Below are 60,948 nucleotides of genomic sequence, written 5' to 3' on the forward strand. Positions count from 1 at the left end.
TTCTGATGTTCTATGAGCAATAACAAACACCATAATCCATCCAGTATCTACACCAAGAGCTTTTACTACACTTAATTTACAGTCATCTTTTAAATTTGCTCCACAAATTTGGCACACACTGTTTTGTTTTTAAAGGCTCCTCTAAGTTTCTGAAGTTTGAGTTCAGCAGAAGCTCGAGTTACTGCTTCTGAAGCTGTGCTTTCCTTCCCCAGGAGGGACAGCCCCCCTGGGTCAGCAGGACAGCTGTTGGTAGTGAGCACATCTCCCACCACTTCTGTGAAGTCAGGTTTCCAATTTAAAAATGAGAAATTGTTAAAAAAGTACGATCTTAAGTTGCATCGGTTGGGGAAAAAGGTCACTCGTATTCCAAGTCTAAAAGGGTCACAGCTAGTACTTAAACAGGAGTAAAGGTGTTTGTGTGCATGATGGAATAAGGTGGTAAAAAGGAAACCCACCACACACAGTAATTGCACACCCTTCCTCTCCAAACCAAAAGGACGTTCCTTCACTGACTCACACGGTGCCTGGTTTAAAAGCAAGGAAGCCGGCAGTCAGCACCCCCCTTTCACGTGGGTGCTCGTCTCAGTCCCCTGCGTGCCCTACCGCACACACCTCCAGCCTCCTCCACATCAACCACCGTGCCATCGCTGTCCGCTGAGAAAACTACACAAGCATGCATACGAACACGCACACACACACATGCAGAACTCCATTCGGCAACTGTTATATTTGTTACTGCGTCTATGGAAGATCACAAACGGATTGCCCACTCACCTGTCTTCCCCTACGGACTGCAGAAAGACACCCTGCAGCCATCACCTGCAATCTGACAACACCACACCTATAGAAAGCCATGGCAACAATTTGTAAAAAATACACTAAGGAAAAGCCACACCAGCTCTGTACTATTTGAAACAATCTAAAATGGTCAGCTACGGCCGTGGTTGTTTAGAGCAGACGGTAAGGCAGGGCTGCTGAGAATGGGCACTGACACATGGACCAGAAAGGGATGCTGAAAGGCCATTAACAGCCGCTTTCCTTGCTCTCTTGCACTAGGAGGACAGTCCAGAAACTCAACCAAAAATTCTTTCTCTGCGTAAGTCTTCGGGTGCAGTTCCTCAAGTGTTCAGCTTGCTGAAGAGATGTATAGGATTTGTAGTTTTGCCATACAACAATAGGCTTCCTTAAACACTGCTGCACAGGTTAAGTATCAGTAGCCAGTTACGAGTTAGTTTTTGGGAAGGAGGGGAACACAGGAAAAAGCTTTTCATTCTGCAGCTCCTAATAAAGGCCTGTATTTTTTTCTCCAAAGTTTACTCAACAGAATAGGACCCTAAGCATTGGAAAACTGAATGCAAAACGTCTGGTATTGGATTTATGCATCAGGAGGCAGCTGCTGTCACCTCACAGTTCAGCAAATAGTGAGAAAGGTTAAAAAAACCCAAATCTGGTAATAGTCAATTAATAAAGAACCTAAGCCACATTTCAATTTCATTTTAAGTGAAACTAAGTGTCATCTTAGGAAGATGACAACTCTGCCATCTATTAGTCTAGTCATTACTAAGGTAGGAAAAATGGGTTTTGGGTGTCAGGATTATGAAAGGAATTAATTGCTAGGGTGAATAAAATGCTCTAATTCTTGCAATGACTGACAAGGAATTGAGCTTGTATGCTTCTTTTTGGCTGTTTTTAAGGCATTCCTCTTCAAAACCATCGGTTCTAACTTTATGTTAGTAGCAGGATATACCCTGCTAAAAATAGGATTTAAGCACTTAAAATATAGTCATGTGCATTACAGTTTGGAGCATTTTCTGTCACTTCTGTCTTCTTCATCACCTTCAGATCTATGGCCAAGCATGTAAAGAAAAAACAATAAGCAATGGAGGAAAGTCTAAGTTACAAGTTTTGGACAGTAGTGATCTGCTCCTTCAGCCTCCTTTCTTTTAGAGTTGTGAGTAGGGGCCAGTTCAAGAACTCCACCAGTATGATCAACACCTGCAACCGTACATGAAACCACTACTATCCAACTGCGTGCGTGAAACTCCAACAAAAAAGGAGGAGGAATGGTCATGTTACTGCCATACATTTACAGAACAAGAAACCCAAACCTAGCACCCGATTGGTCACATGAGTTTCTTGCCTCTGCTATCACGTTACATAGTGTAATTTAAAAGTATGGTTATAGAAATATGGGACAGTGTAGGAGTCAACTGAGCAATACCATGATACCACACTAAGGTAAGAGATGCACTGTACCTTTCAAACTTGAACCAGCAGAATAATGCAGAATTTGCATTTGTGCTCTGTGATTGAGAGTGCAATCACTGTTTTGCATACTATTAAGCTGACCCAGCAGAGGTGGGTCAAGCTGACTGCTTCATTCAGCACCTTACCTTGACACTTTCCAGTGAAAGCTAGCAACTTTACATCTGGTGTCATCCACCGGAGCAAAGCGGACCTGCATAAACCCCATGCCAATGCTCAGACAATGCACAGGATTTTTACTAGCTTTTTTTTTTTTTTTTTTAAACACAGAGAAAGGATTACAGGTACTGCTCAGCTTTAGAGATGAGAAAGAACCAGTTGTAGTTCCATATTCTAAATTACATTTGTGAAAAGAGATTACAAAACAGTGCATTTCTTGTGCTTTTCTTGAAGTATCAGAATTCAACGGAAAAATTTCAAGGAGCTAAATTCTCAGTACATTTTTCATTTTTTTGAACTGGCATTTATCTGTTCAGGAGACACACAGCTCACTCATGTCCACCACATTTCAGCAGCATTCAGATTCTTCAACACAGAGTCAATGGTTAAAAAAAAAAAAAAAAAAAAAAGAAAAAAAAAGAGTACTGAGTTATGAAATAAGATCAATATCCAGTGTCCTGCTAATAAAGTCATATTTTAATATAAAATATTCATACAGCATACTCTACACCTCATTCTCTCTGCTAGCTGAATACTGTTACTGACTATTCAAACAGAAAAACTTCAACCACTTTGCTCTTCAATGTTTTGGAGGGACAATATGGTTTCCAGCAGCTACTTTGATCACAGTAGTGGGGGGAAAGGAAAGAGGGAAAGACAGGGGGTAAATGTTCCAAAACTCTATATTAGGTTACGAAGTCGGCTGAAAGAGGGGAAGTTTTTCAGAATGTAAGGACTGATCCCACTCGGTGGAACACGAAACACCGCACTCATTAGTGTTTCCATTAGAAAGTTCTCCTTCCTACACTGCAAGTCACCCTTGTGCTCTCTTCCTGCCCAGTACGAAACCTTTTTCCCTCTAGAAACAAAACTTAGTCATTGCTCCCCTCTGTTGTCTTCCGCTCTTTCGGTTAGAGTTAAATAATAATTAATGTTGCTATAAAGATGAGTTAAAAACCCCAAATGCAGCCTTGGAGCCCGCTCATCAGGGTGTCATGTTTCAGGAAGCTGATTAATGTCCGTCAGTTTTGTGTCATTCAGGATTGCACGGATTCTCTCCAGCGAATCTGCCTGCCGGATCCGCTCCAGCTGCACCTACAGAAAACCAACAGACGCAATTGAGCTCGTAAAACATGCCGATGCAAGACCACAGACCCATAACGAGAACTGAGTCAACAGGCCATGTTAGCAACCCCTAGTACCTGTGCAAGCAGAAGAGAGATCAAATTATCATTGGCTGAAAAATGCAAGGCGTGAAGGAGCACAAGCTTAATTTACAACCAAGAATGGGAGGAAGACGTAAGGCAGTTGCGTTTTTACAATAAAAAGCCACTTTCTGGAGGGGGTCAAGCAAGCCTTCATCGTCACTCTATGTTTTGCCTAATAACCAGTCACTGACACCATACTGGCCAGGCAAACTGGAGGAGGTGTGCAAAGCAATGTAAACTTTCACAGAAAGAATGTAAAGGAAGTACAGACCGCCTAACATATGCCTTCAAACCTCTCAAGATCAAAGCTAAAATGCTCTTGGAGGAAATGTCCCATTTCCAAGCTCACTCCTGTTACTTGCTTTTCTGATAATCTATCTTAAGCTATTTGTTATATGCTGAAAAAGTGCCCAGCACAACTGTGCTGAAATGAATGCAGAGAGATCATAATTTTTTTTTTTTTTTTTTTTTTTTTTTTAAACATTCAAACTTTCACATTCTTTGTATTAGGATCTGGGCTTTCAGCTGTAAATTCCCGAGTGGTTAATTGATTTTTAGCCCTTCCTGTCCATTGCTGATACCTAATTTGGCCAGTGGACACCTCACACAAGTGATAGTCGCCCAGGCTCTCCACTGACGAGGTCAGGGAAGGAAATAACCCTGTCTGGCTATCAAGAAACCAAAATCCTCATTCGATGGTAATCTCTCGTGTTACACAGCAGATCTTGTACTATGTATGGTGGAGATGGCACAAACCATTGTTTAAACTGAAAGCACTAACTGCTGAGAAAATAATGTGTAATAACTGCTTAGGGGCAGAAAGAAAACACAAAATACAGAGCTACAACACTCTTAGTGAGCTCATTACTGAAGGCCTACTAAACTACCTGCAAGTTTTGGAAGAGTACACCACAAATCTTCAAAGTGGTGTATATGTTTTTGCTCTAAGAACTGTGTAAACCAGTGCATGCAGTACTTTAAAAAAAAAAAAAAAAGGAGAGAGAATGATGACAAGCAAGAAGCAACTTCACTAGCCAGGACAATTCAATAGTCTCCTTTGTCCTACCTACTCCTCCAGAAACAGTCAGAACAAAAGAGGACAGTTCCCTATTGTCCATCCAGCTAAACTCTGTCTAGTAAACAATCCCCTATATTCCTGTTTTAGTCTTCCAAATAAACCTGAACACTTGACTCAAAAAAATCTGTATTTTTAGTTGTGCTGAATTTCACCAAGCAGACTGGCCAAGAACTCAAAGGAGACAGTGCTGAAATTCAGCACCTCCTTCGTGAGCAAGATTTCTAGTAAGCTGGAGTGTGAGGGGGGTGCAAATTCTAAAAACACAGACACTGAAGGTGAGACCAATCTAGCCTGGCTTCCTGAGGAGACAGTTAGTCACGCTGCAAACACAAAAACTGCAGGTCCCTTCGTGCTCTCTACAGTTAACAGAAAGAGAGATCAGCCTGACAAACTGGAATTAGCCTTAATGAACATCCCTGCCAAAGCTTCCTTCAGCCACCTCTTGGTACCTCATCGCCAACCACAGGTTCCACTTTTTGGAGGAAATACAAGGATAGTAACAGTGACAATAGCAAGGATAAGACTTTTAGACAGTATAAACAGAAAGCAGTAAATATAACATGAAGAACCATTTCATATATTCGTATCAAACAGTACAAGTTCCTTACTCTGTCCTCAAATATTTGCAACCTAATGATTTGCTATGAAAAGTAACATACTAGAAAAACATCAGGAGACAGACAATGAAATACTAGGGTCTAAAGGTACCATCATTTATGGCTCTCTACAGTTCCTTTTAGTACAACAATTGTGTATCTTTGCTGCTGAGAATCGGTTGGAATCAAGTAATCAGAATAAAATCCCCAATAGGCTTTAATACTAATATTATCCTAGGAACACTTGATCAGTTTATTATACTAATAACTTTAAGAACAGCTCATAAATACCACATAAGAAAATTTACAACTGCCACTTCTTATTTTACACAGCTCTGGAGAAGTAAAGAAACAAAAGTAGCACCTTACAAATTGATTGCACTTCCCTTACCTGAAGCGTCTGAGAAAGCTTTACAAAATCTCTCTGCACTTGCTCACTGACATCTAATTCAGTCTGCAACCGCTGAGCTTTATTCTTCTCTTCAAATACCAGCTGTTCAAGGTTTGCCTGAAGAGAAAAAGATTCTTTATGCTATGGTTAAACTGAATAAAAGAGGAGAAGCTTGTATAAACTGGTTAAAGCATGATACTAGAGCAAAGAATCATGGTTATTCTCAAGAGTCCTGGCAAGAAATTAAACCAATCACTCTTTCTACACCTCAATTTTCCTAGCTGCAAAATCAGGGGCTAATATCCATCAGACAAACATCCTCATTAGATAGGTTAAAGCATGAAAAAGCCCCATGTCTTTTAACAGCATTATGTCCAAGGATCTCAAAATAAAAAAAGCAGATTTCTGAGTTTTAATGAAACATGACCATAGATGAAGGGCAGTAATTTGCTGGTGAAAATATAACTATCTTGCTGTCTTGAGTTTTAGTCAAAAAAGTCTTTGGGGGAAGGCAGGGGGAGGGGGGGTGGAAAATCAGATCATAATTAATTCATCTGACTGCCAAAGTAGGGCTCCTTCCTACAGGAACAACAAAACGACACTTATTCAAAAGTATCAAAGCATTCAAACCAAGGTTTGGTTAGTCAGGCAGCCTTCTATATGCAGAAATGTTATTGAAGCCTAACTTTGGAAGACACTCCAAAAGAAATATTCAAGTTAGCAGCAATTCAGATCCACTGCTGTACAAATCCAAGTGCAAAGTGATTGGGATGAGGATTTAAACCACATCCAGTGGACACTATTTCACTGCCAGAATCTTATCAACATTCAAAAGCTTCCTTTTTCATTCTTACGTAGTGACACATTCTCTGACCACAGTCTGATCATCATAAAAGATGCATATATACTTCATACGCAGACATCATAGCTACCTTTGCTGCCGTCTCCTTCTTCAGCTGTTCTTCTAGAGTGTTTTTTGTTTCCTGCAGACTCTCCAGCTGCTGCAGGTTTTCCTGCGAAGAACTTTCCAACTATATTATAATAATAAAAAAAGTATTAACTAAGCCTCCTAACATTTCAATTTCTCACAGTCCCTCCATACAGGAAGTACAGCCTAAGCGTCTTTCCCGGGACTCAGAAATTCACCTAAATAATCTCTCCTAGGGACACAGAAAACACTTAAATAACATCTCTTTCTCTCCATTTATTTCTTTTTGGAGCTGGAGAGAAATGGCCAAACCTGACATTTAGGTTATTATTAGGTAGCCTAATATTAGTTAGGAATTAGTTAACCCAATATTTAGGTTACAGATTAATAAACAGACAAAACACCTTTTAAGGAACAGAACTATGAATGGGTCCCAGTCCTACACTGGCATCAATACAGCTATTCTGTCCTTCAGAGTTCCAGGCATGACCTTACGTGTTTCCTTTGAAATGGTCACAGAAGCTACACAGGCGCAGTTACAACACAGGTGCACCTACACTCTTAGTTGATACCAAGAGTTGCAACAGACTGAGCGCGTCCAGCACAGTGTCAGTGCCTTCAGTAAGAAAATTTGTGCAAATGCATAGACTGGTGTTCCTTCCTACAGAAAGGAACGGTTATCTACGCAAATAAGCCAGCCCTCCAGCATCCCACAAGCATGTTGAGATGAAGGAACAATAATGTTACGTGTTTCAGAACTGTCTCCTTAGTTTAGCGCTCTTTCCCTCCCAATACTGGGCATACTAAACATCAGACAAAAAAATATATCCAAAGTGTTACTGACACCTCAAAGGCAGATGGGAAAAAAAGTTCATTTTCTCTGATATGAAAAGGTTGATATCACAGACAGCAACACAGTGTCACTGATAGAACTAGCAGAAAAAAAGAATCCTGTTCATTTAAGAAAAAAACAAAAACAAAAGCAAAAACCCCACAGCGAAAAGACTCCTTACCTGTTCCTTTTCCACTTTTATTCTTTCCAGTTCAGCTTTTAAACTGGAAATGGAAGCTACAAAACAAGAATATTAAAGCTTAAATGCAAGAAAAACATAGGAAACTGGACATACCCTGTTTACTTCTGTTAATATTTAAAGGAGAATTAAGCACATGCTACATCAAAGGTACCTCAAAGGTAAACAAATAATTGTACTTTCGTTTTCAGCTGCACAACTTTGGTGTATCTGCTATCAAAAATGGACAGTATTTAAAATTCTGACAAACCTACTTATCACAAAATCAAGTCTTCACTTATCTTACTAATTTCTGATATTCCTGTTTTGAGACTTTTACCCCTGCTCACCTATTTCCTCTTTGCAATTCTCTATTTCCAGCTGTAGAGTTTCTTCTATATTTTCTTTCAAATATTGTTCCGCTTGAATCTGTTCTTTTAAGAATAAAATCTCTGCCTTAAGTTTCTCCTCAAGGTGATCTGCTGCTGTCCGCACACTAATTATGTCTTCACGATATTTTAAAATCAGCTCACGGAGCTCCTGAATCAATGATTAGCAAAGATTTGTATTATGATCTTCAGATACATGCAGTACTATGTTTATAAGCGTACAAGCCAAAGACAAAGTTATGCTACCCTGAGGTTTGTCCCACCATACCAGATCTTGCATCCAGCGAGGTATTAAAACAAAATCACAAACAGTTTGCTTGGCCACAGTAAATGAAGAACACGTAAAGATTCACGTCTCCACAGGCGTATGAGCCTCTCCCCCTGCCCTTCACCCCCCACAATCTTTTAAGCTTGACATGCTTGAGCGTAAGGGAGTGGCCATGAAAAGGATGACAAGGCTTATCATTATTCAAGGCTCAGGATTATTACTGGTCTTAACGCCTGGACAGAAATTAAAGTGACTGACTTAGCTTAATTTATTGAATCAATATCTACATTCGAGCTATGGTGACTGAACACTTGTGTGCCCAGTTGCAAAATACAGCTTACACTAGCTGAACCGGGATAAACCCAGACTCTACTGACAACAGAGCAGTTGTCAGGCCATAGTTAACTCATTTTATTATCTATCCATATCCTGAAGCATGCTCACGGCACAGTGGGATCAGACTGCTGATTTTGTACATCACAGACTTACAGGGTTAAAATCCAGATTATTGTTCATTGTGCTATTTGAGTCAGCTTTTTGATAAAGAAGATTCTTCCAGTGAGATCTAGTCACATGCATTATTTGTGTTAATGATTTAAAAATGTTTTACCTCTGCTGCTTCTGGTAGGATGAAATCTTCGGCTTGCTGTAAAGACACATGCAAGCTATGTTTTCCTTGAAGACTTTCGTTATCTTTTTGCAGTCTCACCAACTCTTCTGAAACCTGCTCCCTTGACTGTGTCAGGACAGCCTCCAATGCAAAGAAAAGCATAAATTCTCACTTACGGTCATGCTCAGATCTCTTCATGCCCCATTTACTATCATTGCTTTCAAAAGTCTGGTGAATTGATATTCTTTGTAAAGGGAAACAAAATGATTGTGTGGATCAACACAATCAGTTCTCTCTTGCCTGGCCTATGCACCAGAAATAAAAGCAAGATCGATCTTAACTGTACAGGCAGATAGGAGGAAGCAAGTGATAAATACAGCATTGTTAAGTCTCCCAATTTTCTTCCATATTTATCCATTAGCTAGCTGTGCTCATGGGGTGGGGGGGAAATCACATGTGGTTTCGGTAACTGGCAGTGATGTTTATTAAAATCACCTAACTCCTCAGCTGTAAGATCAGGTTATTCAAAAACCTTAAACATTCATCCTGAAACTTTCAATGGTAGGTGTCTGCCTCCCACTGTCTTTTGAGGAAAACATCAAAAGAGCTGATCCCTTGTGAAGAAAAAGGATTAAGAAAACATAGTTTCGCTTGCATTACAAAAGAAAAAAAATCCAGTGAACTTTTCTGAGAGGAATGGTTGCTTCGCTATAGGGAAACAGGGACATGAACTCTGACAGAAGCTGCCCTTTGTATTATAGGTGGACAGCATGAAAAGCATATTCAGAGCAATACATTTTCTGAATCTCCTGCATCTCTGTTAGGCATGCTCTCACACAGAACATCAAACAGAACATTTCTGCAAGCAATGTCCTGATGTCCTACAGACAATCCCAGACCCCAGAAATGCAATACTGGGATTCATGAGAATGAATGCTCTTAGTCCCCGCAATGCAGCACAAGGGAGGAAAAAAGAAGAAACTTGATTCTAATACAGAAGGGAATGAATTGCTTTAAGGAAGTTAGACTTTGTTCTGCCCTAGAAAAAACGAGGTCCCATTCCTATTCTCTGGCTTAATTCCTACAAGATGCTCAAAATAGTTTAAAAAAAACTAAGTTCCCACACATGTATCTTCGTGGGTGTTAGGGCTGACATTTTAAGTCTGACCTGTAAAAACATTGAACATTCGTCTCAAACTCAAGAAAATATTCATTAGCAATGGTACTTGTGATGAATCCTAAAAAACTGTCTTGAGAAAATCTATTCTGTATTCAGATCTGAGGTGAAATAAGACAATAAATGGGCATGGAATGTACATAATGAGCAAGGGGGAAAAGAAGTTGACTAGTGATCTCCATATTAATCAATATGCATACACACAGAAAGTATGACAGACTGACTCCACAAACTTTTACAGGTCCAGCGCTTGCTATCAGAGCTCACTCAATCAGTATCTTTACATGTTAAGGTGCACAGCTCTCTCTAGTCAAGCTTAGCTGGGCAGCAAGACAAAGTCTTTTACAAACACACTGAGCTCCAAAGGTTAGGCAAACAGTGCTGTTCAAGTGACCTCTGGGCTTAAGCTGTCTTACCATTTGCTCCTGGACACTTCTCTTTGCTTGCAAAAACGCCTGCTGCAGTTCGCTGAGGAAGTTCTCCGACTTTTGACATTTAGCCATAAGCAAAGAGATCTTAAAAAAAAAAAAAAAAAAAAAAGAAAACCCACATAGACAAAGATATAAAGCATGAAACAGATTTTGAAGAAGAAATAACCATTGAAGTTCCCTTGCCTGTTATCATTACTAATACATACTTTGAAATTTCAAACTAATCCACTAAAGTTTATTTTGTTAATTCCTTACTCAGTAAAGCAGTAATGCAGCTCAAGTCAGCAAGAAGAAATGCTGTGCTTCTATACCAATAATATACTTATATTCTATTTACCAAAGTCTAAACAACAAATAAACAGTTAATTCTAATCAAACTTGAATGTAAGCCAGTTCAGAGACACTGAAGGGAAACTGCAGAGCTACTACCTAAGTTTGCAGCATTTTCTTTAAGGTAAAGTAATTTTTCGTACCTTTCTCTGAATGCACAGATCTTCAAAAACTTTACAATTAAGTTATTCTACAGCTACATGTGCTTAACAGTAAGATTAAGCATTACTTAAGAGCACCCTGGTACAGCCAAAAGAACGAACATATAAACATATTCCTGTCATCTAAGACAGACTTTGGCTAATGACTACTGTTTCCTTAGTAAGAAAAAAAATACTGGGTGGGATGGAAGAGAGAAAGTCTTCCAGCTCAAGTGAAGTAAATTCAATGTCTTGTACACAGCATTTACCTAATATCATAATCTTTAATAGGCCAAAAATGATTACTTTTTTTTTTTTTTAAAGCTATGACTACCACTCTTCCTATGTGGCTCCATTGTTCCAGGAGAGTTACGTACACATCTCAGACTGAAAAGTCTTTTCAGTGGGCTATTATTTTAAAGAGGTCTAGTGCATATTTTGGACCAACTACTGTTAACTGCCTGCTCAGCTACTCATTAACTGTATGTCTTCACCCCAAGTCCATTAACTGGGTGTCAGGTATTGATGAGAGCAAGTGGTATGAATAGTACTACTCTTCTACCGACAAGGACAGCGACCAAGAACACAGGGCTACTTTTGCATGTCTGGGTGATTTCATACACAGGTCACTTGAAAACTCAAAACACTACTCAAATTCCAGTTATCACCTCTGTAACAGATTTCAAGATTAGAGATGAAACTTCAGGGCCAAAATTGGACAACATGGCATTAGAGACATGTCAAACTTATCTAGAAACTGTGGCAGACTCAGGTGGAGCACAACTAACCCTAGAAATTCTCATTTTTGTTGCCTCTACAGCAGGTAGTCCATCCATAGCTAACAGAAGACGAGTTCTTGTTACATACTTTTGAATAACATTTCATGATTCCTACCATCTTGATTACAAAGTGCTTGTACCTGATTAGAGGAATCTTCAGCACTTTGTTTCATGTAATCCTCCAATTCCTGTTTCTCTTTCATTGTCTTTTCCAGCTGGTCATTAGCCTGCCTCAGCATCACTTGCAGCTTTTTGACCTGTGTTGTTACAACAAAACAATTTAATTTTCCATTCTTTTGGGGAGCATTTATTTCCTGAACACAAATATAATCTACCCCATCGCACCCCCAAACCACAAAACAAAATCCCTCAAAACCCTATGCAACCCAGAAGTTCCTTTGTTATTCTTCTGAAACACCGTGCGTCACAGATGACACCTATAAGGAAACATGGGACATCAAACTGCACTGGACCATCGCCATGTAATGACTTCAATCACTTATTTCAAAGCAGAATGTGACTCATGCCTTCCATACCCATCTGAAAATTGTTCTTCAGTATATGGCAGGAAACAAACATCCTCCAATACTTTACAGTCATTTTATGCTGCTAGGATGAGGTCCTCTAATTTTTCCTTTGCTGTTAACAATTCTTGCAGTATGAAAGATAATAGAATTTAATGCATGACAAGCATTTCAGAATATAAATTATGAAAGATACTGACTTCAGCATGAGCACAGCACTTTTTATAGAACAGTGCCTTTACTGCATGGTCTTATAGCGCCGGATAAAGTGGTTCTCCAAGGTGAATCCTTAAGAAATATGTACACGTGGTGCTCATGACCACATACCAATAACAAATCAGGTTATGTCAATAAAATGTCAGAAGTTATCCAGATTTTAAGTATGATGACATTGTTCAATTAAAACCAATGAATAAAACAACAGATGGTTCATTGTTGCATCCTTAGTAGTTTGAATAGCTGCAAAAACCTTGCAAAAGCTAGAACAGAAATCCCACCTGGTCTCTTGTCTCAGCCTCCTGGATCTGGATACCTTGTAACTGCTTCTCATAATTCGAGCACATATCACAGCGTCTACCCAGCTTGTTCCCTGCATTCTGCACCTGAAGAACACAGAGTTATCACCTGCCATAAAGGCCATAAAATTCTTCAAGGAATGCAGGAGTGCTACATATTCTCAGGTATGTTGTGTGATCACAAAATATTACAGATAAAAGACAGCGGCAGAATCATGTAATGGCAAGATTAAGTTGCTCTAAAAGTAAAGGATAATGTAAATCAGCTGCAGGATATCAGCTTTTCCTGGCATGAGTCCCACTATTAGCACAAAAGCAATAAGCCATGACATGCAAGAGTTCATCATGTCATTCAATGTGTCCTTTTGAAATATATTCCTTAATTACCTGTACAAAAACAGATATCTCAGAGAAGAGCTTTCAACAGGCCATAGCATTTTTTCATGCAATTATTTTCTATTACAAATCAAATTATAAACACAATACTATGGTGTTTGGTTGGGGGGGGTGGGGGGGGTGGGTTTTTTTGTTTTGTTTCGAGGTCTTTTTGTGTGTGTGTGGTTTGTTTTTTTGGTTTGTCTTTTTTTCCTATTTTTTTTTTTTTTAAATCAATACAAAGCAATTAAAAAGCAAGTCAGTTCGTCAGATCAGGACTTCCTTAAATCTTTTTCCTCCTGTAACTGAGCTTTGAATATTTTTCAATGGCACATTCTAATTCTGTTCTATAACAGTCATCAAGCTTTATTTACTTTTTAATACCCTCCTCCAGTATTGCTCAGTATCAGAGACTGAATAATCAGCTAAAAGAACAATTGGGAAAGAATAAAGTAGAAGACAGATAGATTTTAAAAAAAAAAAAAAAAAAAAAGAAAAAAGAAACCAAAGGAGGGGGTGGGGAAGAAGTGTTGGGGTGTGCAGCAGGAAAACAAAGAGTAAACCAGCTGCCATTTTCAAATTGTAATGGTTTTGGTCAAGGGGACAAATGGAAGTTTAATCAAAGCTCCAGCTGCAAGTCAGGGTTGAGCTGAAATTGTATTTGCTGCTCCATGTCCCACCCACACAGAGTGGCATTCACATACCCTGCCTGTACTCCTGCCTCCAGAAACATGTGGGAAGCAGCGCATTTCTTTTCTGAATTCTAAGTAAGGGTTGGAGTAAAGTGTCATTGAAATGTCAACAGGGCAAGGAAATACGCAAGAGTAGAGGATTTAACTGAGCTCTGAGATCATGACGCCATAATTTCTCCAGATATTATGAATTGGTAGCAACACAAAAAAAAGCAACTTTACAATAGGTTTGGAGAAGACCTCTTAAGTAATGACTTGCAGATAAGTTGAATTCCAACAAGTTGAGGAAATAAAATACCACTAGTTCTTCATTTCATCTGTCCTTTGCTGGCCTCTTCTCTTTCACCGCATTCTTACATTCCTTTCTTTCACCCCCATCTTGTCTTCCTTTTCACCCATTATGGATTGTTATCTCCCCCCCTCCGCCTTTTCTTCCCCCTAAAGGGTTGCTCCTTGGCCTCTCTTCTTCAGAAAGAGTAACCACAGGAGCCCCACAATACTCCTCTTTTCAGCAAGAAACCAAATGCAAGCTTTGAACTGGCATCATATAAGGCTGCTGAAAAACTGACAGGCAGAACACCCAGAAGCAACAATTTCCTTGGTCACGCATACTGAAACTGGCACAGTGTTAAGTCTAATCTGCTGCTTGTCGCTCTCATAAATTGGTTTCTGATGATGCAAGTCCCCAACAATTTTCTGAAGCTTCCTTTGTGGTAGCTTTGTGTGTTATGCATATCTTGGCTGCTCATTCCTCAATTGCACTCCATGCACAATCCTCAGTAAAACTCCTTGGCGTACGAAACAGCACTGTTAGCTCTGCTCCTTTTGTTAATCTTTGCACTTTCCTAGTCACCCCCAGTTGCACTATAATGTCCTTTCCTTAGCTTCCCATTTTCTCCGTTTCTTTGAGTTCTCCCATCTTTTTTCACCCTCCCACATATCTGCGAGATCAACAGCCACCTCTGCCAGACCCTCCCCTAAGTGCAAAAATATCCTGTGTTTAGTAAAGCTGACTTTCCCACATAGTCAGCCAATACGGTTTACATCAGATGGGCTTTACCTGCAGAAGTACTCCAAGAGAGAAAAGTGAATAGCTACATATGATGCTACCTAGTTCCTTCCGCACCTGACTCCACGTAAAGCAAATTAGGAAGAGTTTTCGCCTAGCAGACAGCCCACAACACGCAGGCAGCCTGTCACGCAGGCAGCGGTCACAGCAGATGCATGCAGTGGGTACTCACCTCCTTCTGCAGTAGGTTCCATTCCGTCTCACTAACCAAACGGTAACCGCTAGGAGATACATAAGCACTTTCTACCCCTTGTGTAACACTGGAAAGAAGTGAAGCAGTCTCTTCTTGCTCTGGTGTCATTGCTTTGATTGCTTTTTCCTGGTCTTTGGTTAACATGAACCCACTTGGCATTTGCAGAGACCCAAGGGAAGCTGTATCAAAGTTCTCAGACACTGAATCTGCCCCAACAAGTGGTCCAAAATCTGACTCATCCAGATTCCCAGCAGATTTTGCTTTGTTGTTGTATCCTAAAGCTTTGGACTGTAAAGATCCAGATGTCCCCAGACTGTCTGTTGACTGTGCTCTCCGTAGTCCATCTTTAAACATATCATTATCAGATTTATTGAAAGATTCACCAGAAGAAAGAAGCAAGTCTGCATCCAACGAATGGACTGAGCCATGCGTGCTATTGACATGCACCTGGAATTGAAAAACAAGGAAGAAAAAATTATATACTCCATTCTAGAAGCATGGTACAAGAAGAATGCTGGACACTAACTATCAGACATGGTAAAGGCAAATTTAAATTGACTTTGGCAAGAACATCTGATCACTAAGCTTAAGATGGCAGAGAAAAGGATAGAGAACTGAAATGTACCAGCTAGAACTAAAAAACAAAACAGAACAACAAAAAAGAGTCTTCTGTTAAGAGTGTGTTTTTATAAGAATCTGTTTTCCTGCCACACAAGCAAGGACACAGTCACCTTACATCTTCCAATATTTGAAACAAAGTGCTCCTTCCACTAAAGAGATATACTTGCCATATCACTTCTAGAAGTATAATCTTCACAACAGAAGGCAAATACTCCACTTCTACAAGTAAATTCAGGAGTCTTTCGTAAAACAAAAAACTTTACATTAACATAAAAATAAATGGAGAATGATATACTTAATCTATTCTACACTGACAAGTGAATATTCTTCTTTCTTCTGCTTTGAGTGTCTGACAAGACATTGTAAGAAAAAGAAATATTTTCTTTAAAAGATTATTTGTACATAAAATAAAATGAAAAGGGAAAAGGCTGGGCTTAAACAGAAAGGTATCCTGGGAAATGCCAATACCAAAAGACACACTAACTGTCCTGTGATGGATATTAAGTTTCTTGATCTATTTTTATTTATTTGTAGCACTGAAAAGAGAGCAGTAATGCTTTATTTAAAAAAGCATATGACTGCTTTCAAAATACCTTCCAATATACTATGCAATTCTGCTTTGCCATTAGACATGCAAAGAAAATAACACTGAAAACAAGCCTCTTGAGAAAAATAATAATTTCTGAAATAGGTCCAGCAGAGACTAGCAGGCAGCTGGTACTTCCATATAGGTGTTTATAACTTATAACTATGTATTATGTACTACTGTTTTTATGACTGTTGCAAATGCCTTGTTTTAATAATTTTTAGGCATAATACTTATATTTACTTGTGTATATACGAGTTCAAGTTCATAACAAAAAGTCAAGAGAACGCAGACTTTATAAAATTGCATCTTCAGACAACAACTGTTTGGTGATACAGTTAACAAATCACTTGTATTGTAAACTGCTCAACAGAGAAGAGCTCAGAAGTCAAATTGTGACAAGTTGTAAGACGTGACTGATAATGAGATTCATTACCACTTGTAAAACACATCCTGTACAGTTAGAAAAGGTCATAAATAGCAACAAAACCAAATCAATAAACAAAACCAAAACCACTCTGGAAACTATGCCCTTTCTCAAAATGTAAAATTTTCCATTATGTTTAATTCCTAGAATTAAATAAATGTTGTGATTAAGGGACTAAAGAGTATCCTAGGAACAGAGATTAAAGAAAACATCAGAAGATAAAACTTTCGTTCACCATCAATGTGTCTCATTTGCATACCTGGATACAGAAGTGTTAGTATACAACGCAGTATTTGAAACAGAAAGTTTATCCTACAGTAAGAACACAAGGGCAGAACTACATCTCACCTACATTTAGATGTTATGACTCTGAACATCTTTCTGCATTCTGAACTGTTACAAATCATTGATAAGAACAAAAGGCAGACTCTAGAATTATATACTTTTTTCCCTTCAAAAAGGATAAATAAAATAGGCAAAATACTGGCTGACACTGCAAATTCTCATGTCTCTTGAAGCTTACATAAGCTTCTATAGCACAAAACTTGGTTTGTTTTTATTAACTTGTCCCTATTTTGACTTACAAAACCAAAGTGGAACCTGTCAGATGATCAGATGAACAAGCAAAATGCAGTGGAAAAGGCTAAGTAATTGCCCCTTTTGATATTGTTTCCAAGTTCCAACCTGTGTGCTCATTGGACTTGTTTCCTCACAAATTAGCTTAGGCAAATTTCAAGTACAATTTCAGCTTGTCCCAGCGTATGACTATCTACAACACCCAAATGGCTTGCTAACTAATGACATCCAGCAGCATCACTTTTTCTGGCTGTTATAATGGGTTTACTAATATAGCTCAAGCAGCTTCCACAAAAACTTGGTGCTGAGCCCCAGCTACTGGCTTAGCTAAAAAAAGCGTATTTTTGGTTGCTGAACAGATGTGGCCAAAAACCTCAACTCACGCAGTTGGATGTAGCTTAATACATACAGACACACACATCATACTATTTTGCACATGCTAAGCAACTGGCTAACTTCACAATCAATGATCTCAGACTTGCCTAACCAGTGTAAGTTTAGTACAGAATACAACAAGTAGGTTAGCAAAGTAGCCACAATACACTTGCTGAATGTTCAGATATAATTGGTTTAATTCATAACATTTAGGTGTGTTAGAACATGTAATAATTTAATAGCAGTTAACATCCAGAATGCAAAAGGTAAATTACAGTTTTTAACAGCATCTCTCAGCAGTGTAAAGTATTGTCTTCCAATCTTTATTAGAATTTATATATCCAAGTGCAACTCCAAAGATTTTTCATTGCTGAATAAGAATTATAAGCTACAGAGAACAAAGGGGACTAAGTTTGCGTTTGGATTTGTAATCACCACCCTGAGGAATGCATGAGTACTCAAAGTTGCTTTGAACTATCCAATTGTTTTACCTCTTCATTAGAGAGCTGGGTAAGGGTTTCCTCATGGGCTATAGAACATGAAGCTTTCGTTTCATCATCTGAATCTTTTTGCTTCTGCTCCTTTCTCTTGCTAAGCCTTTGCTGATCATCTTCTTCCTAGAAATCAGTGGTCAATAGAGAACACATAAGTGGGATTCAATTTTGCCATAGTAGCCATGACATTAGCTTTCATGATAAGCTAAGCTACAAAGGCGGCACTGGAAAAGATTATTTTGGTTAAAAACCCAGTATTTATCACATAAGGATTCTTTTGGTTAAAAATCTAGTGTTCATTTCACAAGACACCCAAACTGATTTAAATGAGAACTTATTTTTCAAGTTTAGTGGCCAATTCATGTTCTAGAATAATTTTATTCAAAGAACATATTACCTAGATCAAAATTCTTATTATAGGGATTACCAAATAAGTAACAAAAATAGCTGTTACATTGGCTATTGTATAGAACCTGGTAACATATTTGCATCACTAATGGCCCCATTAACAGCCATTATACAAGCATGAACATTAAAACAAAACATGAAAACAAGAAGTGCCTTGATCACTCTAAACAATGGAATATAACATATAGAAAAAGAATCAAAAGAAAGATATCATAGAACACTAAGTCATAAGCATGTACACAATCACTTGCATAAGCTAATTTAAAATGAAGCTCTTAATTTATGCCTGAGCTAGGTACTGCATTGGAAAAACCTAGAAAGAAGTGAAACTTGCTATCCTAACATCCTTAACCCAGATGTTTTGTGTCATAGATGACTGTTTCTTCCTCCAAGATTAACTTCTGGATATTATTACCTCTTCATTTAACAGTATTGGCAACATTAAAGTTACCATATACATTAAAATACTCACACAAATGGAGAGTTTCTGTTACAACTGTCAGCTGTCATTCAGATGGAGAATTTCTATTAAAACTGTCAGCTATCATTTTTTGAAATATTAACACACTTAAGTAAGTTGTCTCCAACATGTGATTTCCATACCTGTTATACCACATTAAATCTGCAGTATTAAAAAAAAAAAAAAAAAAAAAAAAAAGAAAAGGAAAGCAGCAAGTAACCTGATCCTTTTTTTTCAGTTCTTCAACTTGTCGGAGCTGCTCAGAGGTCAGAACAATTTCCATACGTTGCATGTCCCTCATCAGCAAACGTTGAGACTCTAAGAACTGGTCATTGGCTTTTTGCCATGTGTGTTTCAACTGGTTGTGCTGTTGTCGCTCTTGCTCTAAGAGATGGCAAACTATACAAAAATAGAAAGAGCCATTCTGAACCAGAATTTTTTTAACCTCTTTTCCAAAAGAAGCATTTTCATGAATAAAAGTAATTATTGTTCTAATCTAGAACAGTCAGGCTTTGTTCAACAACTACTTAGGATGAAATAAGACTTTTTTTAATTCCCAAACTTGGCTTGTGATTAGGGATGTATTGCTGACAGTTTAAGATTTCCTAATTAGAAACTAATGCCTTAACTTCATTCACGAATTCTAATAGTTTATTTTTTTTAGTGCTGATTTCAAAAGACTGTCTTCTACATCCCTATTTATTTCAACAGAAGGTTGCATTTTTCATTCTTCTACAGTGATTCTGCGCTGTACTGGCAAGCATGTACATTTACACATCCATTCCACCATGAGGCATTTGGAATTGACATACCTCAGGAAGACATATCAATACATTATGGAAATAATGCTCATAATTGTACACAAATAAAAGACACCAGTAAAATCACTTTAATAAGAAGAAAGCTTGCAATACTATAAGAACTTAGCAGAAATTCAATAGCATCCCTCGAGGGAATGAATGGCTCTTGTTTTTCTCCATCATAAAAAAGCTCCACATTCAACTCTTCCGTAAACATTTTAAGGGCTTTCACATTTAAAAGTACTGCTTTCTCCCCCCACAATTTCTTCAAATCCAATTCTAATAAGAAATCAGAAAAGAATTAACAACTACGTTGGTTTTTGCATCCTTAGTGTAAAAGAGTCAAAAGGATTACTGTTAGATAGGTACCTTCATGCAGTTCTTTCCGCAACTTCTCAGCATCTTCTTGCAGGACTGATTTTTGCGTGTTGAGAACAGCCACATACATCTCTAAGTCTGTCCTACATGACTTCTCGGCTTCCAAATAATGGTTCAGTTCTTTAACCTGAATAAAAAGAGGGAAATCTACCATCTCAGTGGGGGAACACTCTCACGCATCTCCTTTTGGTTAGAAGTTATAGTGTCGCCTGTTCGGGTAATGTACAGGTGCTGAAGGACAAGTTTATTTCTAGAAATCACAAATATTCAACTACCAGTGTGCAAGTAGTACTTCCATTTATTTCTGAATAAATTACTCATTAAAATTCTGCTAAGTCAAACATATCAGTATATCACAGTTGTAACAGTTGGATCACAACAGCAGCGGCACCGCGCACAGAGATGGTAAAGAGGCAAATATCTAAGAGCAGACAATGAAGCAATCCTTTAATCAGCGCGGATAAGTCAACAGCTAAGCAGGATGTGGAGATGGTTGAAAACAGAGTAATAACAGTAGTCAGAAAACATGACTATGAGGCAAGCTCGAACTAAACCAGGGATGGTAAGCCTAAGAAGAGAGAAAACTTGAGGACAGACAAGAAAAAACACATTCACACCCATGAAAGACTGCTGCAAAAAGAAAGGAAAAATCTGTCAATGAAAAGCAATTACATCAAGAAAGACTGAAGAAATATATTAGGATTTTTTTTCTTCTTTTTTGTTTTTTAAATAGCAAAGCTAACAAAAAACTGGAACAAACGTCCTGCAGAGATTGCAGAATCTCTGCTGAGAACCTTTTAAGATAGGGTTACATAAACATCTGTCAAACATGATGCTTGTAGAAATGGATCTCATCTTGGAGCAAGGAACAGGTTGAAAGATTTCTTTATGGCACTATTCAGTTTTATGGTTTGCTGAGTCAGGAATCACAGGAGTTTTTATTTTAAAGGAAATAGAAGCCTTCAGGCAATTCCTAACTGGCTCCACAGAGCTGCTGTTCATCTTCCTCAACACAGTACAGGAGCCACAGACACCAACTCAGAGTTCAAGACAGCCCTTCGGCTTTAACTTGCCATTGATGGTGGGGACAGCTTCTCCTGCCCTAGGATACCAAGTCTTCTATCTGCTAGCCTTTTACCCTTTGAAATGGAGAAATCTGACTCCCAGAGAATAGCCCTTGGGAAGGGGGAAGAGAAAAGAAAGCATTGTTTCACTAATCCAGCTAAATATTCAATACTGAAAAACAAAATGACATGATTCAAGCAGCTCTGAGGGATTTCATAATGACCAACAGAAAAGCCAAATTATATCGCTCATTCTGCACGTCATTCCTCATACCTGTCTAGAGCGCCGTAGACTAAAGTACTTTAACAACTTCCTAAGTTTGTGCTTAAACATCTCCTTGCTAGATACAAAATAGCAATTCTTTCCCATTAAGCTAAAAAGGTGAGTTGAAAAAGGACTATCGGCAACTTCAGAGAGAAGGAATAATGAAATGCAATTGACCACAGGTAACAATTAAGGGCCTAAGTTATTTTTTCTGGTAAGAATCACCATCTAAAGTGAGACTTCTTTAAAAACAACCCCCCAACAAACTAGAAACATGGATAAAGTGATTATTCTCTCTCTCTCTCTTTTAAGATATTTGTGCTCGTGTTTTACTCATCCCATAGAACGACATGCTCAGATTTTAGAGGACTGACAGAGACACCAGCACAATTCCTGGTCCTGAAACACTATCAAATTTACTCTGGCCTTGCCTGTAAGGAAAGAAGGAGACAAGAATGACCTATGATCTTTATAACCAAATTCAGTAGAAAAGTTCTAAGAAAAGTTCTAGGCTACTCTTAAGAAAAGAAGAAAAGATAAAAAAAGGGGGGGGGAACCAAACCCAAACATTTTGAGAGCAAGCAAGCAAGAAGAGAAGGTTCACACTTCCTCATCTTCCCCAAATTCATCCTGGCAATGAAAAGGAAGTATTATTTGCATCAAAAGAAAAAGCAGAACTACCTGGAGAACTATTATTCCTAGAAACATTTCAAACTCAAAAATTTGACCTATAAAACACAAAGAATCTATGAAGAAGGAAAACACTCAAGCATGGACTCTTAATCTAGTAAAATTTTTTAGACTGTTAAATGAATTACATTCTTCTCCCAAATCTCAGACAGACCTTCAAGCTGGAATAAAGGGCGGGGGGGAAGAGAAAAAGAATTCCAGCAAGTGATGAGCACCTATTTAAATGAGAATGCAGAAGACAAGGAAGGTGTTTATTTGTATATCTTAAAAACATCCACACGGTAAGTTACTTTGCAATTTCAGCCTATTTGACTTTCAAGATAAAATATTTGTTACAGAACACATCTTCATTTCTGTGTAAAACAGTACATTAAATGCAACTATCTTACAGTGATGTAGATATTATTTACCCTTCACAGCTGCTGAGAAAGTCCAATAGGGGTTCTGACATATCTGAAGAATACAGGAATGCTAGATAAATCACGTTGATTTCTTGGCAGCAGTGACCAGTATTCCTTTCTATGAATCTGAGGTTTGCTTAAATTTTAAGATATAAAAATTCTGGTGCTATTGCCTCAGTTTTATATCCAGGATTAGAAAATGAAGTATAGCAGATGCTGGATGAAAGTAGATTAAAAGAATTCCACCAAATGCAAATTTTTCTGTGGCTGCAAGCATGACAATAATCTAAAGGCCAGGATGTTGGAGAGATGCAAAGCAGCTATTTTTCTAGAGCTTTTTCTTTTTTATTACTAGTAGACCTGATGCCATGCAATTTAAGCTAAGCACAGATGACGCACACACACTTGTAATGCAACCCTCAAAACGGAAACATAGGAAAACATATATAGGCCAAATATGTTATTTGAGCTACAGGAAAAAAGATGTATTGCACATGAAGAGTTTCACAATACACCTTTTTCTCTCTTACAAAATTTGACTTTACTTATCTGCATCAAACTAGCATGATGCAAGATATAAATTAGGATACAGTTACAACTCCACCTCACCTTTGATGCTTCTAACTCTTTTATTTTTTCTTCAGCTCCTGTCAATTTCTCCTTTAGCACTGCAATCTCTTTCTCCATAGGCATCACAACTGAACGCAGCTTCTCAGCATCTTCCTGGGCCTGAAGGTAATGCAATAAATTATGAATAACACATTATCATAGTTTTCACCACAACAGTTTCCATTATCAGAGACATTTGGAGAAAATCTCTATGCCAACAAAAATAGCTGACTAAACTTCCACTTTCAATACTCATCTTATTGCTATTTATTTAGTTCAGCAGTCATCTCTATGACTACAAGCCGATATTACTCCATTCACAGAAGGAAGCTAAATTTTAAATCCATGTATGGATTAGGCCATGAATATCTGTTTTTAAAGAGAATGTTAGTAAATCTATCACTCTTGATACTCGGGAGAAAATTTATGGATCAGGCATTTCAAAGCACATAAACTTTTCTGTTAGTAAAGGCCTAACTGTCCTGCAACTTGCTGCCACATAGCACATATAAAAAAAAGTGTAACACAAGAACTGCATGGTGAGTTATTAGCCCTTCATTTACTTACTCATGAAGTTAAAAGAAAAAGGATCTGCACAGTAATGCATAGTGTAGCTTTGTTCTGTTTTCGAAGACCATTTGTCAACTTTCAATTACTACTGATGTAGCATCAGTTTGTGGCATTACTGTACTAAATATTTCAAAACTATATACAGACATCTATCAAAAAACCCACGATTTTTTCAAAATTAGTTCTGAAAAGATCAAAGCAGGACAACAGAAGACTGATACGAGGGGGAAAAAAAGGAAAAAGAGAAAGAGCCAGGTAAAAAATAGTGAGAATTAAAATGAGAAATAGTGTTCAGTGTTCAAATTCAGAATTGCACGTGTCAAAGGGCGGCCCTGACATCCCCATTTCTTAAATGCTCTGGCTTTCCTTCATGGATGCACTAAAAACTTTCCAAGTGAAAGTAACAGCTCCCACAGACTCCACAACAGCAAGCAGAACACTCAAATATTCGCCGCAGTCAAATTCTTCAAGCCACGAAGAATTTAAGCAACCTAATTTGGATTGGTTTTATGTATGAAGGCTCAGAATGCTCAATTGTTCTCTGTCTTCTACTGGAGGAACTCAGCAGGGGAGGGAAGGCAGAGAACTGTGTCCCAAAGCTGAAGTGTCAAAAGATGACACTTTTCCTAACCTGATCAGCAAAGACAGGCACTAAAAGATAACATTCATGTCTTGTTTTAAATCTAGACTAGAATGCAGGTCTTAGAGGTTACTCATTTGACTTTCAGGTTCTGGTAAGCTTATTGACAACTGTATTCTGAGCAAGACTTTCAGGAAGAAAAATAGACAGTATTTTTAACCATTGAAGTTTTCTAAACTTAAAATTAATAGACAAAAGAAAAGAATATTGCAATACGTGTCAATTATACAAATGCTACCAGGCCCCTGGGCTCTAAAATGCTTTAAAGAAAACTCTATAGACAAAACAACATTAAATTTCTTCATGTTTCATTCACTTCTGCTACATTTTGTCACTGCTAGTTTGCTTGGCCAAAGAGTACAAATAAAATCCGTGAGGAAAGGAAGGGACATCACATGACACAGTGAATTCAATACCAGGGACATGTGATGGTGTCACATGTACATACATACCCTGTCACTTGCAGCCAAAAACTCATCAGTCACATTTTTTGAACAGATGGGAGCAGTAGTTCAACTTCAAAGATTGCTTTATATTTCATTTATTGTATCAGTTCCATTCATTTAATGCTACCTATAGCCGGCTGTCCTGGTTTCAGCTGGGATAGAGTTAATTTTCTTCCTAGTAACCGGTACAGTGTGTTTTGGATTTAGTGTGAGAATAATGTTGATAACACGCTGATGTTTTAGTTGTTGCTAAGTAGCGCTTATCTTAAGTCAAGGACTTTTCAGTTTCCCCTGCTCTGCCAGCAAGCAGGTGTGCAAGGAGCTGGGAGGGAGCATGGCCAGGACAGCTGACCCGAACCAGCCAAAGGGATATTCCATACCATAGAACATCATGCCCAGTATATAAACTGGGGGGAGTTGGCCAGGAGGGGCGGATCGCTGCTCAGGCATCAGTCAGCAGGTGGTGAGCAACTGCATTGTGCATCACTTGTCTTTTCTTGGGTCTAATTTATCTTTTTTTTGTTATATTCTTTTTCATTACAATTATTATTTTTATACTTGTATTATTATTGTTGGGGGGTTTCTGTGGGGTTTTTTTGGGGTTTGGTTTTTTTTTTTTTTTTTTTTTAATTTTAGTTATTAAACTGTTCTTATCTCAACCCACGAGTTTTTACTTTTTTTCCCCCCGATTCTCCGCCCCATCCCACTGGGAGCAGGGGAGAAGCGAGCAAGCTGCTGCATGGTGCTTAGTTGCTGGCTGGGGTTAAACCACGACACCGGCTCATACGGACTAAAGATAGCCCAACATTTTTAGGACTGTTGAATAAGCTTTTTCCTAATTATTCATGATAACTGCAGCAATATTTCATTGCCAGTCTGATTTCACATTCTTCAACACTGAATATAGAGCAACAAGCACGTCCATGTTGGAACCAACCAGTTCAGAGAAACAGTCAGAAAGTTCTCTGAAAGCAAAATCAGACTGTTGAACAGCAACCAACTGGAAAGACAAATTTGTATCAAATTCCACATGACAGAAAAATTAATCTAGCTTTTACTGCTTGGTAAACAGAGCTGAAGTTTGACACTATGGTTGCAATATATTGCAAATGTTTCCTCTAAAATAAAAAAGGGGGGGGGGAAGGTTGAGGGGTAAGGATCCATATTAAAGGTCAGTGTGATACTGAGCTAAACACTCAGAATAGCCTGCATCTGCTAACAAAATAAGTGCTGGTCACTGGGTCTGCTTTTGAAGGTAAAGTATAATTACTGAGACTCCCAAATTGAGGTTAAAGTTCCCACTCAAGCTTTCAATAAAATGAAAGTATATATCCTGTCGAAAAATGTTACATAAAGATACTGTCACATGTGGCAACAGGTGCCACAGCACCACATTTCCTGTGTTAAAAAGCGTTATTCAGACTCTTCCAGAGGTGTGATCCTTAAAACGTTTATTTCCTTCTAACTTTTTGCCAAACTAACTTGACTGTCAAAGACCAAGGTTTTACACATTATCAGCTTCTATTTACTCATCACCTAATCAAAAACAAAGTACCCAAACTGCTTCTGCCCCAGAAAAACCTGCTTCCCCCAGCACAGCAGCTGAAGAACACGCTGCAAGGGAGCTGCAGACCACAGCATGAAGATGACTCCACAGAGAGAACGTGCTAAAAATGAGTCCAAGTCACCACACAAGACATTGCATTGCTAGCCTGACAGCTAGCTACAGCAATCCTGAACGTCCTTTACTGTTACTCCAACCAACATTTTCAGAAGAACAAAAACCTGGCTGGAGAAATCTCAGGCAATACTGTACCTGAATCGGTTCCTTAAAAATGAGACAAGCAGAAAACACAGACACAATTTGAGAATCTCTCTTTAAAGTGGGAGTAAACCATTTAAAGTTCCTCTAAATCTATTCCACTGTTCTTTATCATTACCAATGAAAGCAGCTTACTGTATATCAGATTTTATGGCCAACTGTCACAGAAATCAGATTACTCTCCCCTTCCAATTTCCCCTCCTCTGACTAATAAGCACACTTCCTAACAGGAGGTTTGTCCTTTCTTGCTCTCTCTATATGCCAAATACCTGTTCTGCAGACTACTTCCACTCAGAATTTGACACAACTGTGCTAAGACGAGTCTTTATATTCATCACAGCTCCAACAGCAAACCAGATCCTTTCCTGAATGGAAAATGAGGTCTGAATAAAAAGGGACTAGACAAATTTTGCCAGTGGGCAACACTCATCCCCACCAAGTCATCGTCCAGAGGGAGCCCAGCCATTACCAAGCAGAGAACTTGCATGGAAGTACATGCTGCTATGGCTAGACTGCTTTTAGCATCTGTGATAACAAAAAACCCAAAACCTATCTGGTATTACAAGACAATAGGAACACAAAGAGATTTTTATAAATCACCAATACGTTTTCTGAAAGATGAATCACTAGGTAAGCATGCTTATCATTAGAACAAGATATTTACCTTTTTTGAGTCAGGAAGGGAGATTTATAGAATACACACAACGTTTTCAGCACAGATTTCTTAGAAATCATTGCTTGATGATGAAAAACACAGAACACACAAGTTTTCTACAGAGATTTGGCAATTTGCAACCTGAAATATATTTACATGGAAAAGCAAAACAGCTGCTTCCAGACAAGTGCATGTGTTCCACCAGACACGCTCTTTCTGACAAGAGGATGCTCAGGAATGCCAAATGCCACGTTTGCAGGCTAGACTTGGATACCTCTGGCAAAGTAGTCACAATCTAGTAAATACAGCTCAAAATAGTATGCTTATCAAAACATTACCCACTCGCTCTAAGCGCTCCCAAACCAGGACAAATAACATGCACACTGGAAGCCTGATAGCACACATACCAAAACTACACTCAACCAAATAAACTTTAAATTCAAAGAGATGTTTACAGAATTTGGAGCAATATTTGTTATCTATCCTTCATCTCTTTCAGGGGAAAAAGTATGCAGACAACAAGCATAATCATGCACAATTATGTGGACGTAGTATTAAATTTCATGGATTTTCTTTGTAGTTTAGAATGGATTTTATAGCCAGATTGAACACAACTGAACTGAGATACTATCCAGTCAAGAGAGCCAAGAAGGTTGGCATCCTAGACGGAAACATATGGCTTGCAATCTTGTCTCTGCTCTGTCCACCCTTCTCACCTCACCTCTCATTGAGAAGGCTAGACAATGGTATGGTTTTCTGCTAGTTTTAAGAAATGTGATATATTATATGCTGGTACAGCATCTACTTACAATCCAGAGAGCAAAGTACTTTTTTTCTTTTTTACTCCTTTGAGATGTTTGGAGATTCCTTAGAACTGGCTAGAAGATGAAGATATTTTAACAAAACTCTTTCCAAGTTTATGCCTTAAAATGAAATAAATCTATCCTTATAATGGAGCATAGAAAGATGGAGGACAAATATAACACTGTTGGCTGGAAATGCCATTTTGCATGAGGAATTGATCACAAGTCTTCAAATAGCACATCCCAAGTGATCAAGAAAATTCCTCCTTTCGCACTGATTGCTGAGGCATAAACATTCATTATTTTGCTAGCGAAACACAGCTTTTTATGGGCCTGGGATTTGCTCATTTGTTTTCAGGTAAAATTGAATGTCCTTTTCCTAATTTTGATCTAATTCTTAGTCTCCTTGAGGAAAAAACTCACAGGTTTAATGACAAAGAAGATTTAAAAACCCATGCAAAGCAGTTTAAGCAATTATTTCAAGCTGCACTCTGAAGACCAGATTTCCCCCTCCCCCTCCTATTACATAAAGTACATGTTCCTCTGCTTTACAGGCCTACAAAGCTTTCCAAGCTCATATTAATCAGAGATTAATAAACCGATCACCTTTTGCTTTAGGACCGCAAGGGATATTTATTTCCCTTTTAAAGGAGTATAGTTGAAAATGCCATTTATCTGCTATACTAAACTTCTAAATGCTAACTGGCACATAGTAAAGCCACTAAGTTTAGGTGAGCTGTGCTGTCATCTGAGCAACTTGCAACTCCAACTGTTATATGATCAGTACATTCAGATTAAAAAAAAAAAAGAAAAAAGTGCTGAGATTTTAGTTATTGGAAAGACTCTCTCAGTCGACAGAGATTGTCTTCTGAAAATTCTTATTGGCAGTTTGTTGGTAATGCACTGCCGGGACTTTTACACTATGAACTCTGCATCTTCTGGGTTGTTCCTACAAGACTCACCACATTGATCCAATTTTGAACCTTCCTTCCAGCTTCAACCAAAGTCTTTTTTCTCTTAATAGGGCTAAAACCTTCTCTTGAAAACAGTTTATGTCTTAAAATTCCAGCGGCAGTAATTCTGTAGTCAGAACATTGGCAAATAGGCTTTACTCTGACTCCTACCTTTTAAATCAGGACTACATGAAGGACAGTCTCACTGAATATCAAATAGCAATTATGCAACTACAACTAGCAATATTCAAGAATCTCTTTATAAGTCTCAGAAAAAGAATTCCATTTTGCAACACTAATACTGATTGCTTGTTACAACATAGTAAAAATAGGTAAAATAGTTATTATGTGAAATGTTTGTGATATTCAATACTGCATTTCTTCAGCTGACAGCAAGCAGAAACAAGGAAATGCAGTGATGTGGCAGATTATCACATGTTAGTCTACTCCTTTATTGAATATAGGATCATTTATTACTTTAAAATTGTCTTAGAATACCTTGAAGACTACTGCAAGCCTGCTGAGAAGACAAATTCACGTAAATGCAAGTTTTTATAATATGATAAACAAAGATTCCAAAACATTGATCTATTACGACAGGTTCAATTTCCTTCCTGCCTGAAAGAGAAATACACCAAATCTTCAAACTCAACAACAAAAATCCAAACTCAACACAAGGCACCTCAATCTACTTCTATGAACTCTTCTAAGTCACAGATCTTTGAACAACAACAACAGCAGCAACAACAACAACATCATCTTTCCAAACTCTGGGGCAATTATCTGTCATCATCTAGAGCCTGTTGTTTTGTGACAGCAAGGTTCGGTATTTCCTAGGAAGCCAGCAGTACTGTGTTGCACAAACATGGCTTACCTTAAAGACAGACGAAAGACATTTTAGATATACTGCCCATTAAAAACCTCAAAAGAAGTTTATAAGATCTGAGAAAAGGAATAAAGGTGTAGAAGCGTAAAGGAAATTTTATAAATCTGCAGTTAATCCAGAAAAATCTAAAAGGGGCTTTACTTGAGTTCATTTGACTTTATGACAAGAGACTTTACAAGGCCTCCTGCTTTTACAAGCTGAAGGCCAAACCTTACCATCTTCTCATGTGCAATCCTCTTACTGAATCCACATAATCAGGTACACTACCGTTACGGATTCAAATGCAGGATAAGGTCACGATGACTTCCATGAACAAAGAGCTGAAAGTTGGCAGAACGAGACTATGTGTATTTCTGAGGAATTATAGCAGGCCGTAGAAAGGAACTCATGCATAACAACACAAGTGTATTTGAAATAGAAATTGAAGAACTAGATTTCAACGTACTTTTTTCATTTCATTTTCTAGGTTTTCTTCCTCTTGACCTTCAGACAATCGCCTTCTTAACTCTGCTATTTCCCGTTCCACATTTTCTCGATATTGATTCCACTGAGCTCGCTCTTGCTCCAACCTGTGATGATACTGGAGCTCATAGTCACGAACAGTCTCTATAAAACAGCATTTTCAAAACTTATTTTCAATGTAAGTTAAAAAACAGAGCTTTACGAACTCCTTCTCCAACCAGTCAATGATTTATCATAATTGATCAAAACTAGGACAACAGTGAACTCTCCCTTCCTCTCTCCTCCCTTTGACTCTTCATCCCAAAACCCAACTACATAAGCAAAAGATCCAGAGGAACTGCATCTCAATTTGTACCATCACCAGAACACAAACAAACCAGCCCCCAAAACTGTGTAACTCCTAATTTCAAAATAACGTACGTGTCTATTTAGCAGCATATTTTGTACCTCCAAGCACATCATCCAAACAAACTACCAAAACCCTACTTACTTACTCCAAAATGCAAAGGAACTAGAACTTCTCACATAGCTTTCATTTCCCTGTTATTAATATTACCCCTTCAGGTAAGGAGCTGTCTTTGTTTACATACGGACAGCAGCTGGAACAACTGAGCCTTGATCTAGGTTCATGTATCTATGTAGATCATAAATAAACAGAAATTTGTGTACTGAATATACATGAAGATTTGTCTTCTCTGGGGGAAAAACATAATCAGGTGATGGAAAAACTGCCTACAGCCAGCCGCCTGTAGGCTCAGGATACTGCGATCCTGTTTGTGAACCTTTAAGAAAACAGCCAGTTATGGCAACAGTTTGTCCCCAGTTTACATCCTGCATTTTGTTCCTTGCACACAGTTTGTCTCAGAAACGTCAACAGCTGTGCAACACGCAAACATAACAAAGAATAGCTCAGAACTATCAAGAAAAAAAAAATGACACGTGACATACAGAGCAGCACGCTCAGTCACTGGCCTGGGGAAAAGTCCATGTGATAGTACTGCAGGGACACTTAACTGTCTGACAGCAGAACTATGTTTACACAGAAGGAGAGAAGAGAATCATGCTGTCAGCCTAAAGCTGTTTTCAGACTTGTCAAATTACATGCATTATACTGATCTTCGTGGAAGGATGAAGTATCACATTCATAGTCACTCAAAAATGCTTTGCATATATGTGGGAGTTCCCATTGCCATGATTCCCTCTAAATTCCATCCTCATATTAACAGAAAAGAGCCACCAAGCTCCTTTTCACAAACTTAGGAACTACGCTTCATCTGTCACTTCTGTAGCCCAGTTTGCCAAGCCATGAAAAGCAGCTATCCATATTCTGTGCAACAGCAGGCACAAATCACTAAATGCATACTAAAGAGGTGTCTGATCTTAGTGGCAGCAGCTTGCCTGGTTGTTACCTTTCATAATAGCTTGTAGTGAAGCTACTTCTTCTTGCCACTGTCTCTTCACCTCATCGATAGCTTCCTGCTTTGTATTCTCAGATACTGTAGCTATAGCTTTGATGTTCTCCATTTCAGCATGAGCTTCCATCAGCTGGGTCCGCAATTGTCCCAGATCATCTTGGGCTGCTTGCAGCACTGCATTTTGTCTTTTCAGGTCCTCTGAAAAGAAGTATTATTTACATTTAGCTTGCTTAACAAATTCAATCTGAACAGTATGGCAAAGAACAGTGCTCTAACAAGGGGTTGAAGGAAACACTGATATTAAAGCGTCTACCCATAACAACTGAACAAACATTAGCAGGTATCTTTAGGGAACATTATTTCTTGACTTCGCTTGCCCTTGCCTTTTATTAAAAAAGTACCTTCTCATGGATGCAGTCACAAAGCAGACACTGTAGATATAACCTATGAATCAATATACCTGTTGAAAGTGAACCGTGCTTTTAATTAGTTCATTATTATTTAACTCATTCTGGTAATGAAGCTGGAAAAGGTAAGAACAACAGAGAGGAAGACGGTTCTTCCCCCATTTTTGGCACCAACATGGTCCTGAATTTGGATAGAACACTTCTTATTTCTTGAACACAAACACTCTGTGACCACTACATGGAGCCCACATAAGAAAACTATGCAGCCTAATTTGCTCTTTACCATGGCTTTGCTAAAACTGAGCTTCTACTAAAAAAAGGGATACATTCAATGGAACATCCACTACTTCTCTAATTGTTGCAATTATAAACAGAAATTAAACTAATTTCAGATTATCCTCCTGAGTTTTCAGTTAATCTGAAGCAAAAAGCTCTGGAAGATATATATTATACAATTAATTCCAAAAGCACTAACACAAAATAGTTTTATGCCCACATAGCCTATTTCAATGGCAATCACTTTTAGCAGAAACATCTGGCCAGTGTACAATAAACACCAAGCTATTTCCATGTATTTCCCTCAATACCAAAAAGCTTAATCAATCCTGGTGCCCAACACCTTACCCCTTGATAGAGAATATGGAACCCCAAGCTAATCAGGTGCTCAAAAGGGCATTAATCCTCGTGTAAAAAAACCCAAGATCCTGTAGCATTTATATTACTTAGTTCTCAAACAACAGTATTAAGGATGGGTTGCAACAGTCCCAATGTACATTTAGGAAAGGGTCTTGGAGAACAGGGATGGAAAAAAGCTTTGGGGAAAAAAAAAACAACCCGAAACGTAATTGCTTGTATATTCTCCTCTAGTATCCTTTCACTTCAGTACATGTGAAAGTTGGATATTTTTTTTTCCCTCGTCACAATTTATTTTCTATTTTTTGACTGTTCTAGAAAGGGAGAATTATTGCTGATCTCATCAGTAGTGCCTTGTATCTTAAATTTCCTTTCATCCAGCTGCTAGAAACACAAAGAAATAGGCCTTCTGTATGATCTGATCTTCATTATGCTTGTTGTATTTTTGCTCTCATAAGCTTATACAAGCAGCTGCAGTCTTAATGCATTATTTTTTGGCTCTACTTTCATATGTTAAGGACAGGAAAAGCATCAGGATTAGAAATAAATCAATTTGGCTCTCAGAACAACAGCTATCTCTACTCTCCAATTCTTTATCAGATATTTGAGCTCATATGGTTCAAATTTTTCTATAAAGAGTGTTATTGAAATAGATGCCCTTGGCTGGTATTAAAACTTCTATAATGTTTGTCTGCTTACATTCTACCTCAGATAGAAGTTTAAGACAAATTCATACGACATAAAAAAGCTAGCCACAAAGTACAAACAGCACACCATCTAGACTATGTCTTTCCACTTACCAGATCAGCTGCTGTTCAGAGAGAATGAGCACACCATGACTTCAGAAAGTTAGTATTAAAACTCAGTGGTGGTGTTTCTGCGTGTACATCAAGTTGCTCTGCTGACTCCTATCCATGCAGGCAAATCTTTAAATCTAATTCTAAAAATTCATTCTAGGAAGCTAAATAGCCACCTACTGAATTTTACTCTCTGCTTGCCTCTTATATTCTTTTTATATCTGTTTAAAAGACTACTGTCACTTTTCCATTTTTTGGCAAATCAGACACAATGACGCCTTATCCCACTAACCATGCTGGATATGCAGTTGACTATCCCAGTAGAAAACCCCCTTAAATCCTAATTATCCTTAACCAAAAAGCATGTGGTGTGCATGGGCAAATGGGGAGTAGCAGTTGCCATTACAAAGGTTATTCTTCATACAGGCATTATTTGAAGATGAAGTTTAATAAACTTTAGAATAATTCAGAGAATTGAGAACTTACCTTCCTTAGCCAAGTACAACTCCTTAAATTTTGCTCTCTTTTGATTAAATTCTTGCTCAAGTTGCTGCTTTGTGCGCAGAAATTCTGCATTGACCTTTTCCAATTCTGCTACCCGTTGCAGAAGAGCAACTAAAAATAAAACAGAAGATAAGGTACGTCACTAACAGTTAAGGCATCCCATTCTGCAAGTTTGAGGTTTGGGGCTTATTCTTTTTAAAATATCTTCACTCATTAGCTCCGCTGTTGCCCCATGATACATCAGGACAGCTAATCAGAGTCCTTTAAGCAACAAAGGAAAATAAGTTTTCTTAGACTGTAGCACCAAATTGTAATTAGACATCTTCACAGCACTAGAGGTGCATGTGGCAGGGAATTCTGTAGAAAACAATCATCTCCCAAAGAAAACCACAATTTTCTATATACAATGAAGGAAGATGTGGGGAAAAAAAAAAAAACAGCACCAGAATTATTTCTATTGGTGCTTCTTTCCAAAACACTGGGAATTTAGTCATGAGGCACAGGAACAGTGTGTGAAGGCTGAGCAACAAAGCACCAAGCTCTCAAAGGCTATGGTCAAAGAAAACAAAATGACAGCTGCTCAGCTAACAACTATGGAAGAACAAAGCACAGAAAAACCCGTAAGCTAAAAACTAGGTGCCGTTATCTTTCCTGTCTTCAGTTCTGCACGTTCACCAAAAGAAGGTGAACCAGACTATACTCGGAGAAGTTTGCCAGAAGATGACCACAATCTATGGAAAAATAACTGATCATAAGATCAAACTCTCCTCATTTCCAGCAGGTAAAAATCCTCAAGGGCACACATACATCACACTGTTTTCCAGTATTCACCACATTAGCAGTTGATCTGGTGGTACAACAAAAAAAGGAACAGTAGGAAGTTCACAAAGCACCTAAAGATTGTTACAATGTGGTTATTATTGGAAAAAACCATACAATACCATTGTACGATGCTATAAAGATCCCCCACAACCACCGATCCTGTAATATTGATCTTCATGTGCAATATCAACTTCTTTGCACCTCAAGTAGTATAGGTCTGGTTTAGGTGCCAGACAGTTTCATATTGCATACCTCAGAATTCAAATACAAAATAGAAACAAAAGACAGATGACGTAGAACAAACTCCATCTCCATGCTCCAATTCACTGGGCAAATAATGTTCCTCTACACAATTCTCTATCTGTTCTGCACAAGCATTTTATGGACATGTTCCAACTCTGTCATGCAAAGCAGAACCACTTCTTCTCAGTTATAGCCTCTATATAGCACAGACTAGATACATAAAATATTAATCCATCAGAAGTGTTTACATATCACACCCAACACGCTTCGCACCAAAAGCAAGTGGTGAAAACATAGTACTAAGGCTACATGACTTCAGCATCAAACATTTAGACTTACAAACAGCCAGAATCAGATCTAGAGCTTACAGCGGTAAAACACTGGCTGGTCAATGCCATTGAGATTGGGGAGTCATATTTATTTTTAATACCAGATGACTTAGAGTAAGAGCAGACACAAACAAAAGGACCTTTTAAAAGCACAGGTATGTTTAACTGACTGCTGGTTATGAGGGCTTATGGTGTTACAGAATGCAGCACTTAAATCTGTTCAACTCTGTATCAGATAAGAGGTATACATAGATACAGGACTGAAGAAATTTTAATGATGCTTTTTTATTGAAATCCTCATTTGGGTTTTTTATCACCTTAAATATCAACACATTAGATCATCTGGCTAGCAACCCCTATCTGGACAATGCAAAGCCAACTGCACAGGAGTATTCTCCAGAAAATGAAAGGAACCTGTAGCAAAGACGACACACTGAGAGCAAAGCTTCAAGTGAGTTAGGAAACCGGCTGGATCAAAACCAGGAAAGAAATAGCACACATGGGGCCAGGCCCAGGTAGCAAAAACGCTTCCCAACTCTAAAGAGTTGCCTTTGATCTCTTGCTGAAGTCTTCCAAAGGGAAAGGGTTTGCCTACATTTCCAGTCCCCGCTGACTTCTGAGAGAGGGTGACGCTGCCAGTAAAGCTGCTGCCCGCAGCGTGGGGGGAGAGCTGCTCGCTTGCTAGCCCCGGCCAGAGCCCCCACGCAGCCCGCTGCAGCAATGCCTGCTTCACACCTCTGAGGAATGAAAAGCGATGCTTGGCTCTAAGGAGGTGGTTTTGATCTCACAGTTTCAGCTCTTGAAAGGAAACTATTAGAGGCACTAAAGCCTAAGTGAGCTGTATGTTGCGGTTAGGGGCAGGCCGCTAAACCCTACAGGTCCAGCCAGGCAGCTCTGCATCTGCAGTTACCGGCCAGGAGGCCTGAAGCCACATGCGCACATTCAAAACAAACCAAGGAGAAATCTGGACATCGCTCACCTTACTAACACTGTTTCGAAGACCATACAAAAAATTGTTTAATTCTACAGTTACTAATTCTGAAAGTTAACAAATCAATTGCAGACATCAGTCAACACCACCACCCCCCAAGAGGACTCAGGCACTCCTTGTTTACTTGTTTCCCTTTCCATCTTTCTTTTGCAGAGAGACAGCAGCAGCTGTGCTACTGCTCCCTTCAGAAAGCTGTGGCGCAAAGCAACCGAGTTGTATTCCTTCCAAAGGTGAGAGTTGCTTCTGCTGAGGATGGAAGGACGAGAAGACACCACAAGAGCAGAAAGTTCAAGTGCTTTAAGCTGGGGGAACAACAGACTCATCCTTTTGAAATCCTCTCACCCAAACAGAAAGAGGGATGGCAGAGTCACCAAGCTGGAAATGCAATTTAAATATTTACATTTTTATAGTATTCCCCCTCTCTGCAGCCTGGCAGTAATGTGTAAAAAGTAATAAATAAATAAATAAATAAATAATCAATCCCCACCACAACAGGGCTCTGGCAGCTGTCAGGACCAGCTGTAGGCATTCAAAAAAAGGAACAGTTTAAGATCTCAACTGCGGGTCATGCACTACTGCAACTGTGTACTAACATCATTCCTTCTATTCAGATACTAAGTTTAAAGTGGTTTTACCACCTGTGCTGCTAGCATATCCACACTGCAGTGATACAAGGCACATGAACTTGAGGACAATAAGCTATGCAATACATCAACCCCCTAAAACACATGTGCATAAAAAGTAAAAGCAAAAGAAGGTTTATTTTCTAAGACAGCATGACAACTACCTCCTTTCTACTAAGTGGTTAAGTTTACAAAAAAATTTTCTTCTTCTCTGGGAGTATGATTTGTACAATGGCTATAGAGACACTCCACTTTCCAAAATGGAAGCGTGAACCCAAATCCAAACTGCCAGATGCAGGTAACCGCGGGCTACATGACACAGACTGAAGTCCGCCTGGAAATGCACTGAAGTCAATGGCAGGAAATGGACTCATTCATAGATTTTTCAATTAGGCCTTTGTCATTTACAGCTTACTTCTCTTGCTCTGAATTTAGGCCCAACTCACCTCAGGTCTGCAACAGAGCTGAAAAAGAAAACTTATTATTTGCCATCACAGGCTATCAACTTAAAAAAAAAAAAATCCCCAAACCAAAACATACATTTTGCAGTGACAGTATTCATTAACTTGCCAGAGTCGCTGTCCCTATGCTCCTATTTCCATGCACAGAAATGCAGCTATCAATGTTTAATGACACCAATGAACTATATAGTAAACAAAGCCGGATAGATGGTCAGTTCTGGTGAAGCTACGCCTGACTGAAACCGGATCTTGTGTTACACATGAGATCAGAACAGGCACAGAACATGCTGTATTTCATAAGAGCAGTAGTGTGGAAGACCTAATTCCCTAATTAGGGCCCTAACTCATCAAGAAACAAACAAAAACCCTTAAGACCCAATTTCTTAACTCCTGAAATAGCACTGAGAAGAATTTAAATTAAAATTGATATGCCAAACTGAAAAACAAACAAGCAAACAAGAAGTTCCTTTGGCCAACAATTTATTAGCTGTAAATAGCACTTTTTTTCCAGAGTATTCGGGTAAATAGACACAGTTAAACATGCCAATTAAATTACTAGCTTTGTTTCTAACGAACAACACAGATTTTGCAGAGACACTTCAGGTCAGACGTAGGGATCACCATCTCCCTGGTGATCTAACCTAACAATATAGCAACATGATCAACACCTAACATTATAGCAAAGTACAGTGTATGCTATCATGTGGCTTAAACAGGTAGAAGAACTCAAAAGAAGGGCAGCAAAATTCATTTCAGAGTGGAGTCATCAACTTACAGAACCATGAAACTATTGGAGTACACAAAGAAAAACTCTAGTGAAAAAGATACAACTTTCTCCTTACCCAATACACAGCAAAATTTCAGTTCAAGGAAAACACAGGAACAGACACACATTTCTTATTGACTAGTTACTTAAATGCTGTTCCACAGATCAGCTCCCAAAAGGATTAAATTTTATGTATGACAAAGTTTCCAGTTACAGAAACATGTAGTGACCATTCCAGAACTAAGACAGACAAAGCTGATTATCAGTAAGACTATTTTTGAGTACTAGGTCTATTTATAAAATTAATGCCACAAAGCTTTCTACTTGATATTTAGTGTGTCAAACATGACATCAAGAGTTCAGTCCTACATAGCTGAAATCTGAAAAACATATCAGAAAAAACCCCTATACATACAATAAACTTTTTGGAGACAAAAAAAAATTAAAAAAAAAAATCATTTCCGTCATACTTTTGTCATTCTTCTGTCATTTTCCACCTCTTTCTTTTCCTGTCATGATTGCTCGACACAGAGGTATGGAAAAATAAACACATATGGCTGCCCGTTTTTCTTCATGCTTATTTCCTAAGAGTACTAATTTTCATCTATCATGACATCATACTGGAGCCACAATTATGTTACTATATATATTTTTAATCTCAGAGTCTGCCACCAGGATGTGTATTTAGACTGCAAAAAGCTTTTCTTTATTTTCTTCAAACAGGATTTTGTTTTTAAAAATAAATAAATAAAAAACCCAACCAACCCCCAAAACCATCACACTCCTAAAATATACTCCAATACAGTTGTTCTGTAACAGGCACCCAGAAGTAAAGGAATAGATTATGGTTCTTTTAATAAGCATGTTGAACAGAAATAATTCCTGATTTATGAAGTGGAGGTTGCTTTATTTTCCAGGAACAAAATTTGCCCTTACACAGAGATATTCAGCAGCAGCAGGCCAAACTGAAGAAAAATAAAGGAAGAAAAGAATTATTTGCTTTTCCCAAACTTGCATTTGGAAGCATCAAGCATTCTATTTACCTTGACAAATGGCTAAAGCTTACTGGTCAGCATACACTTTTCTAGTTTTATTTGAGGACACAGAATTACACCAGGCTTCTCACTTGCCACCTTTGTTTTCAGAGTGGCAACAAATCCCTCTGGATTGTCACACCACTCCTTTCCAAAGTACTTCACTGCATGCAATGATGATAACTAAGCTACAGAAGGGGCGGGGGGGAGGAAAAAAGATTCTAACTTGCAGCTGTACGATGGAAGACAGGCCGTTGCTTGCCAATATTACCACTAAGTAGTTCTGCAGAAGTAACTCTTAGGCACTTCCCCATTTTGGGCAGCGTGGCTTTCAGAGACATTGTTGCATTCATCCAACATTTTCTAGTTTATGGTACAGTTCAAGGTTATTTGACATCCAGGATTTGTTCTCTATTGACTAAACATTCACAGGCAAACAATCCAGTACAAATTTAATGCTATATACATAAAAACTTGGTGTTGCTGACAAATGCAGATATCACGATGCAGAATTGAGCCTTGCTGCGTCATATCTGTTACAATATCTTTTTATTTATTGCAGGATCAAAAATACTCAGCTGAGCACTGCATGTTACAATCATCTAACCACATTATAAATATTATATTAACATCAAGTGGAAGTTTGCAATATACTATTAAAGTTTGAAAGTAATATTATTTTTTCATTGAAGTTGAAACACACCTTTCCACTGTAACTTTTGGTCTCAGTAGTGCCTATTCCTACTCTTTATTTTCCTTTTTTATGTTAAACACTGTACGACATGCTACATTAAGGATCTCAGAAAGAAAGAAAAGCCACCACCAAATTAAAATAATTAAAATCTAAAGAAATTGAGGTGTTCGAATAAATGGGAAGACTCTCTTCTATAATACAATCAAGAAGAGAACAAAAACAAAGGGAAGAGAAAACAAAGGTCCTTTAAATGGCTTAATTAATCCTGCACAGTTGAATAGCTATACGCAATAACAACTAAGTAATGTTTGACATGATACTGTAAAAACTTGCATAGCTGTTTATATGACCATCTTCACAGCATTTCACAGGTGCATCATCTCTAAAGATCTTGTTCCTGCTTCCACCAGCTGGGGTAGCTGCTATTCACTATGAAGCACTGTTCAAGATCAGCACCAAAGCTACATCTGGTGCTGCTGGTTTAAATGGACGCAGAAGTGTACAGCAGGCAGACGAACATGAGAGCATTTCCAGGTTCAGGTCAAACACCAATTACCAAAAATGTCACTTAGTACTTGCTAGTAAGACAACATATTGTCCTGTATCTTTGATGTGCAACCATTTTTACTGAAATCTTCCCCAAAGTATGTTTATACAGCAAACATCTTCATGCATAATTACATGGAAAAAAGCCAACATACTGTTTCTCCTTCCCCATTTTCTTCCACTTCCGCTTCCCACTTTTTCTCCCTTTTCACAGTGCTGACAACATGTTAAATACTTCCTTGCTCTGTTATTGCCTCCCTCGTCTTCCTTCTTGGACACAAAACCAGGCAGCTGCTGTTCTGGGGTCCAAATCTCCATCCCCTGACACTCCATTTGCACTCAGTAAAGAGGAATCACACCCGACTTCCTCCCAGTTTTGATAAGCCCACTTCATGTGATGAGTAATGCTCCTCCCCTCTTCTACGCATTTAGTCATTCTGGCCCCAGGTAACTTAAGTCTAGTTTTAGATTTATGCTTAGTTAAACATTATTTATATTAGACTGCAATGGAACAGTGTTCACTCACATCAAGTATCACAGGAATGCAGTTAATCCCATATGTCCACATTGACAGAAGTGGGCTTGAGTTTTTCTCTAGCAATTTATCTTTCATTTGCTAAAAGCACCGTTTCTTCCCAAGGACAGTCCCCCACCTCCATTATTACAGCCTGGCTTTTCCTACATCCCTTATCATAGTAGCTGGTTCTTTCCTTCACCGTTTAACTAGCATTGCCTCAGACCTGTGTTTTGTCCACACACTTAATTTCCTCCACAGAAGTTTCAACTCAATGCGTGAGGGCTTTTGCCATCATTAGTTTTTACTCTATTTCATTTCTGCCATTGATGTTTTGGTGGGTGGGGAGAACAATCCCTTATAAACTTCAGGAAAACACTATTTGTTAGCATTTTTTCAAGAGAATCAACCACGCTTTGTGCATCACCAATGCAGTGATAACTTAAATAGGGCAGCAGTGGATAAATGACAGTGTTGGAAAAGTCAACCGGACATTACAATAGATGGTATCCTACAGAAAGCATTTTGGCTGCATCCTGCTCCTACCATCAGTGAATCTCCTCAGAAACACAGCATTGGTAAGCTTGAATGCATATCCGGGTATTTCAAAAGTCAATGGCAAGCTACAGTCTGGTGAACACAGACACTCTGAATTCATCTATAGCAACACAAAATGGCGAGAACCGAGTTACCAACCTCATCACAATCATCAGGATTTTCCCTGCTCTCCCGGTGCTTATTCCCCTTGCTTTAACAATTTTTCATTTTTATAACCGCTCTTTACAAGAGGATCAATTTTAAAAGAAGACTGCAGGAAAAAAGCTCAATGACTTCTTGGGTTTATGAAGGGTTTGTTTACAGGCTGTGTACATTTACTCAAACTAGTCACTGCTTGAGCAAACAAGAGCGTGGTGATGGCAGCACAAAACCCAGAGAAGGTTAAGTACCCAAGTATTGGTCAGATTTCTCTAAAAGGGTTCACAGCTTGTGCTGAGTGTCATTGCTGCTACGATTACACCACTATCAGCTCAAAGCTAGCCTAGGTAGATCTACATACCCTGCAGTCACAGTCTGACTTGATCCCCTTGGCAAAGCTTTTTGAGCACTTAATACATCTAAGCTTAAACAATGCATCTGTCAAACAGATGCACCACTCCTTTTATTTCATCAGTCTGTCCTACCTCATTAACTGGTAAGCTAAACATTCAACATAAAGTAGTTTAAGCAGACACACAGAGGAGGCTCCTTCAGCCTGTAACAAGACCTCCAGCAAAGCCACCTATTCCCCTTCCACTGTATTTTAAAGCAAGTCCCCAAAAAATGTCAAGTCACTTAATTCTTCCTGACCAAAACAACACTGAAAATATGAATGAGTCTTCGTTTTTACACAGGAATGCTTCTGCCAAGCTTTTCCACACTACTACATCTCATCATTTGTATGATATAACCACAAAATCCAGAACAGGATTAAACTACTTCACGTGGCAATTACACTTGACAGTGAGGTTTTCAGTATATCTTGCCTTGCCAGAAAAACAAAATTTAAATTGAGGATATTGTCTGTTTTCGTAAACTAACAGAAATCTGCTGTTGTGATCGAATTAGAATATTTCAGATTGACAGACATTTAGGAAGAGATTCTGACACGCACTTCACTATACAGGACACCACTTACACAATTTATCACTTTGAACACCACTAGTATAAATGTTTTCTTAAAATGTAAACATATGCTAAACCCAGACAACAAACTCAGTACTGATTTTCTTTCAAGATAATTTAATTGCTGACTCATTTTCAGTGGGAGGGAAAAAAAAAATCCCTTTGACTCCTTATAATATGTTCATCACTTTGCCTACAGATTTATTAAAGGCTGTCGTCTTTTGGAAAAAATAGTGAATAAAGTATGACTCAGCTCTCAGTGGGAAAAAAAAAACACAACCAAAAATCAAAACCATCCTACTGCATTGTTCTCTTTGATGAAGTAATTTAACATATAAAACAAAACCATTCCATTAATTCAAAAATACCCCCAGATACCACTAGTCTGAGATCTCATGCCATCTTGCCATTTGTCGTAGGGACACCAATTGAGGTGTAGCTTTGAGAGCATTCAGGCCACAGACCACCCCAAATACTCTGCTTCCCAATTTCTGAGCAGAAAGAACAAATCAATGATGACTTAACACACTTAAAAATTCAAAGGAAGGTAACAAAAGTGAAATATTCAATTGCAGAGAAAAGCACATAGCTAGACCAAGAAAATGATACTGAGAAAAACAAAAAGAAGTTACTGTTTGTGAAATTTATACAGGCAATGGCTTCTCTAGCTTACCATTGCTACAGGTATGAGGAGACTGCCATTTAAAGCAAATCAGCATCTTTGTGGATATTTTCAAAAGCTGACATAATAATAGCATGCAAACTCACTTCCACGTGTGCAGCTACCAGACAGTACTTTTACAGATACCAGAAAAGCTTCAGAAATAGCAGTAATTCATACATAACCCAAGAGTTATGAATGTGAACAAGCACCACAAAATGGAGTTAACACCAGATTTCTTTCCCTCTGTGGTTCCCTATCCCTTCCTACATAATTTGGCCACCCAAATTGGTAGCGAATAAACTGAGAAAGGGAACAACAGGTGAAGACTTACTTTCAGGGAATAGTAATTTAAAAGCATTAGTTGTCAGAAAAGCAGGTTGCAGGCATGAAAACATGGTGCCTTAGAGTAACCACTTAAAGGATATAAATCTTAATAAATGGCCTTGAAAATATTGTTGCCAGATGTATTTATGGAGACACTGTGGTGATAAAAACAGTATGACAAATAATAAAAGATGATTAACATCTTTATTTGATAAGGAACAGGATACAGTTCCTATCATTTGGAGTAAGGTTTCTACATCAGTTTGTTTCCCTGAGAACAACAGACTACTACTCCCCCAAGCCTCTATAATCTATTTCTTGACAGAAAACATTGCCATCATTCTATATATTCATATTTTTTGCTACCACTTGTCAACGAAATGAATTCCTGAACAGTTAAAGAGGAAGAAAATCCTCCAGCACAAAATTTTCAAAAATTTTTAAATATGCCTGGGGTATAAGCAATATAGAATGTGAAGACTTTACTAAGCCTGTAGTCATGATCTTTTTAAATCAACTTAAGTACTGGTGGTCATCTGAAAGCGTAGCTCAGCACTCCCACCTCGCCCTGACCACATACGCCTTTTATCCCCACCATGCTACAACAGCCTTTGAGGCTGTACAGTGACAGGATCAGAGAACTGATACAGCAAAAATTCGGGGGTGGGAGGGGAGTGAGTCAAACCAATTTTCAGCCAAACCAGGTCCCTGATCACGCTTATCACTTGGCTGGGCATATACCAGAACTGGCACAAACATGACAGCAAGGATGTAGACTGGTTTAACCTGTGAAAAAAAGTCTGAACTATACTCTTGGACACTCATATTACTACTGTGTGGTCTCCACCCCTTCCTTTATGCCAGCTCTACTGCTCATCAGGTCTTTCACTAAATCAATTAAACTCATTAATCCAGCAGTGAGTAGTTCTCAACTGGGTGACTCTATCCCAGCCAAAACCAGGACACTGAGCTGAACTGGCTCAGTGATGGGTGCAATGCGCAGAGCTGGCACAAAGGAAATGATGGGAACACGATTGTGGGAGCAGGAAGAAGGCGGCAGGATCACTCCTTTCAGCAGCAGCAATCTTCTAGACTGGCTTAGCTGTAACATGAAACCACAGCCTGTGGGTACAGTCTGATAATCAGTTTAAACCTAAGTGCATGCTGCTTGCCAAAAGAAATAGCCTGGCCTTCCTTCTGTCCTGCACTCTCCCTTGTGGCAACTGAGATCAGTGTAGTCATGCAGCAGAACCTACTTTTTAAGACTTGATGACTGTCATTTGTAAGTGATAAATGACCTTCCTCAAATCCTGATTTCCATTCAGACTCTCCAGGGGAAGCTTACAAACTTAATCTGTATCAGAAAGCAAATTCCAAAGCTCAGATTTCCCATCAGTGTTTGTATACACACAGGTTTTGAACAAACACAACTGAAAGGGTGTCTCCAGTATAGATTCATTTAGACTGGTACAAAACCTAGAGCTGTAGATAAAAATATGTCAGAAAACATTTGTATTCCAGCATAAGGTTAGGCTCACATTTACTCTTGAAAGCAAATACGCTAGTACAAAACTGCATTTAGATTAGACCCTATAACGTGCCATTACAACCCTTCCTGACGTATCATCAGCTAAATGTAAGCCTCAGTGCCTCAAATGAATGTAACCTTTGTAACACCAGGAGTTTCTACATCATTTAGAGATTTAGCATCTTTATCTCCAGTTTCATCTAAAACTCAAACAGAAGCTGTGAAGACCAGACAGCCAGCTATAATATGTTCACAGCTAGAAGCGTCAGTCAAGCACAGAATCTGGAGTTTGGCTAATTGCTTTCCCATTAATTTAGCACACATCTCTAGATACAGCACAAGGAAGAAGATACAAACAGACACTGTGAGCTGACAATTAAGAAAATCTTACTTGAAACCAATCTGTAAAAGAAAATTTAAAAGATGTAGCATATGACATAAAGATGCCAGCTTGTCAGATGATTTGAACTAAGAGAGCCAAATCTATGCTTCATATTTCACCAAAATAAACCAAGTAACACCACAGCTAAATTATATCACAGTGATTTTGGCACAGACTACTCTTAATGTAAGATGAATGTTCCAATTCCTGTGTCTGAAGTCAACGGGAGTCTAATATGAACTTCAGTAGGCCTTAGGAAAGACAATTTTCTTAAAGGGTACCAGACATGAAAATTTATAGTGGATGGTTAACATAATTACTGCTTGAGCAATAACTTCTAGCACTCGTGTGTTTCTTCCTATGTAGATTAAGCCAATGACACTGAAAATACAGATGTAAGGATTGTTTTATACTCTGTGGTTGTATCAAAGTTACTGTTTGCAAGTTACTGTATTTTTTTTTTTAAAGCAACCAACCATGGTGCTAGTCTAATCATTTTGCATAGCACTGATGTAGCATAGATTAAAATATAACACAAAAATCACTTCTGTTGGGGAGTATTTTAATGGTGACCACCCATGCAAATACAAAAAGTTACCCTACCGAGGCATGGGTGTGGTGGGTAAACAGTTATACATGGAAACACTTAGACAAAAATGGTGAAAGAGAGCTCCTTCTTTCGTTTTGCATATTTCTGTCTTTTGTTGCGATTTAAATAGGATTTCAAGTCTTGTTGCAGTTACCTGCAAGTTAAAAACATGTATCTACAAAAGATGCAATAAAAACCATACAGTCTATTCGGGTCACTTTCTTAAAGGCATGGGCAACACTGGTATAATCAACAAAAGATGGTTTGGTTTGATCCTCAGTTAATCCTTTTCTCTCACCTACAGGTCATTCCCTCTGGAGCACCACATGGTTAATGCTTCTGTTGTCTTTCAATTATTGATTCTGATTCACTTTGCCATGTATAACTTCTGTTATTGCATTTTTGCTCCATAGTTTTACTAAAAAACATTTTCAGAAACCACAAAATATAACAAGAAGATAAATAGTAATAAAAAATCCCACCTGAATTTAAATTTCTTCTCTTGGTGTGACTCACCACAGTAAGGCAAGGCTCTTCTGCTTATTAAGTAACTAAATCAGGCTGCCTTTTTTTTTTTTTTTTAAGATCTTAGTTATTTTTCAGTTCTTAACACTGCCAGACACACAAGACAAGACAGGGCTCTTAACTGCACACAGAACAAAATGAGCAAATCGCAGCAGTGTGGGTTTCCTGCCCTGCTCTCTACTGATACCAACTTTCAGAACTGCCCTGATAGCCAGAAGATGGAACTCTTATATTTTTTCTACCTTTCCAAGAGGCATAAGTTAACTTCCAGCAACTAATTTTCACAATCTATGAGGCACTTAACAGCTTTGGTTTACAAATAAAGATACCAAAGTATTAAAGAATTAGATGTCAGCCAACCTCATGATAAATAGGTGAGTAACTGAAGTTCATTGCCTGCAAAATAGCATAACCTGTTCTGAGAAAACACTCAGAACTTGAACATGTATAAGGCAGGGTTGAAAAGCAGATGAGTACTTGCTCTATACCAAAAATAAAGCACGAGAAGATCTTCCCTTCTTAGTACAAGAAACTGGAGAGCTCTTAAATAAAGAAAAAGATTTAAAAAAAAACATCAAACAAGCTAAGATTCAACATAGCTAGGGAGCAATGCTGTTTGGAAAAGAAAAGACATTTTTCACAGAGGAAGTTTGCGCGGTCATGCGATTTTCTCTAGAAGAAGAATGGACGCATGGAGGAAACGGAGAGTGAGGGTGTGCTAACTGCAGAGCAGAGCAAGCAAAGACCAGAGCAGCCAAAACAAGGGCAAGGTACACGGGACACCCACAGACTGGAGGTTGCAAAAGGCCTGCGAGAGGGAGAGCAATATTTAAAGAAGATGAGGTGATGGCTGGGAAGGAGGACTGAGGAAACCGAAGGATTAGCTGAAGAGCAGTAGTTGCCTAAGACAAGGTCAAATGACTGACTGTTTGACCGGAGAGGAAAAATCTGTGACCAAAGGTCAAGTAAGGCCACATTTCTGCCGCTTAACTGTGTGGAAGCAGAAATTGCCAGGGGAGATGGAAACAGATGTGAAGGGTGATTCGAAAGCTTTTATTTTCCCTCTTCATTGTATTTGGAGGAGTCAGGCCAGGGAAGACAAGCACCACAAGTCAGCTGAATGCCAACAGGAGTCGCGGCTGACAGAAGCAGACATGAATGGAAAAAATTAAATAAATAAAATGAACACAGCAATTCCTCATTATATTAGCAGCCAAGCTGCAGTTCTGCATTCTTAAGGTACCATACGCACTGCTAATAAAGCAACAGGACAACCCAGAAGTTCTCAAGCACTTTGTATATTTCGGTGAAGAGCTAAAAAGCAATGCTCCTCTTTTTCAGAAAGACAGAGAAATACTACCTAAGGGTATGCTACTCACTTGTTCCTCCTATGTCAATTTACATGAAGATATCAAATGATTTAAATTTTTCCAGAGATAATTCATCATCATGCTTAACTGACTATACCATGAGTAAAATTACACAATGTTTACACTATTTATAGAATAACTTGCAGAGGCTAGTACGATTAACTCAGACACCACTAAATCAGATACTGAAAACAATTCTGCAAGTAAAGACTATGAGCCACTCAGAAGCACTAGACCTTTGGAGTGAAAGATGTTCCTCTTAAATACACACACACACGATGGCATTTAGAGCTAGTCGTCTTTTTTTCCAACGTTGCTGTCAGAGACTGCTTAGAAGTCTGCTTAGTACGTGCTGCTTATCAATGTTATCAGTTCTTATCTTGGAAGACTTCAGTCAGAGTAAAGCCATAACCTCATGCTTTTTCTTTTTTTTTAATTACATACTTATACCAAATATAATAAAATACCTAAATATAATATAGAAAATTTCACATCTTAGAAGTACTTTCTAATAAAATGCCTGGAGTGAAAACCCAGGAAGTCAGTCATTCAACCACCACACGTTATGAAGCCTATGGGATTTGGTCCACTCCCACGCTGAGAGACATTGTTTGTTTTAGCTTCTTAAAAGTTTTAAAACAAAATTCCTTCTTCAATCACTTTCAAGGGAGCACACACGAACTAGTTCCACAGTGGGAATCCGCTCCGCCCACAAAGGGCTATGGGAAAGCAACTAAGCATCTTGAGGCATCAGGCCAGAAAGGGAAGAAAACATTTACTAAGGCCATCTTCTCCGTGATGATGGTGAAGTGGCCAAGAAGCAATACAAATGGGCAAAGAATTTATATTTTCCAGTGTTCAAAATGCAAGAGAGAGTCAGTTCACTTGTTAAAGTATATTCATTGTGCCTTCAGGCAAGTCAACAGCTAATTATAAAGAACAGGGTCACGGTATTTTTCAAAATTAAGAGAGAGATTTGGGACTTGGCTTCAACAGGAAAACAGACACCTTGAATGTGCATATTTCCACTCTGGAGCAAACTGACCTGCTGAGCGGATCAAAACTTCCCTAGAAATTCTAAAAGGTGAAAACATGTACGTTCAAGGTGTCCATTTTGCTTTTTAAGCCAAATCCCAGATTTGTCCACTGAACTGACATTGAAAAACATACAGCTTAAAAAAAAAAAGCGTGAATGTTTGTGCTTTTTAATTAAAAATGTATTTGTTCAATAATTGTAGTAACAATTAAATAATAATAAAACAAGGACCAAGCAAAATGAAAGTGAGGGAAGAAATTTTTTGGCTCTTGGAAAGTACCAACAATTTTGAAGTTACTCCCCAAGAGAAAAGAGTTTAACATTTGACAGTTACATCAACAACACAGAGCTGAACTTCAGCGCTCAAAACCAGTCCCCTACCAACCACACCTAGCTTTTGAGATGAGTAATAGCATTTTTAGATACTTCAATTTCATTTAAAAGTGATACTTATAAGGAAAATAACTAGAAACATAAAAGCGTCCAAGGCTTAAGTTTTGTTACTTAATTTTCTACGTGACATCCCAGACTCCTCCACTAGCAATGCTCAGCCTCTGGGATATGTGAGAAGTACGGCGACAGCAAGTCTCAGCTCTTGTCAGCATCCCATATTATGGCCACATGGAAACAATGCAGCTCATGGCGCTGCTAGTGGTACTAAAATCAATACGGCAACATCCTCCAATCTTCTATATACAGCTGAGCCGATCTCTCCACTGAGACTTGGCATAATCTCCGACCACAAAAAAGAGACACTGTTTCTACTGGCCTAAGCACAGGGGTAAGAACAAGTTACTCCAATACTGTATGAATTCTTTCTGATGGCAAATTCTTATTAAAATGATACTGTGCCATTAACAGTTTCCTTTATCACAGAATAATATCAATGGATATGCTATTTATCAGTCTGACTGTACTAACGGTTTAAGTTTAGTAGTGCAGTAAGAAGAGTTTAATGATTTGCATATCATTGTAATTAATTTTAGTCTTGAAGAATTAGTGGTTTATGTAACTGCAGTTTCTTCAGTGAAGCATTTTCCAGATATGAGAAGGAGAATAATACTAAAGCCTGAGCATTCTGATAGGGAAAAACTATGCCAAAATATTTTTTTTGATAACCTTATTTTCAGAGATGGCGAGCATCCAGATCTGAATTAAACCCAGGGTGGCTGAGAGCACACCACCTTCAAAAATAAAAATATTTTGAAAAATAAGGCATTACTGTTCCAGTCACACCATCTAGACAACACACATATTAATTAAAATCTCAAAAAAGCGCACCTTGACCAGGATCAATAAGCAGCACACACCTACTTGCTACACAGGTTGACATCATTAGCTAACAGTTCACAGCACAGTGCACAAAGCTACACCAGCAGCCAAAGGACTCTGCACTTAGCCTTTCTGCGATTGTTATCATATGGAAACTCTATTACCCCACACAAAAGAATTAGAGGGTTATTAACATCTATACTAAGCCAAAGTACAAAAACAGGGTAGGACCTGACGTCCATTCTTTTCCTATTTCTTTGTGCTATTCCTTCCCCTCTTCTTGGGCCCATTTTCATTTCAGTATGGGCATTAGAATAGAATATACATTCTATATTATATTCCTCTCATGTTGTTCCATATATGTCATTTCTACTACAGTAGAAATAGTAGTTCTTTTATACTTGCTTTCAACAAAAAAGTCATAGCGAATGTGTCTTGCACAAATAAAGACTGCATAAGGTATTTATAATCAATATAAGTAATTATGAAAAGCCATTTTTTTCCTTAAGGGAACATACTAATCCAGTTCGATTTTGTCACATGTAATCTTAAATCAGAGGTTACACTACTCCTTTAAGGAATAAATTCAGTGCAGACAACTAAAAATATTAAATTTCTTCAATGTTTTCTCCACATTAAAATAGAACAGAGAAGTTTCAAGGCACACTTTTGGCAAGTTACTTAAAAATAAAACCAACACACATGAGAACAATAGTATAGTAATCAAAGCGGATACAAAACCCCAAACTGGTCCTATTACTGCCAAAGGAGGATGGGGGAGAGGAGCCATTTTAGGAGCTCTAATTCTTTAGTGCGAGAACACAGCAACCACTTTCAGAATCCATCCAACTTGCAGCCAGTTCCCCCCCGCCATGTGCCTTATTTACAGCATCCGCATCTTCCCATAGCTAGAAAGCATGAGAAAAACAGCAATCTGTACCTCCTACAAGAAAGACTTCATCAACCAATCAAATTACTAAATTTTACTTGCACCTTTTTGCCTTCTTTCTAAATAACAACAACAAAAAACCCAAAATCTATCCAACTTGGAACTTCTAATATACTACTAACATACAACTACCTTTCCTGGTCAAGACGCAGCGAACATTTGTACAATGCACAGTTCCACTGCACACCTGCAGTCAGATAGTCTGCAAGAGCCAAGAAGAAAATTTGTTGGAAGTTGTTCTGTAGCTCTCAGAAGAAAAGGCTAAAGAACAATAAACAATGGTTATTCACAGGAAAGTACACAAAAGCAACCCATACCAACACCAATCTCACAAGTATGACAGCAAGTAAATTCACCTTCCCCTTAGCGCTCTAGAAGGACAAGCATGCAGTCATTGACCTTAATGTAGGAAAAAAACCCCACAATCTAAGCACCTTCATCATTAAAACTTTGGAAAGGTAGACTGGAATATTGAAATCCCTGAGGATAAGCACTTTCTCGTGTAACTCCACCAAAAAAAAAAAAAGCCCACACAATTCCCTAGATATGCATAATTAAGAATACATCATTGCCCTTTTCTAACAGAGTGCTTTCCCAGGGAAACTCATCTGCTCTCTAAATAAAGAGAGCTCTGGCATAGTCCCATGGCTGGGTAAGCACCTATCCTTCAAGATTCTGCACATCTCTCTAGTCCTCCTATTTCTACATTATGACCAGCCTCAACTTAAATTTCTTGCTCTCACCCCTTCCCATACATCCCATACACCAACATTGCCCCTTCAATGCCATCTTCCAAGCTAAGCATTACCTACAGTTTTTCTGATATGCATACAGTTCTGTAACCTATTCCAAGGGAAAAAACACTTCCTTGTCCGTAATTCCTCCCAAACCAGAAACAAATAACCTTTCCATGACAAAAAGCTTCAGGGAAAGCTTAGCTTCCTCCTGCACAGGTAAATACCACCTTGAGAGAAGAGCCGTCATTTTCTTTGTCTTTTCCAGCACAAGAACGAACTGTCCACACCAAGTATCCTGACCTCAACCTCCTCAAGTGCCTTTTCGCTGCATGCATATGGCAAATACAGCCCTACATCACCTGCCGTGGCCAAATCAATGACGGAGTCCTGCCCAGCCGAGAAATGTCTACCTGGATACAAGCATCATCACCCTTTTCCTCCCCTCCCGCGGTCCCCCCTTCCCAGGGCAGGGCAGGGAGGCCTCCCTCGTCCCACCGCACGCCCAGGCTGAGAGCCCCTTTCCTGGCAGCGGCGAGCAGCGCGTCCTCTGAAGCATTATCCTCCCGCCTTGTGCGCGCTGGGGAGCCGCCCTTGCTCCACATTAAGCACGTTTACAGACTAATAACCACCTGCGATGCCCCCTTCCTTCTCGCAAGGCCTTCCCGACCCACCTCTCCCAGCCAAGCTCCCCCCGGCCGCTCACCGCCCGCCCTCCCCTCACACGGCGGCTCCCACCGCCGCGCCGCCCCGCCACCGTCCGCGCACGGCTCCCTCCTGGCCCCACAGGCCTCTCCGCAGGTCTCCCCTTCGTGCATGCCCCCACCCCAGGCCGCCCCCGCCGCTGCCCCGCGCACCCTGTCCCGGCGGATCCCACCTCCCCGCCGCCGTCACCACCCACCGCCGCAGCCCGGCCAGGCCGCCTCGCCCCAGGCCGCTGCCCCCCGCCCCCCGGCCGGCGCGGCTCCGCAGGCGAGCCCGGGGCTGGGCAGGCCGCGGCCGCCCGGCTCCGCGGAGCGAGGCCGCCTCCCCGTTTACCGTCCGTCGGGGGGCTCGGGCCGGGCTGGGCCATGGCTCCGGCGGGCGGGCGGCGCCGCCGCGGCCTCCTCCGCCTCCAGCCGCGGCGTCGGAGCGGGAACCGCTACGCCAGGGGGCCCCGGCGAGAGACGGGAGCTGCCGGCCTGGGCCTCCGCCTCCTCCGCCTCATCCTGACAGCGGCCGCCGCCGGCAGGAGGAGGAGGAGGAGCGCCGCGCAGGCGCCCACGGTGAGACCACGGGACCGGCTGCCGCCACCGGGGCTGGGAGGGCTGGGGCCGCGCTGGCCGCCGCTGAGGCGGGGGCAGGGGCAGGGGCAGGGACAAGGTGGCTTCTGCCGGGCCGGGTGCCGCCGCCCGGCCCCATGCTGAGGTGCTTTGTCACCCAATGGCCGAGAGGGGAGGCAGAGCCGGCTCCGGCGGGAGCGGGGCCGAAGCCTCCGCCCGTGACGGGCAGGGCCGGGGCGGCGGCGGGCTGACGGAGGAGCTGGTGGGGCTGAAGGCGCCCGACGGGGTTCCCGCCGCCCCGAATTCGCCCCGGGGCCCGGTCATGGCCCGAGCCGCCGCCTGCCCCCTCCGCCCGGCCAGTCCCCTCAGCCTCGGCTTTGCCTGCAGGCCCGGCTGGTCTCCCGGGCCGCAGTGAGGCCCTCCCCCGGGCTCCCCGGGCCAGGGAGACATCCCTGGGTCTGCTCGCAGTGAGGCTAGCCTGAAAGTATAGCTAGTATTTATTATTCAGATAATTGGTATAAGTGACACCAACAAATAGCGCCGTATAATGCAGGGAGGGAAGCAGGCGTGAGCAGGATGGGTGGCAGAAGGAGCCTGTCCAGCCACAGGATCTCTTCCCCACCACCCATGGTGCGCTGGTCTGTGTTGATGGAGGAGGGTGTTAATCCTTCCACCTAGCTGGGAGATCGTGTCTAAACTCCAGGTTTTTACCAATAAAAAAGTAGATTTCCATCCTTTGAGCGCATGTAAAGTCACAGGAAGCAGAGTTGGAGTGGAGAGTAAGATACCAAGTCCTGTCAAGAGCAGGATCTGTTACAGCTAGCCTTTCTTATTCCTTGCATACCCTAAAAATCAGTCATCTTTAAACTAAATCTCACTTGTTGCCACAGTTTTTCAGGCCTTGCTATCAAAATACGTGGTATGGCAAGGCATGGGATTCTGCATTTCGTATTAAATTTTTGCTCAAATACAAACTTGAAATAGGGAGTCTTTGAAACTTACTCCTTTACATTTTGCCCGTTTTGATCAGTTGAGGTAAATCTTCTCAGTCTTTGCTGTTGTAAAAAGCAGGCTTAAACTAAAGACTTAGCTTTGCAGTGTTCCCAACTTGAGATATGTACGGCTTTCTTTTCATGGGTATTTGGAGAACCCAGAACTGCCAATTGCTCACGGAATTGCTGGCTTAGTGACAAAATGATCAAAGGACGAAGTATCTATCACTTGCGGTACATTTACAAATTTCTTAGCTCCTGCTTAGGCTCTTTTAGAAGTAGCTGGATATTACAAGCGTTCAACACATAAATCCTTTTGAAAATCTAGTCCTAACTGTGGGAGCTGAGCTCTTGAACTCTTTCCTTGCATGTGTTCATATGGGTACCCCAAACCACCCATATTAGCGGCTACTTTTATCCTGTTCGTGTCAAGGCAAAACTCCCACACATTTTTATTAGTCCAGGATCAAACTCTTACACATCACTTCTGCTGCAAACAGAAAGATAGTATCAAGCTTGGTATCTGTTGTACCTACAAGCACTTATTAAGGGATGAATATCATATCTCTTCCATCACTTCCATAGACAAAATATTGAGTATTGGAATTGCAACATTTCAAAATCTTTATCGGAACTCCTGAGCTTACATATTAAATGAGTTTTATACAGTAGTTTGAAGAATAGAAAAACTCTCAAGGGGCTCATAGGTTTTTTTTTCTTCCTTCTTGTTCTCCAATCTAAAGCTGTACTAGCTTTATAGGTATGGTTCTTACTTACTCTTTCCTTCTTTTTCTGGACAGTAATTGGACTTGACAGAGGCAAAAGTTTAAGTAGTATCTAGTCACAATATCTTCTAACCTGGAACAATTGGGTAACTTCCTCTGTGCCTCCCAAAACATCCCATGTAATTCTAATCACTTGTAGTTCTTATAGCCTTGATCTCAAAGGATTTTCCAACATGACTCAGCTAAACCTTAAAGGAGGTAAGCAAGGTTTTAACAGTGGTTTGCAGTCATAGAAACAGGTCTATTGCAGTGGCAGAACCAGCAGAGACCAAAAGTCCTGAATTGCAATCCCCATGCTGTAAATGTTAGACAAGAGCAGTATTAATGAATCAGTGAGGCATAGGTCAGATCTAAAGAGCTGCAGGTGGGCAGAGACTATTTCTGGAATAAGCTTCCTCAGAAATAATAACACTCCTAGAATCCCATGCATTTTCGTCAAATATATTTGGCCTAAAAGTCTAACATGGGCGTTTTCAGCATCAGTACCACAAGCAGCAGACACAAGTTAATGGCAGATGCATCTTCCTGGAGGGTGTGTGCTGTGTCAGTACAAGCTGGAGGAGTAGCTGTCACCTTGCACTCTGCCTGAAATTTAATCTTGCAGGCTTACTGGAAAAGATAGGTTTGCAGCTTTTGTTTAAACAGTAACATCCAGTGACAAGTAGTAAGTGTGTACGCTCAGTGGTTGTCTGGAGACCAGGAGTAAACTGAGGGGGACTGTGGTTGTTTGGTTGCAAAGAGCATAGTGAAGTAATTTACATAACACATCTAGGAGAGAGGAAGTATTTTCTTTTTGCCTGAGGAAAATAAACAAGTAGCAAAAGAGCTAATTAAATCTATTTTCCTAATGGATCTGTCTCGTGGCTGATTGACTTCAGTGCTTATGAATGCTCAAGTTCCAAATGAAACTTTTCCTACTTTTTTTTTGATCATGTAGAAAGATTTTTCTCTTTGTGTGGCTTTGCTTTTGCTTTTTTTTTTTTTTCCCTTTAATTGGGGCACTTTAACCGCAACTGAAGCATCTATTTTCATTAGGCTTTGAAGAATGTAATGATCGCTGTCTTTATCTGTGAAACTAGTCCCAGATCCTAGGTCTGGTTGAGTTATCCTGGCCATGTCTCAACTCCATGTCAGGACAAGACCCAACTACATACATTGTACTACCACTTGCCACAAAGTACACAGCTTTGGGGGAAGTCACCGCACACTCCAGCAAGTCCCTTGGTGTGGATGATCAGAGGGCCAGGGCTGTGATCAGACCGATGAAGAGTATGATCACAAAAGCTTTGTATTCGTAGGAAGTGACGCTAATAAAATACAGAGCTAATTCCTTTAGTTTTGAATGGTGCAAGATACTATTTTTTTATGTGACAGCTAAGCCGATTCTACAAAAAACAGAGTCTTTAAAAAGATAAACTAAAGTTCTGGACTTGCAAGGCCAAGTCTACATCTGGTGTGAATTCAGTGGAAACAGGCTAATGTGTGGGAAATGAGAAGCTGGCCTGTAGCACAGAATCAAAATGGAGATCAAAAAGGGCCTCTGAAGTGTGCTGTTTCCCATTTATGTTGCTTTACTGGCCTACTGGCCACAAAGAAGTTTGATTCCATTGTGCCCCATATGGAAGGAGTATGCAGTGAATTACAGGCCCTGCTCCCCAGTGTAGTTCATCTCATAAACCACCCACTGTTTAATTCAATTCATCCAAGAAAGCTGAGTAACAAGGTAGATTTGGGAAGCGGCTTTGTGGGTTGCCAAGACTAGACTCCACTGCACTCGTAAAGGACGAAAATTGCAGAACTGAGGACCCTCTGCCTGAGCAAGTAGGAGAAGTAATTTCAAGAACAACAGCTCATGTATCGCAGATGGCTCTACCTGTAGGTGTTACAGAGTGAAGATTTTGGTAACAGTCTCCTTCATTGGACAAACCATGAAATGACATTGTCTTTAGATGAATGCAACAAGAATGGTTTGAATGAGGAGAGTAAACATATGACCAGAAAAAACTCTGTGTTCTTAACTCCGTGTAAAGCCCAGGGAAACAGAAGTTGCACACATCTTTAAGGAGGGACTCAGCTGCTCACGACAGCAAGCCTTGGGTTTATTCAAAAGGCAAGTAGCAGACTTGTTCTATCAAAAGAGAAGAGGAAAACCAGAATTTATTGCTTGCGCTTTATATATTTCTAGGTTTGCCAGAGTTTGTCTACTGTTTTTCTCACTTTTTTATTTGTTTAAAATGAAAAAGTGTTCAGAGTTTCCTAATGTTTAAATGTTTATTTTCCTTTTGTTGAGATTGATGGGTCATTAGCATTAAGTATTAGTTCTGCAGATATGAGTGTTTGTAGGCTTTGGTCCTTTTTTTTTAATGCAAAGCTTTTGGAGAAAATTTACATTAATCTAAGTATTACCATAAAGAGGTTGGTTAAAAATCCCAAACCAGTCGTGCTCTTTGCTTCAAAAGTTATTCTGGAATGCAATGAATTCAGTCTGGAACAATTACATTATTTGTAATGGTAACTTCTTAGCAAACCCTGGAATAGTTTATGTGGTTAAAAACCTTTTCAAGAGCAATTGAAAAATTATGTTATCCCATCTATTGTTTAAAGGATTCCATGTGGTACAGTTCTTTGAATATATGGGAAGCAAATGAAGCCAAAAATGAAAATTTGGCAGGCAAAAATCGAAGTGCTTGCATTGGCCCTAAATCTAGATATATGTACATTAATGATCTCATTTGAAAGATGTCTATATTAAGATTTGAAAGCTCTCTGGGTTCCCAAGGGGCAAACTCGTTGAATATTGTGATGTACCATGAAACTAAACAATTTTTCTTACTGCAAAATAACCAAGGAATCTCATTCTGTACGCATAACAAAGGACACATTAAGAGCATAGTCTTTTGGGTAACCTTGCTCAGCAATACTTCATTAGAATTGTGATTGCAGGGAGGCACAAAACCAACACTGCTTTGTACTTACACACTCCTTCATTGGAAGATCTAAAAATATGCCATAACCCATTCAGACTCACTATACCTGTATTAACAAAGTTATCTGCACCTGTCTACAGACACACACAGAAGGATGCAAAGCGGTTCAGCGAATATTCTGGCAAACCTTCCCATAATGGTTTAAACTGCTAGTGCCCTATAGCCTGCTCTGCCTTTGTGTTAGAGATAACTGTTGTAGTGAAGCGGAGAGAGTGGAGTGTAGGCCTGTGCTTAGCCATGCAGTGTTTAGCCTTAGTGCAAATCTGCCTTCATCAGTGATTTAAGTAGAGATGCTGGACTTTGTATTGCAGTAGTTGAAGTGGGGACACACACAGTCCCTCCTGCCAGCTCTGTTATTGTAGCAGGATTTTATAATAGAGGAGAGCAGGCACCAGCAACGCCCATGTCAGTCACCACACATTCGTCAGACCTTACCCAGAAAAGCCCAACATGATCCAGCAGCAGGGACAACAAGGGTAATGGGACCCCAGAGAGAACTCTCTTGTTTTTCACTCTGTTCATGAGATTATGCTTTTCTTTAAAAAACCTAAAATAACAACAGGGGGTTCTGCTTTTTGAGGCTGTTTTGCATGTAAGTATTGCATGGAGTAGTGTTTTTCAAAACAACAGACCATGTTAGCAGTAGCATCTCATGCATTCAACTTACTAATCTTGAGAAGACCAGTTCATTAACATCAATAAGATGAATCATGTCAAATCTCCAGGATTGGGCCATTTATCCCATTTTCTTCCTCTGAGGCACAAGCAGATCAGATATCCCATAAATTCTAATGATTGCAATGCCCACTTGCCAAAAGAAGGAGGGAGTGTTGCAAGTACCATAAAATTCATTGTCCCATGTGTGTCATATTAAATGGTGTAGCCAAAAGATTTCCATGTTAAGACTTCAACAGCAGTGCTCATTTTGGAGTGTTTTATTCAACCACTCTTAACTCTCAGGATGTCCCTTTCAGAACCGTCTTTGGAGATACTTAGAACATGATACCCAAGGAGACTGAGCAGTCTTTGTATAAACAGTGGACCAGGCAGCTGAAGAGATGCCATAGGATTTCAGAGGATCACCAAATCTTTGTGAATCCTTCAGCTGAACAAGCCTACCCTTCTGAAGTTTAATCCAGGTAGGATTGCTGGAAGCTCCAAAAGCATAGCTCCAGGTCTTCCTCCAGGTGGGACTCTTCAGTGATTCCGGAGCCTTTTCTGGAGCTCTGCCTATGCCTCTATGTCCAGAGGTGGACCAACCCAAATACTTGTTAATACAAGCTTAAATCCCACATCTTAGGTCAGTGGGTACACCCAGCTAGTCCAACTGTTTCTCATCAATGCCATCCTATTCTTATGAATCCTTTTATTCCCTATTTTCCCTGATATCTCCTAGGTGTTACACTGGTCTCTCTATTTGCCTCTTTTTTTTTACTAGAGTGCCTTTTCCAGAGCTATGTCGCTTAGATGCAGACACACAAAATATTTCATACTTGTATGGCACCTTTCACTGGAGAAAGAGCCTTTTAGTAGAGCCAGAAGAGAAGAAATTATCTCAGATTTACAGGCTGGGAAGACCCAGAGAGATAGCCTGATTTGCCTGGGGATACACAAAAGTCAGCAATAGGGGGGAAAAAAACCGAACATGTATCTTCTATCTCCCTATAGCTTTTTTGCCATAAAGTATATTTCCTTTGCTTATTCATCACACCTTTAAAACTATCAAAAAGCTTCTGGCCTTCTTTGAAAAACAGCTGAAGACAAACATCTGTTGTAAAATGAGTATTTCTTAGCAGGTAAAAAGATAAAATGAACTAATTTTCTATAGAATCTCAGTTTGATTCTCTCAGAAATGTGTGCTGCTGAGATATGCTTTCCTGCCTTACTCTTTCACCATTCATGCAGCATTAAGAAGCTCCCTTCTCCTCTGAGACCACAGGAGGTTTCACATCACGTTGTTAACATCCTTCAGATCATCTCCTCCATGCACAATCCGAGTTACATTTACATGCAGACATGTCATTCAGCCCACTTTATGCCACTTACATCTCTCTTGTTGCTATGGGGAACAAATTAGCAAATAAAATATTTGAGGAGGAACGTGAACGCCGCTACTTGGTGGGTTTGTGTATAATAGGCAGTGACATTTTATTTGGCATTTGCCCTTACCTAGCTGAGCTTCTTCCCCTGCAGCTTCAGCTAAATTCTGTGTAGTCAAAACATACTCTTCCCACAGGATTTAGAGGCTTAAACATGTAACTGTAGCTGACCCTGGGGAATTTTTACAATTCTCGTGAGAAGAGGGATTGCTTTGAAAGTGCTTTTGCTGGCATGAAAGTGCAAAGAGCACCATCCAGTGTCTAAGCAGAGTAAATACACAAAAACTTGATGGCATTGATACAAAGGCATCTCTGCACATCTCATAGTGAAGCTACACCTGGTGGGGTGCATGATGATCTAAATAAAAAGAGGCTACAGTCAATTACAGAGGAACTTCTAAGGGAAGATTGACAAAGTTGTCAACTGTTCAGGAAGACGTAAGACAACCTCGAAGATCTTCTTTTAAAGAAGAGCTGTATTCTGAGTTGGA

The 60,948-nt window shown here is 39.5% G+C and overlaps 1 protein-coding gene across 2 annotated transcripts; it reads right to left on the reverse strand.

The window, feature by feature from the left end:
• Positions 1–2,860: 2,860 nt before the first annotated feature.
• RABEP1 (rabaptin, RAB GTPase binding effector protein 1) lies at positions 2,861–53,420 on the reverse strand. 2 transcript variants are annotated; one of them, XM_050909036.1, is made up of 18 exons: positions 53,371–53,420; positions 34,257–34,385; positions 31,928–32,131; positions 30,502–30,662; positions 23,282–23,401; positions 20,244–20,379; positions 19,295–19,473; positions 18,204–18,329; positions 15,107–15,574; positions 12,781–12,885; positions 11,900–12,016; positions 10,496–10,594; positions 8,903–9,043; positions 7,986–8,175; positions 7,639–7,694; positions 6,630–6,728; positions 5,698–5,814; positions 2,861–3,519 (listed from the first exon to the last, which is right to left on the reverse strand). In XM_050909036.1, the coding sequence occupies exons 1-18, from the start codon at positions 53,402–53,404 to the stop codon at positions 3,418–3,420; spliced, it is 2,583 nt and encodes an 860-aa protein (XP_050764993.1). In that variant the 5' UTR covers positions 53,405–53,420; the 3' UTR covers positions 2,861–3,417. The 2 variants fall into 2 exon arrangements, with proteins under 2 accessions (XP_050764993.1, XP_050764994.1); XM_050909037.1 differs by lacking the exon at positions 53,371–53,420 and adding an exon at positions 51,731–51,755.
• Positions 53,421–60,948: the final 7,528 nt, after the last annotated feature.

This window comes from Gymnogyps californianus, chromosome 20, assembly GCF_018139145.2.
Source record: "Gymnogyps californianus isolate 813 chromosome 20, ASM1813914v2, whole genome shotgun sequence".
NCBI lineage: Eukaryota > Metazoa > Chordata > Aves > Accipitriformes > Cathartidae > Gymnogyps > Gymnogyps californianus.

Bases quoted from the DNA above. Each gene is read 5' to 3' on its own strand.
- RABEP1 (XM_050909036.1), bottom strand. From the start codon at position 53,404: ATGGCCCAGCCCGGCCCGAGCCCCCCGACGGACG. The intron at 30,663-31,927 runs GTAACAACCAGG...GCTGTTTTATAG, and splicing joins ACTACAAGCTATTATGAAAG to AGACTGTTCGTGACTATGAG. The intron at 23,402-30,501 runs GTACGTTGAAAT...CATTACCTTCAG, and splicing joins TAGAAAATGAAATGAAAAAA to GCCCAGGAAGATGCTGAGAA.